General features: G+C 46.6%; 3 protein-coding genes across 11 annotated transcripts; 1 reads left to right on the plus strand and 2 right to left on the minus strand.

The window, feature by feature from the left end:
- Positions 1-1257: 1257 nt before the first annotated feature.
- On the minus strand, positions 1258-16410 carry PSMB1 (proteasome 20S subunit beta 1). Its single transcript, XM_036249237.1, has 6 exons — positions 16264-16410; positions 12370-12477; positions 11013-11094; positions 8722-8851; positions 2739-2845; positions 1258-1493 (listed from the first exon to the last, which is right to left on the minus strand). Exons 1-6 carry the CDS (start codon positions 16380-16382, stop codon positions 1308-1310), a joined length of 732 nt encoding a protein of 243 aa, XP_036105130.1. The 5' UTR covers positions 16383-16410; the 3' UTR covers positions 1258-1307.
- An 889-nt stretch (positions 16411-17299) lies between these two features.
- On the plus strand, positions 17300-31834 carry LOC118621152 (TATA-box binding protein). Its single transcript, XM_036248465.1, has 8 exons — positions 17300-17396; positions 18698-18897; positions 22455-22834; positions 25384-25471; positions 25919-26010; positions 28232-28399; positions 30449-30543; positions 31166-31834. The coding sequence occupies exons 2-8, from the start codon at positions 18844-18846 to the stop codon at positions 31243-31245; spliced, it is 957 nt and encodes a 318-aa protein (XP_036104358.1). The 5' UTR covers positions 17300-17396; positions 18698-18843; the 3' UTR covers positions 31246-31834.
- Positions 31835-37785: 5951 nt separating this feature from the next.
- On the minus strand, positions 37786-44529 carry PDCD2 (programmed cell death 2). 9 transcript variants are annotated; one of them, XM_036249327.1, is made up of 6 exons: positions 44247-44529; positions 43470-43712; positions 42537-42668; positions 41017-41120; positions 39427-39540; positions 37786-38360 (listed from the first exon to the last, which is right to left on the minus strand). In XM_036249327.1, exons 1-6 carry the CDS (start codon positions 44527-44529, stop codon positions 38202-38204), a joined length of 1035 nt encoding a protein of 344 aa, XP_036105220.1. In that variant the 3' UTR covers positions 37786-38201. The 9 variants fall into 9 exon arrangements, 7 of the variants coding, with proteins under 7 accessions (XP_036105220.1, XP_036105221.1, XP_036105223.1 ...); XR_004957837.1 differs by having other exon boundaries at positions 38251-38360; positions 39427-39532; XM_036249328.1 differs by lacking the exon at positions 41017-41120 and having other exon boundaries at positions 38212-38360; positions 39427-39532.
- Positions 44530-69964: the final 25435 nt, after the last annotated feature.

A 69964-nucleotide genomic window follows, 5' to 3' on the forward strand; every position in this document is an offset into this window, starting at 1 on the left:
AGTCCATCCCTCATGTAAGTCTGTCCGTCTACAGCCCATCAGTTCTGTTTCTCCAGGGAGCACCAGACAGTCAAGACTACAGTGATGGCCCGGCTGGTGTGGCTCAGTGACTGAGAATAGACCCTGCACCAAGAGGTTGCCACTTCGATTCCCGGTCAGGGCACATGCCCAGGTTGTGGGCCCGATCCCGTGGGGGGCGTGCAGGAGGCGGCCAGTCGATGTTCTCGCTCATTAGTGTTTCCATCTCTCCCTCTCCCTTCCTCTCTCTCTAAAATCAATAAAGAAAAAAAAACAAAACAAAACAACAGACGACAATGGTGGGGCAGCCTGCAGTGCTCACTTGTGTCCAAGAGAAACCTGAGCCTCACCAGTGCCCGAGTCTCTGTGACGCTAACAGATCCTGGTAGAGCTAAGGCCTGCGATAATTTAAAGCAATTTTTTTTTTATCCTCACCCAAGGACATTTTTCCATGTTTTGTTCAGATAGAGTGGGAGGGAGAGAAGGTAAGAGAGAGAAACATCGATATGAAAGGGACACATTGAGTGGCCAACCAGGGCCGGGGACAAACTGCAACCGAGGTACATGCCCTTAGCGGGAACTGAACCCGGGTCTCTGTGGACCGTAGGCCGACGCTCTAACTGCTGAGCCAAACTGGCCAGAGCTACAGTAATTTTTAATGAGGTCAACGGTAGCATCTCTGTTAGACTACAAAGCAAATCATACCCCCTGGGTCATTTTTGTAATTTGACTTGATCAGTACTGAGAAAACGAGTCCAAAATTATACATAGTGGAGCTAAAATGTACATAATCGTTCTAACACACAAACTACCTTAGTTAACTCTATCAAAATTTAGGCATGATTTAACATTCCTAAACTCTTTGGAAAAATTATCCCAGATTTCCGACGAGAGCACATTTAAAGGGCTACGTGCTTTTACACTTTCCCTCTGTTGGCGATTCACAGACGTCTCCAAACAGCCACCCCGGACCGTGTGTGAATCATCCCAGGAATGAGAACCTCACGGGGTCAAACGGGCGGAGTGAGTGCCCGATGACCATCTGCACTGATCACAAAGTCAACTTTCCCAGGTAAACTCCTTATACATGTGAGGAAAAACGGACATGATCTGTTTTTTTCATCCTTAAAATAACACAAATGGTTCTGGAAGGCAGAGGAGCAGGGGAGTCAGGAAAGTGAAGGGGAAAGGCCGCCTCCCAGACCGTCCTGCTGGGAGAAGACGAGTCAGGACACGAGAAGCATTTCAGGGTTTATTTTGAGTAAACAAGCCAGTGCACAGCACAGAAATCAGTCCTTCCTCAGGGGCACCGTCTCCTCCCGGATGCCCTCCTTGGTCACAATGCAGATCCTGAGCGCGTCCCCGGTGTACACGTCCCTCTCGGCAGCGGATATGAAGACGTCTTTCACCAGCCGCATAGCTTTGTCCAGAGACAGCGGGACGTGCTCCACATTCTGCATGTTCTTAAAGCCGACCTGGCAGGACAGGACACTGGATGAGGCATGTGGGCACCAAGGAGGGCTGAGCCCCAACCCATCTGCACACGTATGAGAGTTCACAACAAACACGTCGCACAGCTCCACAGTGTCCCACAACTAGGGCTCCCGGAGACAGAGCTGTGCCTGAGACGCCCTGTAGCCGTGACAAGGGAAGGGCGGCCACACCACTGCTGGGCTGAGGGGGAGAGGCACCAGGAGAGCCCAGGCAGCCCTGACAAAACCCTCCAGGACCACGCGCACGAGTTGGGCCTGAAGGACAAACACGTGCAGGAAGTCGGCTGTGCAGGTCTGGTGTCGAGGACACAGAGGGCACAGTGCTCCAAGGCCTGAGGAGCGGGGTGACGAGGAAGAGGTGAGCCACGGGCAGGAGTTGTGAGACATTTCACGAAAGGGAGGAGAGCGGAGCAGGGAGTGAGCTGGAGGCAGAGGAGACGTGAGAGGACACCCGCAGTGCAGCCGGTGCACCCAGGTCCGAGCTCAGTCAGCAGCAATGGAGAAGTGGTCATGTTAAAGATAAATGTGGGTCCAGCCAGTTTGGCTGAGCATCGACCCATGAGGTCGCCGGTTCAATTCCCGGCCAGGACACATCCCCAGATTGTGGGCCCGATCCCCAGTGGGGGGGCATGTGGGAGGCGGCCAATCGATGTTCTCTCTCTCCTTTTCACTTCCTCTCTCTCTAAAAATCAATAAAGGGAGAAAAAAAAATATGTGGGCCCTGGCCAGTTTGGCTCAGCGGTCACAGCGCCAGCCTGCAGACCAGAGACCTGGGTTTGGTTCCCGCTAAGGGCATGTACCTCGGTTACAGTTAGTTTGTCCCTGCCCCGGGTGGGGACGTGTGGGTGGCAACCAGTCAATGTTTCTCTCCCTCTCCCACTCTATCTGAAGATAAATTAACAAAATAAAGTGATACAGAAATGGCATCAGGGAGAAAGGTGTTTTCACAAAACTCAAGTGAAGATGGCGAGATGACAACCAAAAACATGACCGACTGCAGCCAACGTCAGAGACCTGGAAGTCATGGGGATGCAGGAAGCAGGCAGGGCAGGGCTAGGTGAGTGGTGGCAGGAGAGGCAGCAGACAGAGACGAGAAGGTCTGAGTGGGCAAGTCAGCCAAAGTCTGCAGTGATTCACAAGAAGGCCCTGACTTTCCCTCCCCCAGCCGGCGGAGGCAGACATTAGAGATCCCTTGCGGGCGCCACCACATTGGCAGCAGGCTGTTACCTGGTTGTCCAGCAGGGGCTGCAGCATGGCACTCGCTGAGCCTCCAGCCTTGAAGGAATCTCTTTGGTAGGAGCCCACCGGGTCAAAGCTGTACACAGCTCCCTTCCCTTAAAGAAGGAAACAATCTCATGAGAAACATCCTGACCCCAATTTCACGTCACGGCAAAAGGAAATGCAGGCAAAGTGTGATACTGAATGGGCTCCTGACTTAGCTGAAATTTCAGCTAAATCTCAGTGAGGAGCAGTCACTGCTGCACAGGTGACACCCAGAGCCCCCGACTCTTATCTCCACAGGGTGTCTGCCACCAGAACGCACTCTCCATGCCCACATCACCCACCTCCACCCGACTCCCAGCATGCATGTGGTTTTCCAGGCATACTGGTTAATGGTCACAGGCCCTTCTACACGCTCCTGTGAACAGCCTAGTGTACTTCAGCACAGACTGGGCTCCCTCAGGGTTAGATGTGAGCAGTCCCACGAGAGCTTGCTGTGCCTTTAAACCAAGAGTGAGCACACTCAGCATCATAAACACAGAACAGAGAAGACATCTCAGAAAAACACAGATGCCAATATGAAAAGGTTACTTTTGGCTGGTCTGGCTCAGCAGTTGGAGTGTCGACCCACAGGCCAAGGAGTCACAGGTTCGATTCTGGTCAAGGGCACGTACCTCAGTTGCAGTTCGTCCCTGGCCCTGGTCGAGTTGTGAGGGAGGCAGCCAGTTGATGTGTCTCTCTCAATCAATGTTTCTCTCTCTCTCTCTCTCTCTCTCTCTCTCTCTCTCTCTCTCCCCCCCCCCCTCTCTCCCTCCCTCCTACTCTATCTGAAGATAAATGGAAAATGTCTTTGGGTGAGGACAGACACACACAGAAATAAAAGGTTAGTTTTGCCTAAAATACAAGCACTTGGGTTGTACCAGCAGAATTAAGTACTTTTTTGTAAGAAAGACAAGATCTACCCCCCACCCCCCCCACCGGCCTGGCAGCTGCAGACTGGGAGTGGTGGGCTGTCCCGAAGCATCGCGCGGCCCAGTTTCTGGAAGAGCCGCTGGCAACAGAACCTCTCAGTGACCGCCCAGGGTGCTGCTGCGGCCGCACCTGCCACGCTCCCCAGGAGCTGTGTGTGCAGGGGAGGCAGCCCCTCCGCCAGCAAGACCATGAGTGTTTACTGCATCACTCGCTTCACTGTGGCTGGTACGGAACCCAAACTGCAACCTCTCTGAAGCCTGCTTAACACCACGGTGTGCACAAGATCCTTTCTTAGCTCTTGAGGGCAGAAACGTCTAGGCAGCCTCAACTCCATCAGCAGCACATGGCATGTCCACACAGTGACGGACAGCCTGCAAAGAGCACGGGCCTGGGAGACACGTCCAAGGACAATGCAAAGAGCCCTGTAACACGTATGGCACAGTCTGAGTTTCCTTTAAAAGTGTAACAAAATGGTGCAATGTCTGTGTGAGCACACAAAAAAGTACGGAAAGACAAACAGCAAACGGAGACTGGAGGTGAGAAGAGGCCTGTGCCTGTGCCTGTGCGTGCGTCGCAGAAGCACCCATGGGACACAGCCTGTTCAACCGCCGTGTTCTGCACACGAGAAGGGATAGAGCATTTACAAGGCGAGATTTAAAGGTGATATAACTGATTTTTTCTTTAATGTTTTAAATCCTCACCTGAGGATATTTTCCAATTGATTTTTAGATAGAATGGGAAGGAGGAAGGGGAGGAGTGAGGGAGGGGGGAGAGAAAGAGAGAGAGAGAGAGAGAGAGAGAGGAACATTGATGTGAGAGGGGTAGGTCTATTGGTTGCCTCCCATGACTCTGACTGGGGCCAGGAATCAAACCTGCACCCCAGGTATGTGCCCTTGATCGGCAATCAAACCGGTAATCCTTTGGTCCACAGGCCGACGCTCTGACCACTGAGCCAAATTGGCCAGGGCTTGTAAAAAATTTTTTCAAAAGAGTTTATTTAAACCAAACTCGTGACATGCCAGGAAGCAAGATCTCAGAATGCTCCCCATTTACAAGGCATGACTAAACAGTAATATAACTGATTTTTAAAACACACTCTACCATACCTGAACACCCTAACAAACACGATAGGAGACAGGAGATAAGGACAATCTCACTATCAATGGACAACCACCACCTTTAGCTGTGTTACTTTCTCCACTGGGACTGTGCAGAGTTCCCTGCAGAGAAGGCAGCATCTGGGGTCACTTAACGGAACCTGGGAGACTGGTTATGCTACAAGCAGCTTGGGACAAGACATGAGATCACAGCGAGAAGGTCACTAACTTCTACACAAAGGGTCATGTGGTAGAAACCCAAAAAGAACCAACGTCTCTCTCACGGGGCCAACAGGCCACAAGTAACACGAGGCCTAAAAGCATTACCCAAGAGTAAACCTCAGAAAACACACACCACAGATATGAGAAAAACAGGAGCAGGGTATGTCCAAGACCAGAACTTCAAAGACCACCTTAGAAAGGGCAGGAGACACTTGTAATATAGAACAGCGTGAATCCTGACTATAGACACAGAGTGCTTTTCCTCATTAAAATAATGCCCAAAGTGTAATAATTTCACTGTAAGAAACAAAACCAGACACATCCTAGAAGGAGCTACAGGTGAGCCTTACACGGGGGAGGCCTTTCTAACAAAGCCGGACACTCAGTGCCAAGAAAAGAAGGTGGTCAGATATGACTGCACGACACAGCCAGACACCCCAGGGGTGTCCGCAACGAAGAGTGCTCCTGGGGCGTCTACCACACACAATCCAAGGGTGGACCCAGCTGGATGGTGTTCGCATTAATCACGTAAGAAAAAGACTAACCTGCAAATGAGTAAATGAGCAAAGGTCAATGTACAAGTCAGTCTCCAAAGAAAAGATCAATAAACACGAAAAGATGCTCAGCTTCTACAAACAAACATACGCACACCAAAACAATAAAGTATGTCTTGGGTGACAATCTTTAAACTGTGCCAATGCGACACAGGGAGGACGGCCCCGCTGTGTGTGTGGTAACTCCTTTTCTGAAGGGCCAATCAGTGAGGCCATCAAACTGCAGAATAGACAGCCCCGGCTGGGAGGCTCAGTGTTGTCCTGTGCACCGAAAGGTCACCGGTTCGATTCCTGGTCAGGGCACATGCCCAGGTTGCAGGGTTGGTCCCCAGTCAGGGCACTTACGAGAAGCAACCGATGGACCTTTTTCTCTCTCCCTCCTACCTCCCTTCCTCTCTCTAAAATCAATAAAAACATAGTTTTTAAAATGCAAAAAAGATATATTCGTTGACCTAGCAACTGAAATTCTAGGAATGTTCTCCAGTGAGAGCAGCATAGTTGGATGAAGATAAAGACCATGTCGTCTGTACTGAGGGCTGCTGGGCCGACAACGCGCAGCAACACCCAGGGTCACTCCCTCAGTCACTCTGGCACCCTTGTCCCCCAACACGGAGCTCCTCTGGGAAAATGTGTCTCCTGGGCCCCACCCACCCGGACACACAGAAGCACGTCTGCCAGACATCTGACCCAGCCTCTCCATGGACAGGGTTGGTGATCACTACTTCCACCTTCACATCCTACAGTTCCACCTGAAATTTCTGCGAGTATTACCATTTTCATTACAGGAAAACTAGAGCCATCGTTAACTTTAGGGGAAAAACCTTTAAAAGACGTGACGGCAACTGGAGAGTCAAAGGCACAGAGGTCAAAGGACACAGCTCTTCACCCCCTTGTCCTGAAAGTCAGACACTGAGCCCAGTACCTGAAGGTCTCAATAGCTGCCCTGCTCCCCAGGTTCCACCTCCAGCAACACAGAGAACCGGAAAACAGGAAATGTCAGTCTCTTGAGAAGGCAGAACAGGCTGTGGGCTCACGGGCTCAGGTTGTGGGCAGAAGAGAACCAGAAGCATCAGGAGAGCTGCTGGCAGGCCAGCGCAGACCTGACAGTCACCGCTCGGGGAACGGAAGCCAAGAACAGCAACGCAGCCTCAAATGTGGAAGAGGGGCCAGAAACAAACAGCATAAAAATAAAAATCAATGTGAGAAAATGCAGAGAAAGCAAGAAAACTTCAAAGGAAATACAAAAAATAAAATTAAAAAATCAAACAAGAACAGGATACTTTAAAAAAAAAAAAAAAAAGGAGACTAGAAAATAGAAAAGGAGAGCCCTGGCTGGTTTGGCTCAGCAGTGGGAGCACTGGCCTGCGGACCAGAGAGTCCCGGGTTCGATTCCTGCTAGGGGCACGCACCAAAAAAGAAAATAAAAAAAGAGAGTTGGTGGAGAAGGTGGAGAAAGAGACACAATAAATGAGAAGACATTGGACAGGGATTTCAGAACCCAGGATACAAAATAGTACTAAAAGCAAAGCCTCAAAAAAGGTCTCCTGATTTTGTCCCCCAGAAATCTGTCGGGAGATAAAGCAAGAAGAGGGAAGCGTCGGTCAGAGATGAGGGCTGCCTGGAGGGTAAAATTCTCTAAGAAACAGAAACTACTTTAAGGAGCCACCAAAGGAAACCGGACAAGATCAGAGAAGAGTTAGAAATGCCTGCGACACCACAAGGAACATGTCACATGGGAACCAGAGAACAGACCTGAACCACACAGGCCAGACCCTCGCCCTGCACCCAGCAGGTGTGAGCCGTCCCAGGTCAGCCTGACTCTCGAGGGAGCTCAGGACCTTACCTGCCCTGCTGAGATTCATTTCTAGGCCTTGCATTTTCTCTTAGTTTTCAAGGAAGGTTGAAAGCCTAGAAACTGCCACCTGTCTGCTGCAGGGAACTGTGGCAGGTGAGAGAGCAGAAGGCTCCCAGGGCCCAGTTACGGGCAGCAGCCTGTGGGGCAGGGCGGACGTGAGCACTGGAGAGTAGGGAGCGAGAAGAGCCTGACCCCTCCCTACCTCAAGTTTACCCTCAGATAACAGACTTCTGTCACTGACACTGCCCTCACCCAGATGCTTCTGTGACTTCTGTTCACAATGGACGACTTGATGGTGGCTCAGGTCTGTCCCGAGAGGCTCTGCTTGGTTTACTGAACCGACCAAAGGCAGCACAGGTCAGACCTGGCGAGAAGCATCAAGCTGAGCTGAGTGGCACGAGGAGGAAACGTCCTAGTCTGATGGACGCGTTCCTTCTAAAACATCACTATTCAAAACCTTCTGATGTCAAGTAAGTTTGTCAATAAACTGTCATTGGGTTAAACTACTCCAGGTCAGATTTCTTTTTCAAGATTAAAATGCTAATTATTGCCCTGACCAGTTTGGCTCAGCATTGGCCTGTGGACCAATGGGTCTTGGGCTCAATTCCCAGTCAAGGGCATGTGCCTGGGTTGTAGGTTTGATCCCTGGCCCCAGTTGGGGTCATGTGGGGAGCCAACCAATCGATGGGTCTCCCTCACACTGATGTTTCTCTCTCTCCCTAAAAAAAAAAGGAAAAGTAGCCCTGGCCGGTTTGGCTCAGCGGTTAGAGCGTCGGCCTGCGGTCCGGAGAGACCCAGGTTCGGTTCCTGCTAAGGGCACGTACTTCGGTTGCAGTTTGTCCCCGGCCCTGGTTGGTCGTGCGGGTGGCAGCCACTCGATGTGTCCCTTTCACGTCGATGTTTCTCTCTCTCTCTTCCTCTCTCTCCCTCCCACTCTATCTGTACAAAAATTGGAAAAATGTCCTCGGATGAGGATAAAAAAAAAAAAAAGGAAAAGTAGCCTTGGGTGAGGATTAACAACAACAAAAGCTAAATTATCTACTCTTGAACTGATGTGAGATCTCGAGAAAACAGGAGAACAGTGGCTGCCGAACACGCACTGCTAGAGCTCTGAACACCACCTGCTGTCTCTGGATTCCCTTTATTTCCCTTTTAGCTTCAGTCTCTTCGCTGCTTGAATTATGAGAAACGAAAATGTCAGGCAACTTGGTCTTCTTTTCAACTCTAGATGAAAACACATGCACCTAAGAAGTGCCGGCCCCTCGGTTTCCACGAAGAGCGAGCTCTACCTTCTTCATCGAGTCCCCCGATGATGTTGTACACGTAGTATGGAAAGAAGCGCCTGGAGTAGAGGATGGTGGACAGCATCGCAGCGATCGCCCCCGTGGTCATGGCCTTGTTATTGGAATGCTTGTACATCTGTGATATTGACAAAAACAACACACATGTAGAGGCAGAATACATCACAGGCTAGAACAATGAACAGCAGAGTAAAAAGAACAATGAACAGAGAAGTGCATTACCTTGGTGAAATGTTTCTTTCAAGATCAAAACATACAGTATTACTAAGGTAAAATAGGAATTCATCATACCCTATCATTTTGGGGGCAATAAGAACTTTTAGAGGAATGAAAACTAAGTTTGCCCTCCAGTATCTGGTTTACAGACTCTTTTCCACATGATCCTTATCGCAAGACAAGGACACAAACTGTGGAACAAATGCTCACTAATGGGCAGAGGTGACCCAGCTCTTCACTCTGCATCTAGACCAGGGTCAGCAAACTGCAGTCATAGGCCAAATCCAGCCCCCGACCCAACCTGTATCGGCTCTACTGGCACAGTCTCTCCCATCACTACATCCTGCCTGCGTCTGCTTCTGAATTTATACAGCAGAGCTGAGCAGTTGCCACAAAGACCCAGCAACCCACAATGTTGAAGAGTTGCCATCTGGGCCTTTGTGGAATGTGCTGACTCCAGGTCAGACTCAGGTGGAGGGCCCTCTGCATAGCAGTCACCTGTGAGAACAGAGGGGCCGCACTCTCACGAGCGGGACTCCAGGACAGGGCAGTGGTCCTGCTGCTCCTGAAAGCATCTACAGTGGAGGACAGAAGTCTCCAAAACAGGATCTTATTCAGTGATTTTCAATCCTACATTTATTTCACCCTTGGGAACCCTAACTTACCTACTGACTGAGGAATCCTACAAAAATATCAAACATGCCCTGCCGCTGTTGCTCAGTGGTTAGAGCACCGGCCCACACACTGAAGATTTGTGGGTTCCATTCCAGGTCAAGGGCATGTGCCCAGGTTGCAGGTTTGATCCCCGGCCCAGGCGCATGTGGAGGTAACCAACTGATGCGTGTCTCTAACATCGATGTTTCTCTCTCCCTTCCACTCTAAAAATCAATAGAAAAAATATCCTTGGGTGAGGATTAACCACCCCCCGCAGAAGCTAACATAAAACAAACGTAAGTCCCCCAATTTGTCAGCCACATCATCACTGAACACCACTAAAAAGAAATCTAAGAAATACTATGAAATCATACAGTAACAAAAAACCGAAGAAACACCAGAAATGAACTATGAGTAATAGATAAACCAATCAGTGCTTAGAAGTTCTCTGAAGGTAAAAGTCATAAAAACAATTTTTTTTTCTTAATCCTCACCCAAAGATATTTTTTCACAGATTTTTAGATAGAGTGGAAAAGAGGGGGTGGGGTGGGGGGAGGGAGAAACACTGATATCAGACACATGAATTGGTTGCCTCCCACGACTCTGACTGAAGCTAGGGATCGAACCTGCAACCCAGGTATGTGCCCTTGACCGGGAAGCGAAACTGTGACCCTTTGATCCGAAGGGCAACACTCTAACTGCTAAGCCAAACCAGCCAGGGCCATAAAAACTTCTGAATTTCATTTCATTTCAAAACCAAGCACCCTTTATTCACCTCGCCGTTTATGTAATAACGTAAATTATTACACTTCAGGAAGGACTGTGCACTAAGCAGAACTCACTGATTGTTTTATATTTAACAAAACAGCTCTCCCTGTCATTTCTTTTTTTTTTGTCCTCAAAGTTCCATTTATGAAATATGCATTAGAAACCATACATGGCCTCCTCAGAAAGGTCCTCTACCGCCGAGACCAGACACGCGGGTCTGCTGTGGGTTCACGTTCTGCTGAACCCACGTATGCACAAGCCAGTCTCTCCAGTGACTTGTGCCTCTAGCTATTCTGGGCAGCAGCCGTGCTGTGTGCTTAAGAGTCTAACAAGGGCCCTGGCTGGTTTGGCTCAGTGGTAGAGCGCCGGACTGTGAACCGATGGGTTGCAGGTTTGATTCTGGCCAAGGGCATGTACCTTGGTTGCGGTTCATCCCCGACCCTGGTCGGGGTTGCGAGGGAGGCATCCAGTCGATGTGTCCCTCTCACGTCGATGTTTCTCTCTCTCTCCCCTTTTCTCCTTCTCTCTCCTCCCCACTCTATCTGAAGATAAAGAGAAAAATATCCTCAGGTGAGAATAAAAGAAAAAAAAGAGTCTGACAAGGTATTAACTCCAACAGTCAGACCTGTAAATGCACCTACCTTTAGTCTTGCTTCAATAATCTTTGTCAGGGTAAGACAGTCTCCATGGAAACCGCTGCATCCAATGACTGTTTTGTCTGTTCTATAAAACACACATTTTGGGAAACTGAGTTGGTAAGACATTAAAGCAAAACGTGTTGGGCAATTTTAAATTTAAAACTCACATCGCCATTATTCACTGAACGGCACTGGGACAACTACTTAGCCCGTCTTTGGAAGAAGGAGGGAATACCTGTAATCTACCTAATCCCTTACACCAGATAAATTACAGATGAATCAAACATGTAAAGAAATAGTGGAACTGAAAAGACTGAAGTAAATATAGGTAAATGTTACTTTATAATCTAGGGTGGAGGGCAGCTGATACAAATACGCTACAACACAGTCCACAGGAAAGTCCCATGTGTTTGACCACATAGAAAACATAATTTCTACAAAGAAAACCACAAAGTCAAAGAGAAAAAACTAAGCAAATACACTGATAATCTAATTTTTACTTCTTTAGTCTACAAAGGGTTCTACAATTAGAAATAACAGTAACGCTGCAATGGATCATGGGGTGTTAACATGCAGCATGGTGACTGTAGTTGATACTGTATTCATATTTGAAGATTGCTAAGAGAGATCTTTTATAAAAGTTCTCATTAAAGCCCTGACTGGTTTGCTCAGTGGTTAGAGCGTCGGCTCAGGGAACAAATAATTGTGGGTTCGATTCCAACCAAGGGCATGTAACTCGGCTGCGGTTTGTCCCTGGCCCTGGTCAGGGTCGCACGTGTGGCAAGCGGTCGATGTGTCTTTCTCACATGGATGTTTCTCTCTCTCTCTCCCTCCCGCTCTATCTGAAGATAAATGCAAAAATGTCCTCAGGTGGGGACTAAAAAAGAGTGTACATGGCAGGGGGCAGATAAATAAACAAACATTTAGCCCAGTGTGCCTCGACCGGTTGAGTATTATCCTATGCACCAGCAGGTTGCCAGTTTGATTCCCGTGGACCAATGGATAGAAAGACAGAAAAATATGATAATTATATAAAACGGTAGTAAGATCTAGATGGTAGTACATAGCTGTTCACCACAAAATTTTACTTCTGTTATATATTTAAATTTTTTCAGGACACGATATTGAGATAAAAATATTTAGGTTATGAAAACCACAGTTGGTACCAAGATATGGCAAATACCATCATGACTGCATATTAAATTATTAGGAAATAGTAATTTAGAAAATTGTTTCCTAACAGAAATGCAAGCTAAGCTCCAAATAGGCAATCTAAAAATTCATGAAACACAGTTTAGAAGTTAAATCTCTTGTGACATTAAATTATCACAAGGCACCCTGTCTTTAGAAATTTACTTACAATTTGTAACATTTGGGGCTGTCCCGGGTATGGATTGAAAACCCTTCACTCAATCGAGTATCAGAAGCAACAATTGAAAAATCTTCTCCAGCAATTGCAAGTACAGTACTGAGGAAAAAAGAAAGACAAAAAAAATTAATGTCTTCTTCTGGAGGGTAAACAAGCCTCACCCAATGGAAGCGTGCCCGACCCCTGCGATGTGAGTTCCACAACAGAGCAAGGCACACATGGTTTCCCCGTGCACAGCAAGTTATGTTTACACTACACTGTAGTAAGTGTGCAGTGCCAGTATGCATTAAGACAACGCCCATACCTTAATTTAAAATACGTTTTTGCTAAAAAATGCTAACCATCACCTGAGCCCATTGTGAAAAGGGCCCTCACAGACTTGCTCCATGCAGGGTTGCCACAAACCTTCAATTTGTAAACAAAACAAAACAACCAAAAAAACACATCACCTGTTAGCACAGTGAAGTCCAACAACAGGAGGGGTACAATCCCTCCAACAGGACAGAAAAAAACCACTGCACAGCACCAGGATAAAATCACTGAATGAGTAACAGCAGGATTCAGACAGAGGAGGAAAGACCAGGAAAGGATCTCTGGCTACAAGTCATCTGGAAAAACACCAAGAGCTCCCTGAAAACAGAACTCTACAGCACAGCCAAGGTTCTCTAGCAGGAGGTAACAGAAGTGTCACTGAATTATCATCATTATCAAAAAATTAAAGACCTACTTTGTGCAAAGTGCTGATATTGCAAAACAGCCACAGGCCATGGCCCTGCCCCCGGGTGTCAGGTGTAGACAGTGGCACCACAGTGCAAGTTACCTGAGCTCAGAGAAGATGGGGCTGGGTCTTGCATTTCTAGCACTCAGTAGACACCCAAATAGCTGTTGAAATTGAATGAACAAAGGACAAAGTTGTATGATTCACGATGGCAGCTTACTGAAGAGGCCTACAGCATGAACTCCTAAAGCAGACTGTCCAGGTTCTAAGCCTGACCCTCCCACTTTGCAGATTTTGGACTGTGGGTAAGTTCCTTAACTTCTCAAAGCGTCAATGTCCTCATATGTAGATCAGAGATCATACAGTAGCTGCTTCCTTTCAGAGTGTTACAAGGATTAAATGAGTTAGTAATTGTAAAGCCCTTAGAGTAGTTCCGGAACATAACTGCTCCTCCAGAGTGTTCACTGAGCACCTGGGCTCTGCAGTTTCCTGAGGCCTGATCTTGCCACTTAGCTCTGTGACCTTGGACAAATTATCCAGGTTCAGGCTGATAAGTTTCTGTGTTACAGGGTGACCACGATAGTTAAATGACACAACTCACATAAAGCACCCAGAAAACTCTAGCCACTCTTTTACCGAGAAGGGATGTGCACCAAAGCTCTGAAGCACTCACGGACAGCTTCTCAGATATCACTGAGGATGAATAAAAGAAAACGGGCCACAGTTCAAATAAACAGTCAAACAACTTATGCAGGTGTCCCTTTACATGTAAGCAAGAGCAGGGACAACAAGCTTATGTGATGGACGGGCCCGACTGTAAAAAATATCCCAAATGCTAAACTAAAGATTTTAGTATGTTAGTGAGAAACCATAAAGGTTATGTGAGCAACAATGAGAAAAGTTTCATCTGCGAAGTGGAGTTTTAATCACACATGTGAAATGTGTGTGACAATCACACATGTGAAATGGGATGGAAACACTTAGACGGATGCAATAGAGGGTAGCAGTGTGAATAGAAATGGTTAAGTCCAAAACACAAACACATAAGCTGTAGAAGTTTTCATAATTTTGGTATATTTTAAATTTGGACGAACATCGTGACACCTAATAATTAAGAGTGTAAAGGAGAGCTGACTGAGGGATCATTAGCTTGTTTTTATCTTAATATCTTGAATTACTGAAGTAAAAGCGAGAGCAGAACCATTTTTACTTAAGAAGCCAGAACTGAGAGACTCATGAGAGGTGAAACTGGAGAAACAGATTTGGGAATTGTCCGCCCATGAATGAGACAAGTGAGTGTTGAGTGACAAACATGGAGGCCAATGACTTGCAGTTTAACCACATTTCAAGAATTAAAATCGAAAAAGATATAGAAGCAAGCCTTACTCTGCATTAGCAAAGGCTGCCCAAGAGCCAGCAGCAATAAATGCTACAGAAAAGAACAAAGACTGAGAAAAAGATAATTTAGTTTAAGAATCAGGAAGTCCGCCCTGGCCAGCTTGGCTCAGTGGTTAAAGCATGGGCCTAACGAGTCCCAGGTTCGATTCTGGCCAAGGGCATGTACCTCGGTTGTGGTTTGTCCCCCGCCCCGGTTGGGGTCATGCGGGTGGCAACTGGTTGATGTGTCTCTCTCACGTCGATGTTTCTCTCTCCCTCCCATTCTGGCTGAAAATAAATGTAAAAATATCCTCAGGTGAGGATTAAAAAAAAAAGAATCAGGAAGTCATAAGTAGCTAATTTTTAAGGCAGCAAAGGCTTAATTGGGGTTAAAAAGTGAGTAATGAGCCCTGGCCAGTTTGGCTCAGCGGTTAGAGCGTCGGCCTGCGGTCCGGAGAGACCCGGGTTCGGTTCCCGCTAAGGGCACGTACTTCGGTTGCAGTTTGTCCCCGGCCCTGGTTGGTCGTGCGGGTGGCAGCCACTCGATGTGTCCCTTCACATCGATGTTCCTCTCTCTCCCTTCCTCTCTCTCCCTCCCACTCTAGCTGTACAAAAAATGGAAAAATATCCTCGGGTGAGGATAAAAAAAAAAAAAAAAAAAAGTGAGTAATGAGTACTGAACACTCAACAACTTGAACAGTCTTATCATAAAGAATTCTCAAATGCCTTATGAAATGGGTCTAATAACCATCTTGCAACATAACTACCTCATCAGTTGTCACAGAAAGTGCTAGAAGTGAAAGACTAAAAGCATAAACTCAGTGGCAACAGAACTATGGATTCAAGTCCTGGCCGAGGTCACATTAGTGCTGTGACTGGAGCCCAGGTTCGTTGTAAAAATGGGGCTAATACCATCTAACACCCAGGTATCCGTGAGGATTAAAAAAGATAACTGCTTGCGATGTACAAAATGCTTGCTTCTCCTCCCAAACTCTGAGGAGCCGAGGAAGAGAAGGGCAGTGTGTTAAAAAAGTGCGGAGGCCCCATTGCCCTTCAGTGGCCGAGACAAGGATAAAATCACACCTTCCACTCTCCTTCCAACACTTCCCAAAAATATGCGTCGATAACCCAAATCCAGAAGGCCTGACTAAATAACCTGTCTCAACCCTCGGTGGCACGCTTTGAGTTCGGCCTGGTCGGTGCACTGTAACCACTGCCTCCGTGCACAGCTGCCAAGGTCCTTGACAGCATCTTCCCACAGCCCCAAGGCTTCTAGTGGGTGGGTAGAAGGGAAAGTGCCACTTCACGTAAAGCTGTCTTTTTTAAAAGGACAACCTAAAAGTAACATGCCAGGCAAACATTTTTACTTCTTCTGAGTAATTTTTCCCGACTTCAAACTACACCTTAAAACAAGCGCTTATCTATGAAATGGAGCCTGGTCAACTAACCCTACTTTCTACCTAAAATGACAGCAAACGACTAAGCAGTTTGATCGGCCTTTTTGGCTACAACGAGGCACCTACGTACGAGGACCGAACCACCCTCCCGCTTTCGCTTCCGACGCAGACCTGCCCTCGGCGCGGCTGCCCTTCGGGAGGCTCCCCGAGCAGAGGCCGGGCTTCGCCGCCCACCTGGGCCTCGCTGCACACCCGCCGTCCGCACCCATTCCCAAGCGCCCGGCCGGGAAGGCGCCGCTGGGAGCGCGAGGCTGCCCGCCACGCTCGGAGGCGGAGGCCCGCCGCGACACCGCGCGCGAGCCGGGGTCGGGGGGGACGCGGTCGGGGCCTCACCCTCCGTTGAACGCGTAGGGCGAGAAGCGCAGCTGCACGGGGCCGGCGCTGTGCGGCTCCATCGCCAGGTCTCGGCGGGGGCCCCAGGACACGGCTGCGGAGGACAACATTGTCGGCATCCGCTCCTGCTGTCTCACGGCGAGATGGCGGCCCAGCCGGAAGTCGGAAGTCGGAAGTCGCACCACTTCCGGCTGCCGGCGGCGCTTCCTCCCGTCGCCCCGGCGCGCGCAGGTGCCGGGCTCTCATCGGTCCGCGTACTCCAAGAAAGCTGACGGACATGTCAGGGTTTTCTCCCTTAAGACAGCATTCCAATTCATTCTTGATGGGCAACAGTTTTAAAGTCTGACCATACAGAAAAGTTGGCAATGCTATCGAGCAACGGGAAGTCGAGGCGTCTAACGTCGGTGCAGCGGTGTTGGGAAAGGGGGCTGACACCGCCCGCATCCTTGAGGAGGTGCACACCTGAGGCCCGGCAGTGCCCTCCCAGGTGTGCACTCCGCCAGAGTGTGCAAGAATGTTCCTTCCCACCGCCGCGAGCTGGAAGAGCTAATGTCCATACACTGCGGGGTATGTCACGGAAAGAACGTGATCCCACGTCCGCGAGGGATGGTCTTACGTCAGAATACACGCTACTACCAGGAGGACCAGATAACCATCTGTCGCTCTGGGCGTCTGTGTATTCACTTCCTCATACGAATAGTCTATTTTACAATTCTTTAAAAGTTTTTCTGAAAACGCACCAAGAAACTGAGGCGGGGAGGCAGGTGACTTGCCAAAGGTCACACCGAGACTCGGCTTAGAAATCAACCTCCGCCTACTTCCAGCAACGACCAATTAGCAGACGCGGACCCGTGGCCCCGCCCCGGAACTCCTGACTCGCCCCGCCCCGCCCGCATTCCTTTCAAACGGATTCTCCCGGGAGACACCGGAAGTGACGGACGCCCATACTTCCCAGGGCCGCGGCTCCGGCGCCGGCCGCTCGCTGAAGCCAAGCGCAGAACTGGCGGAAGTGACACTATAAGTGCGCGCCGGGCGGCGGAGAGGGTCGGGAGGGTCGCCGTGGCGGGCGCCTGGGCCGCCGGCCGTCTGACTTGGTTTTCGCAGGTGGGCGCTGCTGTCCGTGGCGACTCCAGGTAACCGGCGCGGAGGCTCTTCCTCCCCTCTGAGGCCCGGGCGGGGCGACCCCTGCGGCGAGGCGGGGGAAGAGGGCGGGAGGAGGCGGGCGGGCGCGCGGGCCGCGCGGGACCACTGCCCGCTCGAGCCGCCGCCGCCCCCGCCGTACCGGCTGCCCCGGCGCGGCCTCCGTGTGGCTCGAAGCGGGTCCCGAGGCGCGGGGCCGGGTCCCCTTCCTGCCGCCGGCCCTCCTCGTCCTCTCAGCACTTCTGTGGTGACAGGGTAACCGCGTCCGAGAACCAGCTCCCCCTGCGCCCTGACACTGCCCCGAGCGGGCTCCGTGTTCACGTGGGGCCGGTCTTCGGGGTCTGTGGTCTCCGGCCCTCGTCCTCCGGGGCCCTCGGGCTGCCGTGCGCTCGGCAGGTGCGTGTGTGCGCCGCAGCGGCACGGGCTCGGAGCCGTGGGTTTTCCCTTGCAGCCGCGACCCCGAGTCCGGCGAGAACGCCCTGTGGCGGACGGTGTTTAAACTGGCACCTGGTTAGTAGCACACGCTGGCCCTGTGCGCCCACCCGGGCTGTGTGCTCATCTCGGAGCCCTGCGAGATTCCGTCGCTTCCCACAGCAACGCGGCCCATCCCAACCGAACCGAACCCGGCCTTTGAGCAGGGTCGCCTGGTTCTTTTGTCCAAGAGGTAGTTCAAATGTCCAGCCAACAAAAAAAATAGCGATTTAGGGAAAACCAGATACAGACACACTTTGCAGTTCTGTGTCCTGAAGAGGTAGAGGTGTTACATAAACAACGTAGTGTCGGGACAGCTTCTGTCAGTGCTTCGTTAAAACAGGAGCTCAATCAGTGATCCCACTAAAGTGTATAGGATCCAATTAAATGTTTATTGAACCTAACGCCCAAGACATCAGAGGTATAAAGGGGATTGGAACATGTGAGAACCTGAAGTTGGGCTAATAACGCTGTGTATACAGTGCTTAACCAGTATTTCTACTGAGACATAAAGTTTGCTTGGGAATTTGTTTTCTCTGGATATTTCCCCCCCAAAGTTTTCAGTGTTAATTATGACACCTTAATTTTGAACATTACGAGTGTTTAAATGAAACGTGTCACAAAATAATTTTTTCCTGTTGGCAGTTTTGCATACAGTCATAGCAAACATGGAAGGAATAATGTTCAGCATTATAGATAAGAAGTGTATTCCAAAATAGCTTCATTTTGGAGTTTTGTGCACGTGTGTATGTGTAACTATGAAACGGATTTGTAACATTGTATAGCTTATCTGTATTCTCACATAAAACTTCAAACTTTTCAGAGCAACATCACTGTCTTGGTGTGAGGATAACCCAGACTGCTGAGGAAGTTGCTAAGAAGTGTGCTGGGGATGCTCCGTGGAAAGTTTGAATGCTGAGGCTGCTCCAGTGCAGAGGCTGTTGACTTGCCCAGAAGAAAGCGATCGCCATGGATCAGAACAACAGCCTGCCACCCTATGCTCAGGGCCTGGCCTCCCCTCAGGTAACAGCATCTGTTGTTGAAAATGGGTTTGTATTCCTTAAACCTTTCATATCTTGTGAAGGTCTCCTAGGCTTTGAATAGGCATGCTGGTATATAATTTGGGGAGTCTCCTTGGAAGCTAAATAAAACATGTATTTGTTTCTAAAAACTTTTTTTATCCTCACCCAAGGACATTTTTCTATTTTCTGTTCAGATAGAGTGGGAGGGAGAGAGAGGAAGAGAGAGAGAGAGAAAGGGAGAGAGGGAGAGAGGGAGAGAGAAAGAGAAACATCGACGTGAAAGGGACACATCGAGTGGCTGCCACCTGCACGACCAATCAGGGCCGGGGACAAACTGCAACCAAGGTACGTGTCCTTAGCGGGAACCAAACCTGGGTCTCTCCGGACCGCAGGCCGACGCTCTAACCGCTGAGCCAAACCGGCCAGGGCTGTTTGTAAAAACTTTTGATAAACACTTACAATGCTGTTCCAAGTGATTACTATACAGGGTCTTTGATTTTAAAGTGGCCCTTATCAAATTATTTTCTAGTTCAACTTTTCTTTTTCATGTTTATGGTTCCAGATAACTTATCTGCTTTTTGAAGTTTTAAATAATCTCTGTTGAGGTATAATTTACAAACAATAACAACACTAACTTTAAGAGTATATTTTGATAATTACATACCCCTGGATAAGTTACAGGACTTTCCAAATACCTAAAAAATTTCTTCCTGCCCCTTTGTGGTCACTCCCCTACCCTAGGCAATGACCCATCTGCTATCCAGAGCTATAGGGAGTTTTGCCTAGTCTAGGATTTTGTGCAAATGGACTCCTATCAGTTTGTATGTTCTGTATGTCTGTCTTCTTTGCCGAACATGTTTCTATATTGCAAATTCCTTCTTACTGCCATTCATTGTGTGGATGTACCACATTTTACATTATCCTTCTTCAGTTGCTGATGTTGGTATTCCCGTGGACAGAGGTGCTGTAAACATTGTGTACGTGCTTTGTTTCCTGTGCTTTTATTTCTCTGGGGTGAATACTTAGGCATGAGGTTGCTAGGTCATAGGGTCAGTATATGTTTATCTTTATACAGAAGTCCCACCAGCAGCATATGAGAGTTCTGGTTGCTCCATATCCTCACCAACACTGCACAGTTTATACTCTTAGCCATTCTAGTGGTTGCTGAGTAGTAGTTGTGGTTTTAATTTGCATTTTCCTGATGACTAATGATCTTAAGTATTTTGTCAAGTGCTTATCATCCATTTGTCATTTCTAAATGTTCTTCAAATTTTTGCCCATTTTTGTTGGTTTATTCATCTTTTATTGCCATGTAGGTCTGTGGGTACAGTCATCCCCACTTTCCATGGGGGACATGTTCCAAGACCCCCAATGGATTCCTGAAACTATGGGCAATACTGAACCCTATATATACAAAGTTTTTCCTGTACATAGAAACCTATGATAAAGTCTAGTTTATAAACTAGGCACAGGAAGAGATTAACAACAATAACTAATCATAAAATACAACGTTGATAACAGAATGCTGTAAGAAAAGTTTTGTGACTACAGCCTCTCTCAAAATATCCCACTGTGCAGCACATACAGCGTGGAGATGCTGGGCAGAGGGATGGTCCACGCCCCTGTGGGTGAAACGGGATATGAGAGTCCATCACCCTGCTCAGAACTGCACCCAAAGTAACTTAGGAATTGTTTATTTCTGGAATTTTCCATTTAACATGTTCTGACTGTGGCTGCCGGGGGTATCTGAAAGCACAGAGCCAGGGATGACTCTTCCGGGCGCACCCCCCCCCCGCCCCCAGAGGTGTGCTCTGCAGGTGCTGTCTCCCCTTCTGAGGCTCACTAGTCTCAGCTTTTCCTTTTAATTTTTAATTTTCTTGGTGGTGTCTTTTGGAGAGTAAAAGTTCTTCATTGTTTTCTGATCACTTTGTCAGTGTTGCTTCATGGTTTGTCTTTGTGTCCTGTGTGAGAAATCTTTGCCTACCTGAAGTCCTAAGGTGTTTCTCTGCGTAGGTCTTGATTTTACAGGTCTGTCTGTCAATTAGTTTTAGCTCATTTTTATGTACGGCATAAAGAGAGGCAGATCTTTCAAAACCTTTGTCTCAGTCTTTTTTTTTTTTTTTATTTTTTTTTTTTATCCTCACCCGAGGATATTTTTCCATTTTTTTTGTATAGATAGAGTGGGAGGGAGAGAGAGGAAGGGAGAGAGAGTGAGAAACATCGACGTGAAGGGACACATCGAGTGGCTGCCACCCGCACGACCAACCAGGGCCGGGGACAAACTGCAACCGAAGTACGTGCCCTTAGCGGGAACCGAACCCGGGTCTCTCCGGACCGCAGGCCGACGCTCTAACCGCTGAGCCAAACTGGCCAGGGCTGTCTCAGTCTTTTTAAGTTAGTGTGACTTGCATGTTTTCTAGCCAGTGTTTTTATAGGAGCGAGTGGTTGATGCAGTGGGATAACGCCTATATTTGGGGCCACAGTGTGTGGTTGGTCCTCCTCTCCTGTTCTCTCAGCCACCACATTGATAAGAAAGTTCGACATAAATATTTCACACGTTTCCAGTTTTTGCCTTCTGCCAAATAAAGGGCAGAAGCAGGAAAGGTTGTGGCTCTTTTTTGGGTCTTGCACCCATTAGAAATCTAATGAAAACTGGATCCCTCTGTGCAGAAATTTCAGGTGTGGTTTTAAGAGGTTCACAGCCATAACAAGCTCTGCAGGCTTCCCTGCCTTTGTGGATTTAGGTGGTGGGAGAAGATTGTACTGGGCTTTGGGAAAATTTGGTTTTGATCTTGGCTAATCTGCCAATAAGGTCTGTGGTCTTGGGCAACTCATTTAAGTGTTCTTGGTGTTAGTTTTCTGCTTTAACATGGGAAGAAGAGCATGGGTTTCCCTTTCCCAAAGGGCTGTGGTAAGACTTAGGACAATTAATAAATGTCACAATATCTGGAAACACTTAGAAGCAATGTAGAAAATGAAGTTGATATTCTGATAAAGGCATTGGATTTTATTGAGTTAACCTCTTTGGAGAGCAGTGATTAACCTTTTTCAGTAGTATTCGAATAATCATCATTATCATTGCTAACACTCATTTGTTTTCTATGTGCCTGTCATGTTGGATGCTGTAAGTGGATCTCTCTAGGGTAACCATGTAATTTATCATCCAAATTTGAAACAGGGTGCTGCCCAGATAGTATGCAGGGTAATAGTTTAAAGAAGGATGTGTGGTCACTCCAGTGATCTCCATGATTTTTTGTAACTATCTTAGGGCATTATCATCTCGTAGATATTCCTGAAGAGTTAAACGGCTTCCTTAGGTTCTCACATGTAATAGTAGCAGAGTTGGATTTCACACCCAGGTCCAATTCCAAATCCGGAGCTCTTACCTGCTATGTTATGGTAACAAAGAAGGTGATGTGTGTAAGAACAGCAAGTTCCTCCCTATTATTGCTTCATAACTGCATTTATACTAGAAGGCGACTGTCTTTATACATCTCACCTGTTCTCTCACCAGGCAGCACCAGCCAGCCTAACCCACGTTCTCCTGTCTTTCCATAGGGCGCCATGACTCCGGGAATCCCTATTTTTAGTCCAATGATGCCGTATGGCACAGGGCTGACTCCACAGCCCATTCAGAACACCAACAGTCTTTCCATTCTGGAGGAGCAGCAGCGGCAACAACAGCAGCAGCAGCAGCAGCAACAGCAGCAGCAGCAGGCTGCAGTGACAACAGTGACGGCCACAGTGCAGCAGTCATCATCCCAGCAGGCGACTCAGGGGGCCTCAGGACAGACACCACAGCTCTTCCACTCACAGACTCTTACGACTGCACCCTTGCCGGGCACCACGCCCCTGTACCCCTCGCCCATGACCCCCATGACTCCCATCACACCTGCCACACCGGCCTCTGAGAGCTCGGGGATTGTGCCACAGCTGCAGTGAGTACTTGTGTTGTGTCCTGTTGCTGCCCTGGAGGGTCCTTTGGAGAATGCTTCTGTTCCTTGTTTTCAGAGGGATCCATGAGTCTCAGTGTGTGGCAGTAACCGTGATCCTGAATCTCAGTTTTCTGTGTCTCACTTGAGAAGGGAAGCAGAGCTGTGAGTCGCCCTTAGTAAAAAGCTCTCACATTTTTAGAAATTGGTAGCTTGTGTTTACACACTTGGACCAGTGAAATCCCGTTTGCATGCATTGCTGTTATAGACAAGCCTGATGCAGTCTCCTTCCCTTGGGATATTTCGGTCTTTGGTAAGATTAGGTACTTAGTCATGGAATTAGTATAGTTCACAGTGGTCCTTGTTTTTTTTTGGTTGTTTTTTTTTTTTTTGGTTACTACAAGGGCTGCATATAAGTCTTTGAGGGCTGTGTCTTTCACACAAGCTGAGGGTGGCTGTTCTTGCCCTGAATGAATTTTTCCAGCTCAGTGAAATGGTCCTGTATGTGACAGCATTGGGGGAGGAACATGAAATCTTCGTACAGTGTGCAGGGAGTGTTGAATGGGTATGGAATCCAAGGGGTGGACGGTGGTGACGGCTGCACAGCACTGTGACTGTCTTAGACACCACTGAGCCATACACCTACAACTGGTGAACATGCTAAATTTTGTTATGTGCATCTCAAGGCAAAAAGAGAACTAAGAATACATCGAAGCCCTGGCCAGTGTAATTCAGTGGTTAGAGTGTCGTCCCATGTACCCAAGGGATGTAGGTTTGATTTGCAGTCAGGACATGTACCCAGGCTGCAGGTTCAATCTCCATTCTGGGCGTGTGTGCGAGGCAACTGACTGATGTTTCTCTCTCACGTCGATGGTTTTCTCTCCCCCTCTCCCTGTCTCTAAAATCGATGAAAAACATATCCTTAGGTGATGATTTTAAAAAAAGATACATTTGAAAGTTATATGACTAAATGTGTGATAGATACACCAAAATTTACGTGATTGAGTTAATAGGACAAAAGTTGCAGACAAGCCCTGGCCGGTTTGGCTCAGTGGTTAGAGCGTCGGCCTGCGGTCCAGAGAGACCCGGGTTTGATTCCCACTAAGAGCGCGTACCTTGGTTGCAGTTTGTTCCCGGCCCTGGTTGGGTCGTGCGGGTGGCAGCCACTCGATGTGTCCCTTTCAAGTCGATGTTTCTCTCTCTCTCCCTTCCACTCTATCTGAACAAAATATGGAAAAATATCCTTCGGTGAGGATAAATAATAATAATAATAATAATAAAAAGTTGCAGACAGGCATGTATTGAAGTTGATTGGAAGGAAATAGGAGTGTGGAGATGAAAACATTCATTGAGTTGACACCCTAAGTTGGGCGCACAGCTGTGCACTGAGGAAGACAGCCGACCTGAGCCAGTGCGTTCTCACAAGGGTGCGTTGTGACAGAAGGGACCAGAGCCAGCCATGTGCTGGAGCCCACACGACGTTTATTTGCCGTCCGGACACAGTGTTCACATGACAGTGATCGTGGAGCCCCTGCACCATGGTTTTATTCAGAGGGCATTGCCTATGTGAGTGCAATTTCAAAACCAGGAAAATAGGGAATAAAAATTGAGGTGTGCTTTGTTTAAATTTTTAGTAAAATTTCTAATAAAGTTGTTTTTCACTCTAGTATATTTCTTTTGTAAGTTGTTCATAAAATGATATGAGAATACTATTTTATCTGTCTGTTGGGCCTAGATAGTAAATGGTTATTTCTGTTTTTCTTGATTTACTGAGGGTTAATCAGAACAAAACAGGGTTTTTTTTTTGTTTTTTTTTAATCCTCACCTGAGGATACTTTTTACATGGATTTTTTTCAGCTAGAGTGGGAGGGAGGAAGAGAGAAACATCGATGTGAGACAGACACATCGATGGGTCGCCTCCCACACAACCCTGACAGGGCCCAGGGGTCGAATCTGCAACCGAGGTACATGCCCTTGACCGGGAATTGAACTCGAGACTCTTTGGTCTGTAGGCCAACTCTCTAACCACTGAGCAAAACTGGCCAGGATTAGGTTCTTGTTCTTCCAAAAGATACTTATTATGAGAGGACTGAGAAAGCCATACCTGCCTATTTTCTTTGTAAATAACAGTTTTAGGATTAGGAGTGGTGGTGTTGCAGAGCTCAGAGATGAGCGGCGTTGGTGTCCGTGAAAGGCTAGGGCTCTGGATGGGTGACGACCCACATCCCAGCTCTGGCCCTGAAGGGCCAGGTGTGTCCTGAGCAGCTTGCCCCCTTTAAGCCTCCATGTCTTCCTGTGAAATAGTTCTCAGTTCCCAGTGCATTGCAAGCATTATGTAATGGTTTATGTAAAATGATCACCATGGTATGTGGAACTTGTTAAACACTTAATAAATGTCAACAATTTATTAAAATTTAATTAAAACGTTACTATTAAACAATATAATGAAATTAAGTTAGTTCCAGTGAAGGAATCAGGTTTATAGATAATTATTAACGCCTCATTCTGTAAAATTTAAATGAATAAATCACATTTTCTTTTCAATTTTTTTGCAGAAATATTGTATCCACAGTGAACCTTGGTTGTAAACTTGACTTAAAGACCATTGCACTTCGTGCCCGAAATGCTGAATATAATCCCAAGGTCAGAGCAATTCAAATGTATTTCAAACTGTAATACAGGAACTTACTTCTAAAGATCCCTAGATCAAAAAATGTGTGCTATGTTGGTGTGCTTGCAGTCTGATTTACTAATTCCTCTGGCGGTGCGGCTTTTCAAACAGAAAGCTTACAGTTATAGAAGCTAGTCGTGGGAAGCAGAAAATATAAGGTAGAAGCAGAGGCCTTAGTATTTATTAAGGATGTAATTAGTTACAGGGAAAAAACAAATTGAGCCCTGCCGGTGTGGCTCGGTTGAGCGTCTCCCGGTGCACTGAAAGGTCACTGGTTTGATTCCCAGCTTGTGTGCTGCCTGGTGATGGGGTCCTGTGTGGGAATGTGGTGTGGGTGCTGTGGTGGCTGTGCTTCAGGTCTTCATTGCTGTCACTGTTTAGTTGTCCTTGTTCTTTAATGACTGTCTTGACTGTTTCAGCGGTTTGCTGCTGTAATCATGAGAATCAGGGAGCCCCGGACCACAGCCCTGATCTTCAGTTCTGGGAAGATGGTGTGCACGGGTGCCAAGAGGTAGGTCCTTCTCTGTTGGGGCTTTGTGTGTTCTTGGTGTAGGCTGTGACTTTAGTGTTGCTTTCTTACTAAGATGGTTGGTTCTAATCACTTTAATCAGCAGTAATTTTATTTTCTTAAAATTAGGCACGTTCCTGGCTGGTGTGGCTCATTTGGTTGGAGTGGCATCCTGTACACCAAAAGGTGGCAGGTTCGATTCCCAGTCAGGGCACATACCTGCGTTGCAGGTTCAGTCCCTGGTTGGGGCGTGTGCAGGAGGCAACTTATTGATGTTTCTCTCTCTCTCCCTCCCTCTCCCTCCTTTCCTCTTGAGAAATCAATTAAAAAGAAAAAAACATTAAAAAAAATTAGGCATGACTTTCAGACATACGTTACAATCACTTATTTCCATATAGTTCTGTTGCATTGTATGTGTATTTGATAAAATGTAATGTCAAAACTGTTACAAAGGATCCCTTTATATAAAACATTTTACACATGACACAGATGCATCCCAAGGGGGAAAATGTGGTTGGGAGTCATGAGAGAGCTGCCTGCCTCCTGCTCTGGCAGTGTGGCTGGGTGCTGCTGCCCTCGTGGTGAGTGGTGTTTGTTCCGAGGATCTGAGTTGTGCACCTTTGCGGCAAAGGCTGCTGCCTGTAATCTGCTTCTTTGTGCAGTGAGCCCCCTGCAAAGGTTAGTTGGTGTTTTGGGACGTTGACTAGTGTAACCTTGTCTAACAGCCCACAGACTTGGTAGGAGGCATGAGAGGGGGAGTGAGGTAAGTAATGAAGTAAATTAAACTCTTAAAATAAATGATTAAAATGTATTTGGAGGTGTTAACATATAGGGGGGCTATGGAGCTTTTGCTTATTCTGAACTTCACAGTTGTCTACAGTGAAGGGAAGGCCATTGGGGTAGACAGTCTGGCTCTGGTCTCAGAGCGTTTTAAGAAGTCAAGGTGTGGGTCTGCCCCTGGCTCCATGTGGCTCTTCATCTAGGGTCTTTATGTGCTTGTTTTCCTCGGGACAAAGCAGCAGGAATGTGAGCTCCATCAGTGATGCTCCACGTGTTCCCTTCCCTGGGGGCGTTTGTGCAGACTTTCACCTTGTCCACAGCACTTCCTGAGACTGAACAGTGTGTATCTATTTGGGTGATTATTTTATCGAGACAACAAACCATAAATAAGTTTATTATCCTTTAAAAAACAAAGCACTGCATCTATGGTTCATTTTTTTATTTTTAATTTTTTTTTCCTTTATTGATTTTAGAGAGAGAGGGAGAGAGAGATAGAAACATCGATGAGAGAGAACATCGACTGGCCGCCTCCTGCATGCCCCCCACTGGGGACCAGGCCCACAACCAGGGCATGTGTCCTGACCTGCAATTGAACCAGCAACTTCTTGGTGCAGCAGGGTCGATGCTCAACCACTGAGTCACACCGGCCGGACTATGGTTAATTTTTATCATTCCTGACCCTGCATCTGAGAACTTTTTGTTTATGATGATAGTATAATTGCTATAGTATAATTGCTCTCATCCATGTTTTACATAAGCTCTGCATTCTAAGTCAGTTTTATCCAATAAGTGAGTTACGGAAATGGACATAAAACAGGAAAGAATTAGTGTAGCATTCTTCAAGGAGAAATCTCATCAGCATTCTGCTATCACAGCGAAGCTTGTTAGCTCTCATTTTAGGAGTCTGAGGCCTAAGCACTGCTGGCAGCGACAATGATGGTGCCGCACACGAGCATCCACACCCTGAGCTGTCAGTGCTGGGCAGGCTGTGAAGGTGGTTGTTTTGGTTTCCTACCTAGTTTCCTGCCAAGGGCACAGGGTGACTTTCTCATGAAATTGTGTCTGCTGATCTTTTCTCTTATTGGGAAGGGGGTGACCAGTTCACAGTTTTATTTTTTTTAAATCATCACCTGAAGATATTTTTCTATTGATTTTTAGATAGTGGCAGGGAGGAAGGCGGGGGCCGAGGGGTGACATCAATGTGAGAGAGATACATCGATGGTTGCCTCCCACAGACCCCGACTTGGGGTCATAGATCGAACCTGCAACCCAGGTTCATGCCCTTGACTGGGAATCGAACCTGCAACCCTTGGGTCTGCCGGCAGATGCTCTTACTGCTGAACCAAACCACCCAAGGCAGTTCACACTTTTTTAAAAGTTATTCTTCTAAATAACTATTTTAGCTGGCTTTGCATATAAATAGCTCACTTTTTCTTTTCCCTAGTGAAGAGCAGTCCCGACTAGCAGCAAGAAAGTATGCCAGAGTTGTGCAGAAGTTGGGTTTCCCAGCCAAGTTTTTGGACTTCAAGATTCAGAACATGGTGGGGAGCTGCGATGTGAAGTTCCCCATAAGGTTAGAAGGCCTCGTGCTGACCCATCAGCAGTTTAGTAGGTAAGTCTGAAGTGTGTTGGGATTGCTTTTGGTAGCAGTCTGTCTGAGTGTTCATGACAAAACATCTGCATGAAGAGCTCATAAGAACAGATTCTGTAGTTCCTGCTGTGTTTACTGTGGAGGTTTCTCCTGTAGCTGTGGTGATGTCTCTGGTTCTTGCCAGCCTTCTTCCCACTGCATGTGGTGACATGAAGGTCCCTTACCAGATGAAACTGACTTCCCTTCTGTATATTCCATCATTATCTTGCTCGGTGACTACATTTCACATTTCATGAACTTTCCCCCAGTTGTTTGAATCTGGGGTCTGCTCAGCATCATTAGATCCACTAGCACAGGGTATGGCTGAGTAAAATGAATGTGTTTTTTGTTTCTTCTCTGCTTCTTTGTTACGAGACCACCAGGCAGAGAAGGTCCCTCCCCACCTCCCTTCTTGCAGCACCACTCAAGCTTGGCATGCCCGTTGGGGCACCAGGGCCTTTGCGTGTCCCACTTTTATACTTGGCACAGTCTTGTTTCAGGTTTGTCTAGAAAATTCCCACATGTATTTCACATTCACACCTGAGCCTCTCTTCCTCAGAGAAACCGTCCTGAATTTTCCACTAAGTTACACACACACCCTAATGTTTTCAGTCTCTGAGCTAACAAAATGAGATTACAAGGATTAGAATATGACATTCGAACAACAGTGAGGTATCACCTCACACCTGTCAGAATGGCTGCCATCAACAAAGCATCAAACAAGTGCTGGCGAGGGTTTGGAAAAAAGGGGTGGGAATGCAGACTGGTGCAGCCACTATGGAAAACACTGTAGTGTTACCTCAAAAAATTAAAAATTGAACTGCCATTTGATCTAGTGATCCCACTTCTAGGAATGTACCCTAAGAAGCCTGAAACACCAGTCAGAAAGAATATATGTACCCCTATGTTCATAGCAGCACTATATACAATAGCTAAGATCTGGAAACAGCCCAAGTGTCCATCAGTAGATGAATGGATAAAAAAGCTGTGGTACATGTACACAATGGAGTACTATGCAGCTGTAAGAAAGAAAGTTCTCGTATCTTTGAGATGACATGGAGAGACCTGGACTGTATTATCCTAAGTGAAACAAGCCAAGCAGAGAGACAAATATTACATGATCTCACTTATTTGTGGAATATAATGAACTAAACAAACCGATAAACAAAATAGACCCAGAGACATAGAAGTAGGGTACAGACTGACAAACCTCAGAAGAGGGCGTTGAGGGGGGATATAAACCACAGAACTTAAATGCACGTATGCATAACCGATGGACGTGGACAACAAAGCTGGGGACGGGTCGGGAAGGGGATGAGGAGGAGGGTGTCAATGAGGGAAAAGGAGAAACACCTAACAAAAATAAATTAATAAAAATAATTAAAGCCCTGGCCGGTTTGGCTCAGCAGTTAGAGCGTTGGCCTGTGGTCCAGAGAGACCCGGGTTCGATTCCTGCTAAGGGCGCGCGTACCTCGGTTGCAGTTTGTTCCCGGCCCTGGTTGGTCGTGCGGTTGGTGGCCACTTGATGTGTCCCTTTTACGTTGATGTTTCTCTTTCTCTCTCTCCCTCTCTTTCCCTCCCACTCTATCTGAACAAAAAATGGAAAAACAATGTCCTCGGGTGAGGATTAAAAAATAAATAAATAAATTGGCCAGCACGAACAGCTACAGAATATTTCAATGTAAGGAGGTGAGATGGGAATGACTAAAAGACAAAATGTTACTGTCAGATCTGAGAAACAGATGTGATCCCTAAACTTGTCCAGAATGACCCTGGGTTAGGGTCAGAGAGACTTCAGAACATTAATGTAAATCTCTCATTATGTGAGAAAATCTAGAGTCATTAGAAACACAATTATTTGATCCTCAGGTGCCAGTTATTGCCCACATGCACGTTGATGCTGTCTGAGGAGCTGGGCTCTGGCTCCTTAGTGTGGCTGTTCTCTGTGATTTTGCTTATGCAGGTCTTCATTTTATCTAAAAGCAGGAGCAGCTTTTAATTTATAAATTGTTTTTGCCCTTTTTCTTCTAGTTATGAGCCAGAGTTATTTCCTGGGTTAATCTACAGAATGATCAAACCCAGAATTGTCCTCCTTATTTTTGTTTCCGGAAAAGTCGTGTTAACAGGTAAGCTGTGAGCAGGACGTAGTTGTGTGAAGGTTCGAAGGGTCCGAGAGCGTTACTTCCCCGTGCTGAGAAGTAGCTTCACAGAATCAGGGCTGCTGGCGACAATTTGTAAAGAGGACTTTCCTTTCTACCCACCGAGAAACATACCCAAGTAGAGGAGTGACAGGAGGGAAATCAGACCTCATGCCTGCAGGTCTTTCAGCCCACACTTGACCTGTAGGGGGAGGGGAGAAGATGAGCATCACCTTGGATAAGAGATGGAGTTTAAAGTGGGAAATTGGCCCTAAAGCCTTTGCATTCATCAGCAGTGTGGTTTTGAGACAACAGAGGGAGACTGGGAGGAGCTCAGTGAAGACAGTGATTGGAGGATAAGATTCAGCTGTTGTTCCTGCACCTGCAGAGGGTGCTCTGTCCTTTTTAGACCCTCTTCAGAGAATGCTGCTTTAAAACAGACCGGATGTGACAAGAGATCTGTCATTAATGTTCTAATGCCTGTGTCTGCTGGTCTGACGCGATAGAGAGAAGGGTGCTAGTAGTTTTGTATCCAAGTCAAACTTTTACCTCCTACTAGGTTAAGAAATGTCATTTCAGACTCTCATTGCTACTCCACTTGTGTCCGTAGGTGCTAAAGTCAGAGCAGAGATTTACGAAGCCTTCGAAAACATCTACCCCATCCTCAAGGGCTTCCGCAAGACGACGTGATGGTGTCTTGCCCTCCCCACCCATGTGTTTTTAAAACAAATCCGTTTTGCTACATATAAGTGGTGGTGGTGTGGTGGCCTGGGTCCGCGGGGCAGCCTGCACGTGCCCTGGCCACAGGCCAGGTGTTGCTGTCGTGGCTGCACTGTGTTTAGATTTAGATTTTAAACTCTTACTGCTGTTGACAAGTTGGTTTAAGGGACAAAACTTTGGTGTTAGAGCCACCTCTACAATTGACTAGACGTTTTATTTTGTTTGCTTTCTGCCCCATAAACCACAGTTTTTATATTTCTACCAGAAAAGTAAAAATGTTTTTTAAAAGTGTTGTTTTTCTAATTTGTAACTCCTAGGATTTATTTTTGTGCCAGACACATTCCGCCTTCTCAGTATTGCAGGACAGAACAGACGTAGTCACGGACACGATGGCTGTGAATATTTCTCCTCAGTGCTCTGTACAGTACATGCTGTTTATAAAAGTGTTCGATTGATGTTATAAATGATGCCTTGTAAGATTTATGTGATCATACTGTTAAGAAGTTGTATTTTAGATATAATGCCTGAAACCACTTCAGTGTGTGTTTGCTTGTTTGTTTCAGTCAACATTTCATCTGTATGTTGCGTTGAAAATGAAAGAACTGCCTGAAAAGTGAGGGTTGCTTGTCAAACATGCATGTGTCATGTTCCATGTATTGAGCTCCTCCTGTTTCCCGGAGACAATGCCTATAACTCACCTAACCCTGCAGCCCATCCCGGAAGTCCCCCTGCTCCAGACCAGCCTCAGCCCCAACCCCCCACCCCAAATAACCATTGTACTAATAGAAGTCAGTCTTTTATTTTTCACGTAATTGGACGTGTTCTTGTATCTGTTTTATTCCTTCAGTTTCCCTTCACATCTCAGGCCGTCTGGCCAGTTTCTCCACGGCTTCTGCTGTCTGTAGACTCGGCGCAGCTCTGCGGTCCCGTCTCAGCTGCTGCGAATGGCGGTGCAGCGGAGGCTGATCCCTTCCCTTGTCAGGACTAAGTGGCGTGTTCTTTTGTTAGAATCAAATGTCTGGTTGACTATTCTCATGGATCCACTATTAATTTGGTAGGAGGTTGCAGATGATGACCTTCTAATCATCTCATGTTCTCTATTCATTGGAGCACTTTGAATCCAGGATGCATGCTGCTTTCTGATAAAATACCTCACAAGTTCATACTGATAGCCCAATTCAGATCTAGGGCTAAAGGGGTGTATTTAACCAGTTGTATATTTTATAGTGAAAATTCTTACTTTTTAAAGGCACACGGGATAATGAGTTAAAAGACGCCATAATCGAGTATCTCACATTATTACTTCAAAAAAAAATTTTTTTTTACTTTTTTAATCTTTATTGTTGAATGTATTACAGATGTTCCTCATTTTTCCCCCATTGACCCCCTTCTCCCCACTCCCACCCCCATCCCGCCTTTTCCCACACTGTCATCTGTGTCCATTGGTTGTGCAAATAAGTTCTTTGGTTTATTTCTTCCCACCCCCAACCCCCCTTCCCTTTGAGGTTTGTCAGTCTAGCAACCAATTTGTATTTCCTAATCCCTTCACCTTTTTCACCCATTCCCCCAACCCCCTCCCATCTAACCAACAAAATGTTTTCTGTATCTATGAGAATGTTTCTGTTCTGCCTGTTTATTTTGTTTATAGATTCAATTGTCAATAGATATGTATTCATTGCCATTTTGTTTGTTCATATTTTTTATCTTTTTCTTCAAAAAGACCCTTCATCATTTCATATAATAATGGTTTGGTGGTGATGAACTCCTTTAACTTTTTCTTGTCTGGGAAACTCTTTGTATGGCCATCGATTCCAAATGACAGCTTTGCAGGACAGCGTAATCTTGGTTGTAGGTTCTTGCATTTCATCACTCTGAATATTTCTTGCCACTCCCTTCTGGCCTGCAAAGTTTCTTTTGAGAAATCAGCTGACAGTCTTATAGGAACTCCCTTTTAGGTAACTAACTGCTTTTCTCTTGCTGCTTTTAAGATTCTCTCTTTGTCTTGAACCTTTGTCATTTTGATGATGATGTGTCTTGGTGTGGGCCTCTTGGGGTTCATCTTGTTTGGGACTCTCTGTGATTCCTGTTCTTGTATGTCTGTTTCCTTCACCAAGTTAGGTAAGTTTTCTGCCATTATTGTTTCAAATAGGTTTTTGATTTCTTGTTCTCTCTCTTCTCCTTCTGACACCCCCAAGATGTGAATGTTGGCATGCTTGAAGCTGTCCCAGAGACTCCTTACACTATCTTCATTTTTTTGGATTCATTTTTTTTTTTTTTGCTGTTCTGATTGGGTGTTTTTTGCTTCCTTATATTCCAAATCAGTGGTTTGCTTCTTGGCTTTACCTACTCTACTATTGAATCTGTGTAAATTATTCTTTATTTCAGTTAGTGCCTCCTTCATTTCCGACTGGTCCTTTATTAAGCTCTTGAGGCCCTCACAAGTTCGCTGAGGTTCTCACTAAGTTCATTGAGCATCCTTATAAGCAGTATTTTGAACCCAGCATCTGTTAGGTTGCTTATCTCCATTTCGCTTAGTTGTTTTCTTGGGGTTTTGTTCTGTTCTTTCATTTGTGACCTGTTTCTTTGTCTCCTCATTTTGGATGCCTCCCTGTGTTTGTTTCTATGTATTACTTTTTTTTTTTTTTTTTTAATCCTCACCCGAGGACACCCTTCCATCTTTTGTACAGATAGAATGGGAGGGAGAGAGAGAGAGAAACATCGACGTGAAGGGACACATCGAGTGGCTGCCACCCGCACGACCAACCAGGGCCGGGGACAAACTGCAACCGAAGTACGTGCCCTTAGCGTGCCCTTAGCGGGAACCGAACCTGGGTCTCTCCGGACCGCAGGCCAACGCTCTAACCGCTGAGCCAAACTGGCCAGGGCTCTATGTATTACTTAACGAGAGGTATGGGACTAGCTGAGACCAGATGCTGCTCGTTTGAAAGAATTTAGGAAAACCTGAAGCAGGATCCAAGACAGGCCAATCCTATGGTGAAGCAACTGGCAACAGCTTGGGTGGGCCTGAAAGTTGGGTGGGGCGGGGCCTCAGGGAATCACCAGGGCGGGGTTACCAGTGTGAGCCAGGTTGCTGGAGTCCCAGATATGGCGGCTGTCTGCCGCCCCAGGGAAGGGCTCACCAAAGGAACAAAGGTCTCTGACAGCACGTTTGTCCCGGAGAAAGTGACCTCTCCAGCCCTCGCTCCAGTGCCAAACAGCTCAGTTCTTCCCTGTATGTCTCTGGTGCCCCTCGAGCTGCCTCCCCTCCAAGCTTAGAGGGAGTGAGTCTGGTAAGTCCATGTGCGAGCCCTTTAAGAGGAGCTGCCTGGGGCTCCAGCTGCCTCAGCCTCCCGGAGCCTCAGTTCCCGCTGGTTTTTCCAGCCAGAAGTGATGGGGATTCTCTTCCTGTTACTGGAACCCTGAGTGGGGGGCCTGGTGTGGGACGGGGACCCCTCAGCCCTCAGGGAGGACCTTCCCAGCCAAGGTGTCCTGATTTTTATCCACCACACGTGGGTGTGGGACCAGCCCCTCTGCCTCTGCCCCTCCTACCAGTCTCAATGTGGCTGCTTCTTTAATTCCATAGTTGTAGGACTTACCTTCAGCTTGATGTCAGGTGGTTCTGAATGATGGTTGTTCTGTAGTTTAGTTGTAACTTTGATGTGGTGGTGGGAGGAGGCGATAACACCTTGGGAAGTCTAGCCGAGTGTCTCACATTGTGCACACAGCGGTGCTAGAGTGACAGAACACGACCACACACATGGTATCGGAAGCATTGCAGCATATTTTCCTGCCGTGCTTTCTGAAGTGTCAGAGGCTGATGGAGCCAGAACCTAGGGCCTGCTGCCTAGTGAATGGGCTGTTCTCAGTGTGGGGCCGGCTGGCCAAGCAGAGTTTCAGGTGGGTGGGTGGGTGGATTGGCAACAGTGACTGACATCCTCTGCAGAAGCAGTTACTGGGTGAGGTGGCTGATCACTTTATGGTGTTTTTAAATGTTTTGACACTTCTAGAAAGAACCGGGTTGCATGATTTTGCATAATTTATTTTTCAATATAGTTGCTATTTTAAGAGAGGCGACATCTCATTTTATTTTAGGAGATGCTTAGAGAGTCACTCCCAGGCTACTGGAGGGAAGGGTATTACAGCTTGTGAAAGGTACCTGCAGAGACACAGATGGAGAAAGTACTGACAGCTCTGAGGGGAGGGATTTGGGGACCTGGGTGGGAAAGGTGAAGGGGTTAAGCAAAAAAAAAAAAAAAGACAACTGCGTGATGATTACCAGAGGGAAAGGGGGTGGGGTGAGGTAGAAGAGGTTAGATAGGGGATACATGGTGATGGAAGAAGACTTGGGGTTGTGAACACAGATGATATATTACAGAATTGTACACTAAAACTAGATAATTTTATTAACCAATGTCACCCCAGTAAATTCTAAATTTTAAAAAGGCACCTGCAGAGAATGGGGGTGCATCTTTCCTTCCAGCAGTTAAAGTGGTGGAAATGCCAAACTTTGCTCATGCGCAAATTCTTTCCCTGCAGATAACAGGGAAAGTGAGATCCTAAAGATGAGAGAGAGAGAACCAAGGGGAAGGGAGGAAGGTGGGCTTCAGAGCATATCCCTTCTCCCAGGCCACAGTGATTGGTCCAAAGGTACAAAATGGACACTTGAATCAACTGAGAACAGGAAGAATGCTTTGTGGGGTGAAGCTGAGGGCAGTGTCTCAGTTGGGTGGCAGCTGTGTGGAGCTGTGGGTGCAGCAGTCCAACCAGAACAGGGCAGGGCTGGGGAGGAGCGTGCTCTGAAGTCAGAGTCCCTGGAGCCTGCGGGCTCTCCAGCCAGCTGCTCTTCTGCCTGTGGACTCCTTTCTGTTCCAGTGATGAGTTGTCACTTGCAACTCAGGGTCCTGAGTCAGAAAAGTTGGGTTGTGCAAGGGGCCGTGTCTGGAAGGAGGCTGCCTGTGATTTTGAATGTCTACGTTGTCATGAGGGGAAGAGTTGGGCTGGGCTCAGGACACAACCCACCTTTTAGATCATCCTGGAGGTTGGCACTTCTCAAACTCTACAAAAGACCCATTTTCCTTTTCTAATTTTTATTCCATCACAGGCCAGTGCACTTGTGAAACACATTAAAATAAGCCATTAGAAAAAGGAGATACAAATTATTAGCCAAATCTTTATGAGATTAAACTGACATAAAATCACTTTCAGGTAAACCTACACTTAGTTGCTGCGCTTGCCTTGTGGCACACTGAAAATAAGTTTACGGTCCACATGTTCACACACACACACTTCAACGTACGGGGCTGGAGGTGACAGAGCCACAGAAGTGCCAGGATGCAATTTGAGCTTCTTAGAAGGACCATGTCTTCATCGAGGCATGTCAACCTCTGCTCTGAGCCCTGACATGTTTCTCAGGACCTGGGACAAACACCCAGAAGGCACCGTGAAGGACCGATGACTCAGAATTACGAAGTTTTCTTTTTAACTGTTAGAGCTAAGAGCTACACAAGAATGGGATGGGCTGACTTGTGGAACAGCAACTTTGTTTTTGACGCTGGCAGTAGGAAGAGAAAGGAAAAGGCCAGAAGTGTGTACACGTGCCTGCATCTGTGTGCGTACAATGTGCGGGCACATGGAGCCCCCACTGAGGACAGCTATGGTGTTAGCCTGACTGGTAAACCACATAACCAAGCGCAAAGGGAGAACTGTGAATGCACCGTGTCTGCAGCCCCAGTGTGTTCCCAGGTTTGAGAACCATGAGCAGCTGGTCTGTGCCTGTATTTGACTTTGAAATAGACCCTTTCCAGAAACAGTGCCTCCAAATAGGGGGCTGCAAGGACATCATCATAAAAATCTTTGTTCTATGGTGTCCAGTGTTAATATGTTCTGAAGGGCAATTCAATACCCTCTAACCCCAAAGATTGAAACAATGATCCTGGAGTGAATTTTAAACAGATATTTTCAAAACTCAGCAACTGCCGGGAAGGACTGTCCACATCAGGTTATCCCCGACGTCCCTCTCGTGCAGGACTAGTGATTCGGAGGAAACAGCCCCTCTGCCTGAGAGCCACGAACTGTCAGATATTGTGATTCATCTTTGAGGATGGTCTTGATTTAGTTCAATTTCAGTATTGGTTTATTATGCTAAATATTTTGTTTGCTATTGCATTGTACGAATTCTTTATATATTATGGGCATTAACTCCTTATCAGATACATGGTCTGCAAGTATTTTTCCCACTCCAAAGATTATCTTCTTTCTTGGGTGTTTTTGTTTTGGTACAATGATCTGAGTGAGGTTTTGACTTAATTAGGCATATAACCCATTAAAAAATTTTTTTAAAAATTGATTTTAGAGAGAGAAGAAAACATTGTAAACAGAACATTGATTGGCTGCTTCCCCCCCCCCCCCCCCAGTGGTATCTGGCCCAAACCTGGGCATGTGCCCTGAACAGGAATGGCAACCTCTTGGTGCATGGGTCGACACTCAACCACTGAGCCACACTGGCTGGGCATATAACCCATTTTTATTGAAAGAATACACACGTAAAAAGGTCATTTTACTTAGTCCACCATTCAGCTAAGCAGTTCACACCTAGTACGTATCTTCCCAGGTTTATTTCCACGCACATACAATGTACAAATACGATGGTATTTCAGTGCCAGTCCAGATCGGAACCTTATCTGGTGTGCATTCAGGTCTGTATCATTAAAACTGCACAGCCTTCCCCTGGATACACCAAAATTGATGTGATTCCTTCGTACTGGACACTTTTGTTTCACTAATTTTTAGACATACATAGTAAACAATGCCAAAACCAGCTCCGTGCCTCTCTCTCTGATAAAATAATTTCCTAGGATGGAATCCTGAACGTGGAAGCGCAAGGTCCGAGAGATTACGGGCACTTTCAAGGTGTTCTGAGGGTGTTTCTAAGGTGCATCGGTAACATCTTGCTTCCAAACAAATTCCTCTGCGTAGCCAGTGCCCAGGCTGCAGCTCTCAGCGCAGGTGAAGACGGCCAGGACGCCCCAGTCAACACTCCTGCCCAGCCTGTCGGCCTTCAGGTAGTTGAGCAGCTGAGGCATGACCTGAGGAGAGAACGCCAGTCAGAGACTGAAGAGCACCGTCTGCCTCCAATGCCCGTCCCTGCCGGGGCGTCGACAGAGTCCTGAGCTCTGTTTCCACACCGCATAGAACTGTACACAGTACACAAGGACCACAGTTAATTGTTAAAATACTTTGCAGCTCTGAACTCAGAATCCTTCTCTCACTTGGTGTCTTTCTGTTCCATTTGAGAAAGAAGGTCCCAAGTATAATAGACTGGCTGTTCCATTTGGCTTGGCTGATGACCCAATTAATTTTATAAATAAGATGCCACAGAACAGGGCTGAGACTTGTATCTGGCCAACTTTTTGGTCACTTGAACAGCAGATGCTGTTACTATGACTCTGAAGAAACACTACTAGTAATGAATACAAAAAGGAAATCTACTGATGTCTTTGAACAGAAAGATCTCAGGAGTCTTCACACACACACTGGCTGCTCGTCTCCGGCAGCAAGAGCTTCGGGAGTGAGAACTGCCCCTGCTGGGGGCAGACCCTTTTCACCCCAGGAAACAAGCATCACATATTACTCCGTGACGTCATTGAGTCCCGTTTTCTTTAGGAAAATATTTGTTAATGATCACATCTATTTCTTTTCCTAATAAATCCTACAACACTCCTCTCCCGAAGTACAGAGCCAGACCCTGATTAACGGAACAAGGTGTATCATTTAACATTACCTACGGCAGTTACCTATGTAACAGGCAGTTACAATAACGATATAACTACAAGGAGGTGGAGGACGGTCCAGATGGTAAAAGCAAATGCATGTAAATCATCATTATTGCAGTCAATAGATGTATGAAAACTAGAAAAATGACAAGTACCAGAAAAATCACATTATTCAGAGATGGGAATAAGTACCAGATAAAACAAAACAGTAAGAGGCCTTTTAAAGCCCTGAGGTGGGACAGGAAAGTTGTGATTTTCGCAACAGGGCTACTTCTATAATACCATACAGACCTGTGCACATGTTACTTTGGTCAAGTTTTATTGTTGAAAACAAAGCAGGGTAATTATACAGTAAAATAGTTCCTACTAAGGGCTATACCTGGAATTCAAATATTCTCTTGGCTCCACAGGGGCAGTCTGGAATGTCCTTCTCTTGGGGGATATTTTCACCAGAGATCCAGATGGGGGCAAGCCCTCTGCCATACCTGAGAATCTGGAATTAATCAGGACTGTGTTTCAATCACCCACATCTCACCCGAGTTCCCACCGCTCCAGTAATTGACGGAACTCTCTTCTGAAAGACATGCCCGCCCCTCCTCCCAGCGCCTTCTCACTGTCCCAGAGCCACCATTTCAGCTTCTCCAACTCAGGACAGCAAAACTATCTTGGATGGTAACATGGTCTGAATCTGAATATTTGTGAAGGGACTAACACTAACCCCATTTCCCCATTCTGAATCCAAAATGCAGCCATCTACTACTTACCTTCACACAGATATAAGAAACCTTAAACACTTTATTTTTTAAATCCCCACCAAAGGATAGTTTTCCATTTATCTTCAGAGAGTGTGAGGGGGAGAGAGAGCGACAGAGAGAAACATCGATGTAGCAGAGACACATCGATTGGCTGTCTCCCACACGATCTGACCAGGGCCAGGGCAGGACCCCAACCGAGGTACATGCCCTTGATTGGAATCAAATCTGCGACTCTTTGGTCCTCAGGCCAACACTAACCGCTGAGCCAAACCAGCCAGGGTGAAACCAGAAACATGTTAAAAGGGACAAATACCAAATGAAACACAGTGTTTAGGCAGATACTACCTACAGAGGTAAATTTCATAAGATCTTATATAACAATGGAGTGTTTTTCCTATGTTTTGTCAAAAGCATAAAGTGCTAAAAAAATCTTGTCAGCCTCTCCAGTGTGGCTCAGTGGACTGAGCATCTTCCCATGGACTGAGGGGTCCTGAGTCAATTCCCGGTCAGGGCACAGGCCTGGGTTGCAGGCTCGATCCCCAGTACGGGGCGTGCAGGAGGCAGCCAATGAATGTTTCTCTCTCTAAAAACAATCAATAGAAATGTTTAAAATATACATATGTTACAAAACACAGACAGACAAAAACCGTGTCAGTGTTTAAGACCTGGATCAATTCTTCCTACGAGCCCTGGATACTGATTTGATCCAGTGACTAGTTTATGGGGATCTGGTTGACTTTTCCCTTGAGACTACTGTTCAGTGAAGGAGAAGGGGGAGCACAGGGATGAGGAGCAAGGGGAACATGCTGACCACTCCACCTGAACCACAACCAAATTCATAATCTCTCTCTAGGACCCAGGATTATTATTACAGAACCAGTGTCTGTGTGTTAACATGTCATGTTTCACAAGCCAAAGTCCCTGTTAGAAAGTGGGGGAAACATCTTTCCTTTGTGTTATCACTGCCTCAGCTCCATGTGTTGCAGGCAGCATTGCTGATCCCCATCCCTGACGCTTTCTTCAGAAAACAAGTCCTGTATGTTCTATATGAACAGTATCACCTTTGTTCTTCCCATAACTTAAGAGGATCAGCACTGCAAAAGCACCTGCCCTTTGTGGGAAGGGCTGCCGCAGCGGGACACTCTCCAGCGATGACACCCCTAAAACCACCCCTGAAAGGAACACAAGAGGGAGCCATGTGAGCTCGATTTCACCTGTTCTGGTTCCAGGGCTACTTTAGCCTTAAACTCCTGGAAAATCTTATCTTCCCTGGATTCATGTTTTGCCATGGAATCCAATTCTTCCTCGGGTGCTTCACCTGAAAACCATCAACGTAACTATTACAGCAGCAGGAACAATGCCCATGACTTGACAATTCCCAAAGACTGAAGGCAGCATTTTAAACAACTAAGTGTTAAATGAATCAGACATTGAAGACCAGGTGTTTCCAAAGGCTTTCCTTATTTAAATTCACCTGGGTGGTCTGTAAGACCACCCGAATTTCCAGGGACTCCATGAAGCCAGCCTTCCTCACAGGCTCCTAGGGAGCACTTCTCTTCATTAAAGCTTCCAACTGGAAAGAACAGCTCTAAGTCCCGGCTCAGGACGGCTGTGCTCAGCATATGATGGGACACCCAACAAACGTGAGCCCTTGTCACTACCGCCCTTAAGCGACCTGGACTCTTACTTCAAACCTCCTCACGTCTCACACCCGTCCCCCCAGCTGGTCCACTTGCTCAGCCGCCGTGCTCACGTGAGACCTGCCGGCTCACTCCTCTGCCCTCAGCTCCTGGGACTCCCGCTGCACCACTGCTGTGCTCAGCATGGATTAGCCCTGTGACAAGTATCAGAGTGTCCTTCTGACATCCTTAGATGAACCGCAGAACGTTCTCATCTAAAATAGAATTTGTGGTGGTTCTTAAAAGCTCGAGTTCTAGTCAGTGATATGTGAACTCCAATCCAGTTGCAAAACTAAGAACTCATGTTAGTTATATGACCAAACAAGTAACACCCAGGATCTCCAAGTAGTAGCTGCAAAGTGGGGTAGAGCTGCCAACTTACGATTTTCATGAGATCACGCACAAATGCTCTTGTGTAGAGTAAGTGTTGCCAATCCGGCTCTTAGGGAATATTGATTAGCAGAGGCTCTGGAATGTGATCAGCTCCAGAGAACTAACCAAATCGTGTATCTAAAACTGGCCAGATGAAAAAGAAACTCACTTTGAAAGGGCTCTGCTGGTCCTGGCTGGGTAGCTCAGTTGGTTAGAGCATTGTCCCTGATATGCAGGTTCCATCCCCGGTCAGGGCACATACAAGAATCAACCAATGAACGCATCAATAAGTGAAGCAACAACTGATGTTTCTCTCTCTAAAATAAAATTTTAAAATAGTAAAGAAACAAAGGTCCTGTGCCTGCCAGGCATTCTCACACAAACCACCTTGATCTGAGGAAAAGAACTGAGACCCAGATGAACATACCACTTTCCCAGCATCTCGTGCAGCCCTACCCAAGTGCCCAACGGCATCCTTCCTCAGGCACACCTTCATGGCACCAGAATGGGCCAGATGTGTGTCAAGGGGGAGGTACAGGATGGATACTGTAAAATGAGACAATCTTTGAAAATTCTATATGGATGTCTCCTGTCGGTACCCCTCTTCTTGACACACAGAACCCTCTGTTTCTAGCATTATGTGCAATTGCTTAATGAATCAAGTTCTGAAACTGACCCCTTACCCATGCTCCCTATAATCTCCGGTTCATCTTCTTTTTCTGAAACTTCAGGCGTACTCTCATCTTCTGTTTCTATTACGATTTCAAATTCGGGAAAAAGGAAGTTGTGGTCTGGAACCACATTGTCCAAATTATCTGAAACAAAAAATGTAACCATTGATGATAATTTAGTTTTGCCCTGGCCGGTTTGGCTCAGCGGTTAGAGCTCAGCCTGCAGTCCAGAGAGACCCGGGTTCGGTTCCCGCTAAGGGCGTGTACCTCGGTTGCAGTTTGTCCCTGGCCTGGGTTGGGTTGTGTGTGCGGGTGGCGACCACTCGATGTGTCCCTTTCACATCGATGTTTCTCTCTCTCTCTCTCTTGTCCCCTCTCTATCTGAACAAAAAATGAAAAAATGTCCTCAGGTGAGGATAAAAAAAAATAATAATAATAATTTAGTTTTGAAAATGGTCTAATAGTATTCTAGTTCTAAAGTATATTCCATATAGTAACAGTTCCCCCTAGTAAACTAATATCTACACCTCCAGGACTTTAAGTTGTAGGCCATACGTTAAACGCCTCTGCTATGGGACATAACTAAGTGGGCAAGATCTCACAGCTCTTTTTATTTTTTTAAAAGACTTGTTTTTATTATTATTGACTTTTAAAGAAAGTGGGAGGGAGAGGGAGAGAGAGAAACATGCATGTGAGAGCGATGTGGAAGCAAAACATCAATGGGCTGCCTCCTGCCCACCCCCACACTGGGAATCAAGCCCCCTACTGGGGCTTAAGCTCACAACCCCATGCCTGCCAGGGCTCACAGCTAAGAGCTAAAGATGCTACTACCAAACTTATGAAAAGTACTATAGGTTTTCTCAGTTTAACTTTTCTCCACAAAATAAAAAATCTGGGTTGGTAAATACTACGAAAATGAACTGAAATTCAACAAGAGGGACTCACCTGACTGTCTACAAGCCTGCTTATGTCCGGCTCTCCAGTCCAGAGTCTGGTGCTCCTTACTGCAGTAATGCGCCCGGTGACAGCCAGAGCACGTCTTGGGGCCCAAACAGCCGCAGACCCTGCAGAGATGAGCCCCAGATTTGAGCTTCAGACACACGGGTTCTCCCGTCTCTGGGGGAGGGTCATCAGAAGGCGGCTCATGTGAGTAGAAGTCATTTTTCCTGGGCAGCTGATTTCTGAAAACTATAAAAAATGAGAAGGAACACTATATTTTACTTACTTGTTTATATTGATTTTTTAGAGAGAGGGACAGAAACATCACTCCGTTCTCCTGCACGCCTCCTACTGGGGACCAGCCGCACCCCGCCTGGGCCCCGACCGGGACCCGCTGAGCCGCAGCGGCCGGCACGATACACCGTCTTTTATAAAACAGGATTCAATTCAAGTATTTGACCCTCCTGTGCGCACAGGGCTGAAAAGACACGTTAAAAAGAGGGCAGTTTTTGCTTTCAGTGAACCTATTTTCTGAAAGGAAAGAAAATAAAAAACACAAAAGTTGGGGAAAAAAAGTTTTCAAGTTCAGAAAAGTAGTTTGGGACCCACGACCGAGCTCGCTCAAGTCAACCAAGGAAGTAACGGGACTGGCAGACGGCAAAGAGCGGAGAAGCGGCGGGGACCCGGCTCCCTGGGAACCGCCAACTCGAGCATCTGAGCGGCGCGGACTCCGGGTGGTTGGAAACCCGCGGGGCGCGCCCCCGGAAGCCGCCCGCCGCTCACCGCGCAGGCCCCCGCAGCAGGGCGGCGAGCGGCAGCAGAAGAGGAACAGGCCGCGGTGGAAGGCGTCGGCGCGGCCGGGGAGAGGCGCGTACAGCTGCAGCACGAAGGCCGGCGGGCGGCCGCACAGCGCGCACGCCAGCTCCGCGGGCCCGGGCAGCCCGGCCTCGCCCAGCCACGCCGGCCGCCCGCCCACCTTGCTGGGGAACTGCTCGCTGCGCAGCCGCCAGGCCGGCGCCGTCTCCGCGAAGCCCAGCTCCGCCGCCCCGGCGCGCACGGCCGCCATTCCGGAAGGAAGTCGGCGCCGGAAGGCGCGTAGGACAGGCGACCAGAAGCGATTGGACAACCAGGGCGAGGGGCGTGGACCACTTCCGGTCTCGCTCCTGGGCGCGTGACGTGCTGCGGCGCGCGGGTTCTGCGTGCCGGGCCGACCGGCTCGCACTGCGCACGCGCCCGTCCGTCTGGCCCGGTCGGCGTCTGCGGCGTGTGCGCCGCCGGGTGTCCTCGGGGGGCGGAGGGGCGCGGCGCGCGGGGAAAGCGTTCGGGTCGGGGGGACAGGGCTGCAGCCCGGCGAGGGTGGTGTGGCGTGGCGCTCTCAGAGGAGGGTGCGGGTCGGAGCTCCGTGGTTAGGGCTGCGGTGGTGAGGTCGGGGCGGAGGCGGGAGCCGGGCTGATTCCAGAGACCTCGTTCGTGATCCCCAGGTCAGTGGTGCAGAACAGTCCCCGTGATGCCGATTGACCCCCCCACGCTGCGTCCTCTCCTGGAAGATGCCCTCCTCGCGCCCGTCTCCACAGGCGGGCCCAGGCCGCCGAGACGGCTGCAAGAGCGCGCGGCACCGAGGGCTGCATCGTGCACGGCCGGCACCTCCAGAGGCAGCTGTACCCCACTCAGTGAGCAGCATCTCGGCAAATCGAACTTGAAGATGAAGCATCAGTAAACATGCTTGTGAATGGTGGACAAGCGGTTGCGTGGGAAGTCCAACAGAACTGAGGCTGGAATTGTTCTCGCCGCAGGATCTTAAGAGAAACAGACCTAAATTGTCCACTGAGGCTCATATGCAGAATTGGCTGGACTTGGAGAAGCTGGAGAATTAGGCAGAGACACCTCCCATCTCTCACCCAGACTTGAATCCGCCCTCCCAGGCTCAGGGAAGGTGGAGGAAGGCCCCGTTCTTGCTTCCTCAGCCCGGATCTCCAGCTTAGTGCAGAGGGGAGCAAGCAGAGCAGGAGAGCCACACACCCCACCGATATTCACTGAGCACCTGCTACGCGAGGCACGACACTGGGTGCTGGGGAGACTGAGCGAGATGAGGTCGCTTCCCTCCTGAATCGCACAGTTCAGTGGAGGAGACAGACATGTGAATACTGCAGGGTCCTCTGAAGAGAATAGGGTCTGAGACAGGATCTAAGGGAGGTCTTTAGGGAGGTGAGGAGCACTCAGGGACTGGGAAGAGCCAGGATGGCCTGGGAAGAGCATCCGGGGTGTGGGGTGGAGCAGCTCCAGGCCCTGAGGCACAGGGAGCTTGGCAGTTCGCAGCTCAAGATCAGCTGCAGCACAGGCCCAGGGCAGTGCTGGGAACAAGGCTGGGCCGACTGTGGGGGTGAGGACTTTACATTTGGCCTCAATGCACATTAGTTCCACTTGTTGAAAAACATCCTCTGATAGACACCGGTCTCTCTTCAAGCTGCCCGGTTCCGAAACAGAACCCATCCACAATCAAAAGCCAATGGGAGGAAACGGAGCCCCTGGACGTGTTCCTCCACCAGGACTGCCTCTTGCCTCACAGAAGGGACACCAGCAACAAGTGGTGAAAATACTCACACTGGAGCTGGTGACCCCGCCAGGAAGTAGATGGTTTGCACATGGGAAGGCTGGCTGTGGGGGCCTTTCTTGGAATTTCCTTGACAAAAGATTTAAAAATCCCTTTAGAACCGGGTCTTTGGCCTGCCAGACACTAGTCTCCAAATTAGGCAGAGAACCTCACAAGTCTTTGGGGCGTGAAGCCCAGACGTGTCTCTGCTGTGTGTCCCCTTTATCCTGCCTGTGCCTTCATTTTCTCATTTGTAAAACTGGAAGGATAATAAAATCTGCATCGGAAGGTAATCTTGAGATCAGTCTGCATATTATCTTCATCTTGGGTTACTCGGGGTGCGCGTGGCGGGACTGAGCTCAGAAATCGAGACTTCTCAGCCCTGGGCACTGCTCTGGGCTTCCTCCAAACTTCTTTGATGGCTCCAGATACCATGGGTTCACCCTAACAGGGGAGCCCCCAGCCTGTGCCCTCCCTGGGTCAGGACTCCCTGCACAAGGCCTGACCCTTCACTCTGTTTAAATGTCTGTTGAGTAATTACACCCCAGAAGCAGTTGTTCAAAATACATTTCTCAAACTGTGAGCCTGGGTCAAAGTTTTACTTCAGATTTACAGGAAGGAAATCAGCAAAAAATAAAGAACGTTGATTCAAAGAGCAATTTTGGGGAAGAATTTTATAGGGAGACCAACAGGGAGGACTGTGCTGTCCGAGGTTTTCACCACGGGAACACTTCGCTGTCCGGCGCAGCAGCCTCTCGTTCCATGGTGGCTGTGAAGCAGGTGCATTGGCTAGTGTGACAGAGGAAATGATTTTTAAATTTTATCGAATCCACTAACATTTAAATTTAAATAGCACATGTGGCTAGGGGTACAGTATTGGACAGGGCAGGGCTAGTAAATAATTTTAATCCAACTACAACTTGATCCATTGCTTCAGCATGGGGAGGATAGAGAAAGATCCAGACAGATGAAGGAAGAGGGAGAGAACAGTGGTGCACCCAGTGTCTGCCCAGAGCCCTGGGCCATGGTTTCTGAGGGTTCGGTGGGCCGGGGGCCCAGTGCTGGCTGTGGAGGTTCTGCCCGAGAGGGGGGACTGAGTGCTCAGAGGGGCGGGCCTGGCGTGGCCTTGATTTTGGGGTCCCCCTGCTCTGATCCCATATGCCCCTATCCTTAACCTTACAAAGATTTTTCCTGGGGGAACGGGTGCTTTAGTTTTGTTTTTAATTACAAAATTGCTAATGTTCAGAGAAAACCTAAAGGTAGAAACAGAAAAGTGAAAACCCTGGAAATCCCATTGCCCACCTGAGCACCTGGCATCGTGAGGGCGGTCACCAATGATAAGAACGGGATGGTGCTCAGTAACCGGGAAGAGCAGGTTTATTGAGGGAAACACCGGCCAGGCTGCCTCCAAGTAGAGCGCAGCAGCCGGTTTGTACAGACGAAGGGTTTTTAAACTTAGGGCTGGGGTGGGTGGTTGCCCCACCAAGGAGTCGCGGTCGTCCTTGATTGGTTGGGGCTGGGGTCTTTGGTTTGGGGCGAGGTTAAACAATAAGAGGCTGGGGGTAGTAATATGGAAGTTAAAGTTAACATTTCCCGACTCTTAGTTAATATAAGTTGGAAGGTTAAAAAAGTTTGTGTTGATCAAAATTTTGGGTTGGCCCCCCAGGGAGGGCCTCTCGGGCAAGAGTATTCTTCTGTAGCTACTTCCTGCTGTTCTTCCTATGGGTTGCTCCTCCTGGGGGGTCACCCTGGGGTAGAGGGGTGTAAGTTTGGAGTAGTAGTTGGTGGTGGGCTACCCTGACGAGTTCAATAACCCGTGTTTGCAAAAATTTTAGGAAAGAGGGAAGAAGCAAGAGGAGGAGGCAGATAATTATCAATGGGCTGATGAGCTGGGCAATTATGTTAAAAAGGGGATTACTGCTTAGAGGTGAGGGTTCCTTGTGTCTGCGGTTACGGTTATGGAGCCTCTCCTGTAATTTTCGGAGAGAGTTAATATTTTCCTCTACTATACCTGATTCGTTGATATAGTAGAAACATTTTTCTTGGAGGAAAAGGCAGGTACCTTCTTTCTCAGCGGTGAGAAGGTCCAGGGCCTGTCGGTTTCGGAGGGCGACCTCTGCTAGGGAGGCTAGGGAGGCAGCCGAGTTTTCAAAACCTCTTGCTAGATCCGCCTGAATTTGTTCAGTCATCTTAAGGCTGTAGCCAAGTCCAGCTCCCCCAATTCCTAGGGTGGCTACTGAGGAGAAGAAAGAGAGGCCTACAAGAAAAGGGAGAAAAATGGCCCGCTTCTGGCGTGGGGTTTGGAGGTTTCCGGCTCCCTCATCCTCAGTGTAATACAGAAGATGTGGGGTGAGGATTGTCCGAATACATGGGCCCAAAGAGGTGGTGTCGATGTGGTTGGTTGGAGTGTGGTTACACCAAAAGAAAGTTCCCCCGAGGACTTGTAAAGTCAGAGGTAATTTGATGAGTTTGATTGCATGTTGGGTGGGAGATGTCCTTATAGTAGCATAGATTATAGGTGTTATTTGGGGGTGTGTAAGAGCACGTGGTCTAGGGAGAATGAGGAGGCAGGGCGGGTTTTAGAAGTGTTTAAGGGATATGATAGTGAGACTGCAGCCACTGGTGGTTGGTCTAGGAAGGCACAGAGAAAACATTGAGAGGGCTCGACGTCTTGAGGTAGGTTTAGAATTAGGACTCTTTTTCTTATTAAATCTAGCCATGCAAAGGGGGTCTGTTTGTTGGAAAGGTATTTAGTTAAGGAAGTTTCTTGGGTTAAGATTTTGTGGGTGAGATCTTCCAGTCCCTTACCGCACCCACTTCCGGCCGATGGACATACAATATTTAGAGAATCCTCTCGTAAGTATTCCGTTTAGGCCTTTTTGCCTTTTAGAGTCCCAGGGAGCTCCGATGCTGAGGACCCAGTGGGGGTAGTGTATTCGCGGTGAGCTATTTCAGTATCTGTTTTTGTAAATATAATTGTGTCTCCCCAGTAGAAAGATGACGTTGTGCAAGGGGCAGAGGTAGTGAAGTGTGGCAAGAAAGCCCTTGAGGTAGTTGTAGGAGCACAGAGCCTCATCCCTGTGTAGCTTTGAAGGTGGGATTGGTTTGCAATGACTTTAAGAGCCATCGGACAACCTGTGAAGGGGCAGTCTGTGGAAGCAATTACTTGGGAGGGAGGCCAGGATAGAGGAGGCATTGAGAAAGAATCTCCAAACGTGCAGCTCAGGTCCGGAGCCTGAGGAAGAAAGTGGTGTGTGTAGGGTAAGAGAGAGAAGAAGGAAAGACATTCTCTAGGCAAGTAGAGAGAGAAAAAAGAAGAAAAGTCCGTTTCAAAGGGCTCGGATTCCTGAAAGGCTCCCTTCCAGGTGAGGTCCTGGATCCAGGTGAGGAGTTGTTCTACTTCCAGACTGTGGGGTCTGAACCCGGCGACGTCTTCCAAAATCCGAGCGAGGAAATAAAATATCTTGCAAGGCGGAGGCTGTGCAATGCTAGTTGAGAGTTGGTTATAGCGTGAGCTGAGTGAGTATGTTGTCTTGAGCGAGTCTCACAAGATAGTCTGGTCATGTTCTTCTGCAATCGGTGGACATGAGGAACTTTTGAGGGTAGGGGACCTGTGGGTGTGGAGAAACAATTTTTAGGACTCTGTGGAGTGCATGGTTTAATACGTGAGAGATGTGTCCAGTGAGAGTCCCTTCAATTCTGACCTCCTTGGGAGTGGAGAGAAGGGTGAGGTAGGAGTTCATTTACCTCTGAGTGTAAGTTGGACCTCACATAAGCCAGTGCTGGGAAGTAATCTCCGAGGGCAGGGTAGGGGTTAGATAGAGGACTGGAGTCTGGGACAAAGGGCCTTCCGTTCATTATTTCAAAGGGGCTTAGGTTGAGGGGTTTCCCTGGCATGGCACAAATTCTCATCAGAGCTGGGGGAGGAGCTGAGGCCAGGGAAGGTGGGGCTCAAGAATGAGTTTGGTGAGGTGGTGTTTGAGAATTTGATTAGCCCGCTCTGCTTTGCCCAAGGACGGGGGATGGTAAGGTTTGTGTAGCTGCCATTTAAGTCCTAGGTGAGGTGAGAGTGATGGGTGATGTGAGAGGTGAAGGCTGGTCCACTGTCTGATTGTAATGCTGAGGGGAGGCCAAACCGAGGGATGATGTGCTCGCGTCCTCGCGTTTAGTGGGAAACGCCTCACTCAGTCCAGCCGGAGAAGGTGTTGACTAGAGTGAGAATGTATCTGAATCCCTTGTATTTGGACATGTGGGTAAAGTCTATTTGCCAATTTTGTGCTGACAGCTGTCCCCGGGTTTGGTGGGTGGGAAACGACTTGGGATGAATTCCTCCTTGAGGGGTGCAAGGGTGCGGGTCTGGCAGGAGGAGGTTATTTTCTGGAGGATTGTTGGGAAGTTGTTTCCTGTGAGGAAGGTGGGAATGTAGAGTAGGGGCTGGTATCCAGTGTGGGAAGAATTGTATGGATTGTAGGATGTCCTCTGCCTGAGACTGTGGGAGTAGGAATTTATTTTCTAGTATGTACCAACCATCCTTCTGAGGGAAGGAAGAGTAGACGGCCTTTTCGGTGGTGGAGTATGATGGAGTGTGAGAGTCAGGAAATAAATGTGCAATCCTGGGGACTGAGTGGCTATTTTCTTCACCACTCGGTCTGCTGTGTTGTTTCCCGTGGATATGGGGGAGGTGTTTTTCTGGTGCCCTCGACAGTGGATGGTGGCTATTCGGTTTGGAAATAGAGCTGCCTGAAGTAGGTTTTGTACGTAAGAATGGTTTTGGAGGGGGTCTCCTGTGGTTGTGACAAAGCCCCGCTCCTGCCAAATAGCTGCAACCGAATGTAGGATGTGGTAGCAGTATTTTGAGTCAGTGTATATGTTGGCTGTTTTGCCCAAAGACAGAGTTAATGCCCCTGTGAGGGCAATTAACTTGACCTGCTGGGTGGTTGTCCCAGGCAGTAAGGATTGAGCCTCAAGAATAGAGTGTTGCCCAGCATAACCTGCTCGGGTAGATCCTTGTGACGTTTTAAGGGAACTTCCATCTATAAATAGGGTGAGGTCCGGAGCAGGGAGGGGGTAGAGGTGAGGTGGGGAAAGGGGTTGGAAAAATGTGTGAGCGTTTCGATGCAGCAATGAGTGGGGGGTGAGGAGGAAGTCGGTAGGAGCGTGGCAGGGTTTAGGCTGGAACATGGCTGAAAGGTAAACTCAGGGTTTTCAATGAAAATGATGTGGATTTGTCATAAACAGGAGGGTGATAAGTGGGTTAGGGCCTTGTGAGACAGTAGGTCTTGAAGGTTGTGTGAGGCTCTAATGAGCACCCTCTGACCAAAGGTACGTTTTTTGCTCTCAAGGGCCAGGAGGGCTGCGGCTGCCAAGGCCCTGAGGCAGGGTGCCCACCCCTTGCATGTTGGATCCAGTTGTTTTGAGAGGTAGGCTACCGGTGCAAAGGGTGGTCCCTTTTGTTGTCCAAGGACCCCGAGGATGAGTCCTTGCTTTTCAGTAACATAAAGTATGAAATCTGAGTTTAAGTCTGGGAGATGTAGGGCCAGTGCCCGAAGGGGGGCCTGTTTAAGTTTAGTAAAATGTGTTTGTACAGGGAGTCTGGGGTCTAGTGGTTCTGAGAGCTCTCCTCTGGTTACTTCATACAGGGGCTCTGCTAGGAGGCTGTAGTTAGGAATCCATGACCGGAGGAAGCCAGCGATCCCCAGGAAAGAAAGGAGCTCCTCTTTGGTTGAGGGAGTCGGCATAGAGGCAAAGACATGTTTTCTATTGGTGGTGAGAGCTTTCGTTCCCGGGGTCAGTTGTACTCCTAGGTAAGTGACTTGGGGTAGAGAGAGCTGTACTTTGGAAGGGGATACCCTGTAGCCTAACCGGCCAAGGAAGTTGAGAAGCTGGGTGGTATCTGACTGAGAGGCCTCCAAAGACAGGCTGCAAAGGAGGAGATCATCGACATACTGGATGATGGTGCTGTGGGGAGGGTGAGCTTGTTAAGATCTGCTCCTAGGGCCTGGCCGAAAAAGTGGGGGCTGTCCCGGAATCCCTGAGGCAGGACTGTCCGTGTTAGCTGCTGGGAGCGCAGGGTGTCCGGGTCGGTCCAAGTGAAGGCGAGAAAATTCTGGCAATCTGGATGTAGGCGGGTGGTAAAAAAGGCATCTCTGAGATCCAGGACAGAGAAGTGGGAGGTGTTACAGGGATGGTAGAGAGGATAGTATATGGGTTGGGTACTACCGGGTTGATGGGGAAGATGGCTGAGTTAATAGAGCACAGGTCCTGTACGAGTCGGTAGGTGCCATTTGGTTTGACGACAGGGAGGACTGGAGTGTAGTAGGGGGAGTTAGTGGGGATTCGAAGTCCTGAGGTTAAAAATTTGGAGATGAGGGCTTTTAGGCCCTGGAGATGTTTACAAGAAAGGGGGTACTGGGGTACATTTGGAAAGAGAGATGTTTTTGAGATTAATTGAGATGGGGGTATGGTGTGTCGCTACAGAAGGCTGACTCATGCCCCAAACTTGAGGGTTAACAATAGAGGGGAGTGTGGGAAAGGAAGCAGAGGGATCGAAGGAATCGGGGGTGTGGCTGTCGTCCAGCAAGCAGAATATTTTAGTACTTTGAGATAGGGTTGTAGGTGTCTTTGGAGGGAAGAGTTGGAGGGTAGTATGGAATTTGCTTAAGATGTCCTGTTCCAGAAGGGAGTCGGACATTGAGGCATGACTAGAAATTGATGTGGAAATGAGGTTCCGTCTAAGATACAAGTTACAGGAGGGGTAGTAAGGGGGCAGTAGCGCTGACCTGAGACCCCCCACTATGAAGGTTTGAGAAGAGCTGAGACGGCCATTAAATCCTGGGAGGGTGGAGAAGGTGGCCCCAGTGTCTATGAGGAAGGAGGTTTCCTTACCTGCTATGTGCAGGTTTACCCTGGGCTCACTGTGGGTGATGTGTACTGGGGCTGGTGTCCCAGGGCCTCCTCAGTCCTCTGCCCCAGTCCCAGAAAGTCTGTTACTGACCTGGATGGGGCGTTGTTGGGAAAGGTCGACCCGAATGCCCTTTGGTGCTCAGGGCAATCAGTTCCCCAGTGGCCCTCGTGGTGACAGTGTGGGCAAGGCCCCGGTGGGGGCGAGGGTTTGGGCACTGTCTCACCCAGTGGCCCATTTGTTTGCATTTGAAGCAGGAGCCAGGAGGATTTGACAGAGGAGCTTGTCTCCTAGAGCCTCGGCCCCTCGGACCAGTGTTCCCTTGAGGGGCCTTCGCTAGCATAAGGTAGCTCTCCTGTTGTCTTTTCTGTTGCTCGTCCCTCTCTGTTCCCTCCCGGTTGTCAAAGACCTTAAAAGCAACATGTAAGAGCTCTGTCTGAGGTGTCTCGGGTCCGTCCTCACGTTTTTTGACTTTGCGTCTAATGTCAGGGGCAGATTGGGAGGTGAAATGGGAGTGGAGGAGGGTGGTCCCCGCTGGGGTGGTGGGGTCCATGCGAGTGTATCTACGAAAGGCCCGGAAGAGTTGTTCTAGGAATTCTCCCAGATTTTCTTGGGGCCTTTGAATGATTTCTTTGTTTTTGTCATAATTGACGGCATTATTGGCAAGTTTTTCTAAGGCCCGAAGAAGGTCGTCTATAAGACGGTCGCGTTCCCTATGATTAGCATGGCCAATGTGATAGTTCCAAGTCGGGTCATTGGGGGGACTGCTCCCCCCGCCCAGAGGGAGGTTATTGTCCTGGGCATGTGTCTCATCTGGTACTTGCTGGGTGGTCGCCCACACCCGATCCTTGTCGTGTGCAGAGAGGGAGGAAGTAAGGGTGATAGAAAGATCGTGCCAGGTAAGATCATACGATTAAGTGAGGTGTTGGAACTCCTTGATGTAGGTGTTGGAATCAGAGGAGAAGGAGCCAAGGCGGCGTTCAATTTGGGATAAGTCAGAGAGGGAGAAGGGGATGGCTATGCAGACTATCCCCTCAGCTCCCGCAACCCCATGGAGTGGATACAGGCCAGGGTGGGGAGGCTTACGTGGATGGAGGAAGGGGAGGGATGTGGGGGAAGGCTCCTCTGGTGGAAGAGAAGAGATATTTGGATAAGGTGGAGGCGGAGCAGTTGGTGCGGTGGGAGAAGGGGTGAATCTGGGGCAGGAGGGGGAGGAGGAGGAGGAGGAGTGGGGGCCGAGTGGTCTTGAGGGTCAAAAGATTCAGTCGAAGGCAGAGGGCTTGGGGATCGGGCTGGAAGGACCTGGTATGTGGAGCAGGTGGAGCAAAGGGAAGGGTGAGAGCAGAGAGAGAAGAAAACCTGCACGTAAGGAATTTCTGAGGCCTTGCCTGTCCAGTGGCAGAAATTATCTAAGTCTCTTAGAATATTGAAGTCAAAAGTGCCATTTTCTGGCCATTGAGAGTTATTGTCGAGTTTATATTGGGGTCAGGCCATATTGCAGAGGAATATGAGTTTGCAGGGCCTCAAATCGGAAAGGCCAAGGTTGTTTAGATTTTTCAGTAGACAGCCAAGGGGGCTTGAGCGAGGCGGTTTGATTGAGACGACCCCATTTTGTAGAGGAGTTAGGGAGAGGGCGTCCCCGTCTCCAATCAAGGCCTCGGGAGGAGAAGCCTGTAGGACGGACAGATCAAGAAGGAGTTGTCACCCCGACTTGAATGTCCGAGTAGTGAGAGACCCGACTAGGTACCCAGATTTCGAGGTGAGAGACGAATTGGCCACTTGGTAGGTAGGGATGAGTCAAAATTGAAACCGTGCACAGGTGAAAAAATGAGAATAGAGGAGGGAGAGAGAGAGAGAGAGAGTGTGGGGGTCTAAAATTTGGAAGGTCCACCGGAGAGGGGAGGAAGAAATTCCCTACCTCCTCGTTTGGCAGGTAGGAGGGGGTCCGGGATGGGTTGGAGCTGGCCAATCAACCCAAACCACAGTCCACCTATAATCTGGGGGTTAGCCCGGGAGAGCTTCTGCAGCCCACTGCTTCCTTTAAACTTAGGGGGTGGGGGTGGGGGTGGGGTTGCAATTGTTCTTGATTGGTTGGGGCTGGGGTCTTTATGAGAGTTGTTTTTCTGGTAGCACAGCTGTTTAGATTTGGGTGGGGGTTTCAGGATACCCCCTGGCCGGAGCATTAAGCTTTGGTTTCCTGGAATAAGGGGCTGGGGTGAGGTTAAACAATAAGAGGCGGGAGGTAGTAATATGGAAGTTAAAGTTAACAAAGCCAAGCTCTGAACCAAGGCCGGCTGCTGCTAGTGCCGGGCCTGGGGCCACTTAGTGAGATCTAGGGGGCTTGCTGTGGCCAGATGCTGCTTATTTGAGAGAATTTAGGAAAATCTGAAGCAGGAGCCAAAACAGGCCAATTCTTTGGTAAAGCCACTGGAAACAGCTTGGGTGGGCCTGAAGGTTGGGTGGGGCGGGGCCTCAGGGAATCACCAGGGCGGGGCCAGCAGTGTGAGCCAGGTTCCTGAAGTCCTGGGTATGGCAGCTGTCTGCCTGCCCTGTGGGGGATGGGCTCCCCAGAGGAACAGGGGCCTCCACCAGCACGTCTGTCTAGGAGAAAGCTGCCTCTCCAGTCCTTGTCCCGATGTCAGACAACTCAGTTCTTCCCGTATGTGTCTGTTACCTTTCAGGCTGCCTCCCCAAATCTGGAGCCTAGAAGGTGTGAGTCCAAGTGAGTCCATGCGCAGGCCCTTTAAGGGGAGCTGCCTGGGGCTCCGGCAGCCTCAGCCTCCCTGAGCCTCAGTTCCCACTGGTTTTACAGCCAGAAGTTATGGGGAGTCTCTTCCAGGCACTGGATCCTGAGCTGGGAGCCTGGTGTGGGATGGGGACCCCTCACTACCTTCATAGCGGAGGTGTCCCTTTTATTTTTATCCGCCAGATGTAGGTTTGGGCCCGGCTGGTCTGCCTCCACCCCTCCTACCAGTCTGGTAGGACTTTCATTCAGCTGGGTTTTAGGCTGTTCTAAAGGATGTTTGTTCTGTAGTTTAGCTGTAATTTTGATGTGGTTGTGAAAGGCGATACCACCATCTTGACCGGAAGTCTCTGAAACTCGCTTTGTAATACCATGTGGTCACTTAAAAATGTCCCAAGTGTTCTCTGCTGCCATCTGGTGTGCATCTTGGGAATGACAACTCAGTGCTCGTCTCAGTGCACAGGGATCCGTATTTAGGAATATTGGCTGCAATTTGCTGCTCATGCTCAGTTTTTATATCATTACAGATTTTTTTCAGACTCTATTGTTTATAAACAAGTGTGGTCTGTCCCTGAATGGCAGATGTGTCCAATCCATTATGATTATAAATTTGTTAATTTTTCTTGTAGTTCTGTTGTGTATAATTTAGTTGATTTTACAAATTGCATAGACATGTGGAACTTTCTGGTAAATTGAACTTATATGATGTATTCTTTATTTTTAGTAATGGTTTTTGTCTTCAAGTGTATTGTATGTTATCCTGTAATTTTATTTAGGTTTATGTTTGCATATGAAAGGGTGAGTCAGCTGGGGGGTGACCAGCTCTTATGTTTGGTTGTCAGTCTAAGTTTCTCATTTGCTTGGTGTGGGTTACTCAGTCAACAGCTGGCCAAAGGGAACAGGTGAGAGAAGGGTTGGTTGCCTCCTGCATGATTTACCATGGCAGGGGATTGAATCTGCACCCCAGGTGTGGGTCCTTGACCAGGATATAAACTTGAAACCCTTAGGCATTTGGGAGTATACTCTAACTGCTGAACCAAACTGACCAGGGCTCACTGCTGTTTTAATTTGTAATTCTATAATAATATATTAAACTATTTTTACAAGTTTACTTACTATTTTTTGTCGACATAACAAATATCCGTGCCCTGGCCAGTTTGGCTCAGCAGTTGAGCGTTGGCCTGTGGACCAGAGAGTCCCGGGTTTGGTTCCTGCTAGGGGCACGTACCAGAAAAAAAAAAAAAAAAAAAAAGAAAAGAAAAAAAAATTGTAAAAACAAAACAAAAAAACCCCCCAAACAAATATTCAAATCTGTAGATAATTTTCATCAGTGAATTTGAGCAAAACTGACCACAAATGCTTGGGGATGAAGGTCTAAAATGCTCCAGAGAATGTCAGTGTTGCAGTTTCTTTTACTCATCTTAATGAAGGAGAAAAGCTAAGAAACATGACAGAAGGTGGGGGACAGCAAGGCTGGGATTGGGTTACATTCTAGCGAAGAATATGTGCAGTCACAGTCCAGAAGGAAGAAACTGCCAGGGGTATTTTTAAGGTGTGTTCCTGTAAATGCACAGAAACAATGGACAGTTTCCTGAAGGCAAAGATAAAGAAGTTATGTGGTTGGGGTACGACCTTGCACTTTGAGCTGGTCAATGGAAAATTTTTTTTTATCGCCACCCACACAACCCCAACTGGGGCCAGGGACAAACTGCAGCCAGTTATGTGCCCCTAGTGGGAACCAAACCAGGGACTCTCCAGTCCATGGGCCGACGCTCTAACTGCTGAGCCAAACCAGCAAGGGCCAATGGAAAATTTTTGATCAGATTACCAAGTGGTTATTTTGTTAAAAAAATGTTCTTAATTGATTTTAGAGAGAAAGGAAGGGAGAAGGAGAGAGAGATAGAAACACCGATGAGAGAGAACATTGAGTGGCCACCTCCTGCATGCCCCACACTGGGGATCAGGCTCATAAACAGGGCATGTGCCCTGACCAGGAATTGAACCAGCGACCTCTTGTTTCACGTGTCAATGCTCAACCACTGAGCCACACCAGACAGGCAAAAGTTTATTTTCTACGGAATCACTTTTTGTCCACATTGTATATGTTCATTGGCAAGGTGTTTGAGATCTTTCCCCATTTTTATGGATGTTTTTTTGTTTTATAGTTCTTTGTATTTAGAGGGAAATCTTGGATCAAAAATGAATTTTGCAAAAATTTTCTCCCAGGGCATAATTTGTGTTTAATTCTTTGAACAAGTTATTTTACAGGTCATTTTTTAAAAAGTTGATAAGATCTACATGGTTTTAATTTCTTCATGAAACTTTATGTACAAAAATATAACTGCTTTCTGCCCTGGCTGGTTTGGCTCATTGATTAGACCCTCGGCCCTCGGACCAATGAGTCATGGGTTTGATTCCGGTCAAGGGCACGAACCTGGGTTGTGGTTTGTCCCCGGCCCTGGTTGGGTGGTCATGAAGGAGGCAACTAGCGAATGTGTCTCTCTCACATCAATGTTTCTCTCTCTCTCCCTTCCACTCTGACTGAAGAAAAATGGAAAGATATCCTAGGGTGATGATTAAAAAAAAAACAACAACCAAAAAAACAAAAGTAGAACTGCTGTCTGGCTCTTTCCATGTAAATGGACAACTGAAAGGTAAAGTCATGTACCAGATGTGGCTGGAGCTGAGAGGCAGGGCCAGGACCAAGCTTTGAGCTGAGCTTGGACTTGAGGCAAAAAGCAGCCCAAAACCGAGGTGAGAAGCTGGATCGGAAGAACCTCTGGGTCCACACACCAGAGAAGCAATGAGGCTGAAGGAAGTAAGTTGAAAACTGTTTTTGCAAGTAATGGGGCATGGTTGTGAGACCTGGGGCGAGGTAAGAGATGGGGCCTGGAGTAAATTAGATGAGCAGTGGGTGTCCTTGAGGTGAGCAGGGTCGGGGAGCAGGTATAGCCAGGCTGTGATGTGAGGACCAGAAAAGGGTTTCCAGACAGTGCATGGGGTACAAGTCCAGGTGCCTGTTTAACTGAGCAATTCCTCTAGGACTGCCTTTCCTCTGCACATCCTCTAGACTGGATAAAGAATTTAGGGGTGTACAACTTCTTGTCCAAGTTGACTTGAGCATTGCACAGTCCAACCTTACAGGTTCTCAGTCGCAGTCAAATCTTTCAGTAATGAATGTAGTAAGCTATAAAAATGAGAATTTTAGTAGTAATGAAACAAAGACCCTGAGAGGTTTGTTTCATCTTTAAAAGAACATTGCTTGTAAATGGTCAGACCCAGGCTGAGATCCATTTTAGAAACCAAAAATTTAGGAGTTTGCTCTATCAGAAGTGCTGCAATTGCACAGGAAAAAGTATACAGTAGCAAAGGTGCAAATTTGGGCTCCATATTTTGTGATAATTCCCACCCCCGACTGTCAAAAGACCAGAGTGGTTGAGCAAAAAAAAACACAAAAAAACTTCTGGTTGTTGTCACCATCATCATCTAGGTTATTATAATTTTTAAATAGCCCATGTTTTCCTCTAGTAGGTTATTTTCTGAAATGAAAATAGCTTTGTTTGTTGTAGCTTATTTAAAGAATATGGGAAAATAAAGATAAATCACAATCCTACCCCAAGAGTTCAACGTTGTTTTCATTTTAAGTACATAGGACATTTATTACTGCATTTTGTGGATTTAATGTACCATTGCAGTTGAAAAAGGAGTGAGTTTGGACTCAATATTTTCGGATTATCCCCCCCGCCCCCCCACACACACACTGTCAAAAAACCAATATAGCTCACTACATTCATTGCTGAAAGATTCAGGTCTGCTACTGAGAACCTGTAAGTCTGGACTTTTCTGGATTTTTTTGTAATCCTCACATGAGGACATTTTTCCATTATTTGTTCAGATGGAGTGGGAGGGAGAGAGAGGAAGAGAGAGAGAGAGAGAGAGAGAGAGAAACATTGACATGAAAAGGACACATCGAGTGGCTGCCACCCGCACGACCCAACCAGGACCAGGGACAAACTGCAATGAAGGTACGTGCCCTTAGTGGAAACAACACGGGTCTCTCTGTACCGCAGGCCAGTGCTCTAACTGTTGAGTCAAGCTGGCCAGGGCTCTTTTCTGTTTTTTAATTATTATTTAGATTTTTTTTTTACAGATGATTCTCATTTTTCCTCCATTGACACCCTCCTCCCCACCCCCCACCCCATCCCCAGCTGTGTTGTCCAGGTCCATTGGTCATGTGCACGTGCATGTGAGTTCTGTGGTTTAGCTCTTTTCTCCCCCCACCCCCACTCCCTCTTCTGAGGTTGTCAGTCTGCACCCTACTTCTCTGTCTCTGGGTCTTCATTGTTCATCAGTTTATTTTGTTCATTATAGTCCACAAATAAGTGAGAACATGTGGTATTTGTTTTTGCTTGCCTTGTTTCACTTAGGATAATACTCTCCAGGTCTCTCTATGTCGTCTCAAAAGATAGATCTTTTTTTCTCACAGCTGCATAGTACTCCATTGTGTAGATGTACCACAGCTTTTTTATCCACTCATCTACTGACAGATACTTGGGCTGTTTCCAGATCTTAGCTATTGTAAATAGTGCTGCTATGAACATGGGGGTGCATATATTCTTTCTGATTGCTGTTTCAGGCTTCTTAGGGTATCTTCCTAGAAGTGGGATCAGTGGGTCAAATGGCAGTTCCATTTTTAATTTTTTGAGGTAACACTATAATGTTTTCCATAGTGGCTGCACCAATCTGCATTCCCACCAGCAGTGTACTAGAGTCTCCTTTTCTCCACACCCTCGCCAACACTTGTGTTTGATGATTTGTTGATGGCGGCCATTCTGACAGGTGTGAGGTGATACCTCATTGTTGTTTTAATTTGCATCTCTCTGATGATAAGTGACATTGAGCATTTCTTCATATGTCTCTTGGCCACTTGTATGTCCTGTTTGGAGAGGTGTCTATTTAGGTCCTCTGCCTATTTTTTTTATAAGGTTTTTTATCTTCCTTTTGTTGAGTTTTATGAGTACTCTATATATTTTGGAAATTAACCCTTTATCTGATGCATCATTGGCAATTATGGTCTCCCATATAGTGGGTTCCCTTTTCATTTTGATGATTATTTTTTTGCTGTGCAGAAGCTTTTCAGTTTGATGTAGCCCATGTATTTATTTTTTCCATTGTTTCTCTTGCCTTAGGTGTTGTAACAGTAAAAATTCTGCTGCATATGTCTAAAATTTTGTTGCCTACATTTTCTCCTAGGATTTTTATGGATTCATGAGTCACATTTAAGTCTTTTATCCATTTTGAGTTTATTCTTGTGTATGGTGTAAGTTGGTGGTCTACTTTTATTATTTTGCATGTAGCTGTCCAATGTTCCCAGCACCATATACTTAAGTGGCTGTCTTGACTCCACTGTATACTCTTGCCACTTTTGTCAAATATTAATTGAGCATATTGTCTTGGATCAATTTCTGGGTTCTTTGTTTTGTTCCATTGATCTATCTGCCTGTTCTTGTGCCAGTACCAGGCTGTTTTGATTACAGTGGCTTGTAGTATAACCTGAAATCTGGTAATGTGATCCCTCCTACTTTGTTCTTTCTTTTCAAGATTGCTGTGACTATTCGTGGCCTTTTTTGGTTCCATGTGAACTTTTGGAGTGTTTGTTCTAGTTTTGTGAACTATGTCATTGGTATTTTGGTGGGGATTGCATTGAATCTATAGATTGCTTTGGATAGTATGGACATTTTAATGATGTTAGTTTTTCCAATCCATGAACATGGTATGTGCTTCTACTTTTTATATCTTCCTCTATTTTTTTTTCAATGACCTGTAGTTTTCTGTGAAGAGGTCCTTTACTTCTTTGGTTAAGTTTATTCCTAGGTATCTTAACTTTTTGGCCCTGATGGTAAATGGGATTGTTTTTTTTAGTTTCTCTTTCTGTGAATTCATCATTGGTGTGTAAGAATGCCATCAGCCCTGGCCGGTTTTGCTCAGTGGTTAGAGCATCAGTTTGCAGTCCAGAGTGACCCGGGTTCAGTTCCTGCCAAGGGCATGTACTTCGGTTGCAGTTTGTTCCTGGCCCTGGTTGAGTCGTGCCATTGGCAGCCACTCGATGTGTCCCTTTCACGTCGATGTTTCTCTCTCTCTCTCCCTCCCGCTCTGTCTGAATAAAGAATGGAAAAATGTTCTTGATGAGGATTAAAAAAAAAAATGCCATCAATTTCTTGATGTTACATTTGTATCCTGCTACTTTGCCAAATTCATTTAAGTCTAGTAAATTTTTGATGGAGTCTTTAGGGTTTTCTATGTACATGTTATCTGAAAATAATGACAGTTTCACTTCCTCCTTTCCAATTTGGATCACTTTTATTTTTTCTTTATGTTTAATTGCTGTGGCTAAAATTTCCAGTACTATGTTAATTAAGAGTGGTTAAAGTGGGCATCCCTGTCTTGTTTTTGTTTTTAATAGAAATGCTTATAGTTTTACCCACCAAGTATGATGTTGACTGTAGGTTTTTCATATATGGCCTTTGTTATGTCGAGATATGATCCCTCTATTCTCACATTACTGAGCATTTTTATCAGAAGTGGGTGCTACTCCTGGCCGGTTTGGCCCAGCAGTTAGAGTGTCGGCCTGTGGTCCAGAGATACCCAGGTTTGGTTCCCACTAAGGGCATGTACCTCAGTTGCAGTTTGTCCCTGGCCCTGGTTGGTCATGCGGGTGGCAGCCACTCGATATATCCCTTTCACGTTGATGTTTCTCTCTCTCTCTCTCTCTCTCTCTCTCTTCTTCTCTTTGCCTCCCACTGTATCTGTACAAAAAATGGAAAAATGTCCTCGGGTGAGGATAAAAAAAAAAAAGAAGTGGGTGCTGGATTTTGTCTAATGTGTTTTCAGAATCTATTGATAAGATCATATGATTTTCATCTTTCATTTTGTTTATGTGGTGTATCACATTTATTGATTTGCAAATATTGTACCATTCTTGCATCCCTGGAATGAATCCCACTTGGTCATGATGAATAATTTTTTTGCTGTATTGCTGGATCTGATTTGCTAATATTTTGTTAAGGATTTTGGCATCTGTGTTCATCAGGGATATTGGCCTGTAGTTTTCTTTCTTCATAGTGTCTTTATTTGGTTTTGAGAATAGGATTATGCTGACCTCATAAAATGAGTTTCAAAGTCTTCTGTCTTCTTGGATTTTCTGTAGGAGTTTGAGGAGAAAGGGTATTAGAGCTTTTTTGAATGTTCAGTAAAAGTCCCCCATGAAATCATCTGGGCCTGGGCTTTTGTTTAATGAGAGTTTCTTAATTACATCTTCAATTTTCTTAGTTGTTATTGGTCTGTTTAAGTTTTCTATCTCTTCCAGGTTCAGTTTTGGGAGACTGTGTGTTTCTAGAAATTTTTCCATTTCACCTAGATTGTCCAATTTGTTGGCGTATAATTGTTCATAGTATGTTTCAATGATTCTTTGTATTTCTGTGGTGTTAGTTGTTACTTCTTTTTCATTTGTGATTTTTTAAATTTTGTCTTCTCTTTTTGTTTCTTGATAAGTCTGGCTAAAGGTCCATCTTGTTTATCTTTTCAAAGAACCAGTTTTTGGTTTCAGTGGTATTTTGAATTGTGTTTTAGTCTCTATGTTGTTTATGTCTGCTCTGACCTTTACTATTTCTTTCCTTCTACTTGCTCTGGGGTTTTCTTTTTGTTTGCTTCCTATTTCTTTAAGTTGTGTGGTTAGATAGTCAATTAGAAATTTTTCTTGTTTTTTGAGGTAGGCCTGTAGTGCTATGAACTTGCCTCTCAGAATTGCTTTTGCTGCATTTTATAGATTTTGTGTTGTTGTGTGTTCATTTTTATTGGTTTTCAGGAAGTTTTAAATTTCTTCCTTGATCTCCTTGGTTACCCATTTATTGTTTAATAACATGCTATTTAACCTACATGTGTACAAATGTCCTTGCATATTCTTGTTGCAATTGATTTCTAGTTTCATGCCATTGTGATCCGAGAAGATGCTTGATATGATTTCAGTCTTCTTGAATTTGTAGAGACTTAGTTTGTGCCCTAACATGTGGTCTATCTTTGAGAATGTTCCATGTGAACTTGAGAAGAATGTGAATTCTGCAGTTTTGGGGTGTAATTTTCTGTAGAAACCTATTAAATGCATTTGATCTAGTGCTTCATTTATTGCTGTCAATTTCTCCTTTGAAGTCCTCCAGAAGATTTTTACTATATTTTGGTGCTGCTATATTGGGCGCATATATGTTTACCAAGGTTATATTTTCCTGTTGGATAGGTCTTTTCAATATTATGTAGTGGCCTTTTTTATCACTAGTTATGGCCTTCATTTTGAAATCTATTTTATCAGATATGAGTATTGTTACCCCAGCTTTTTTTCCCTTTCCGTTTGGAAGATTTTTTTTCCATCCCTTCACTTTCAACCTATGAGAGTCTTTTGTTGTGAGGTGGGTCTCTTGTAAAAAACATATCTGTGAGTCGTGCTTTCTTATCCAATTAGCTACTCTGTATCTTTTTATTGGAGCATTCAATCCATTTACATTTAAGGTGATTATTTATATGTACCTATTTATTACCATTTTTGTTTAGTGTGGTTATATTTTTCTTTCTCTGTCTTCTATTAATTACAGCAGTCCTTTTAACATTTGTTGCAGTGCTGGTTTGGTACTAATGTATTCCCTTAGTCTTTTTTTTTTGTCTGGGAAGCTCTTCACTTGACCTTCTATTTTCTTTTCTTTTCTTTTTTTTTTTTTTGTTTCCATATTCTGCTCTTTATAATTTTGTATTTTACTTTTACAGGACAAATGTATCCATGTCTTCCTTGATTTCCTAGTTCTTTTTTTTTTCCTTTTATTTATTTATTTTTTTGTTACAGATATTTCGCCTTTTTTACCCCATTGGCACCCCTCTCCTCACCCCACCCCCGCCCCATCCCCTGCTTAGTTGTCCATGTCCGTTGGTCATGCATACATGCATGTAAGTTCTGTGGTTTATCTCTTCCCACCCCACCCCCACCCCTCTTCTGAGGGATGTCAGTCTGTGCCCTACTTCCATGTTTCTGGGTCTACCATATTCCTCAGACTGTTATGTTCATTATATTCCATATATAAGTGAGATCATGTGGTATTTGTCTTTCTCTGCTTGGCTTATTTCACTTAGGATAATACTTTCCAGGTCCCTCCAAGTCATCTCAAAGGATAAGAGATCTTTCTTTCTTACCGCTGCATAGTACTCCATTGTGTATATGTATCACTGCTTTTTTATCCATTCGTCTACTGATGGACACTTGGGCTGTTTCCAGATCTTAGCTATTGTACATAGTGCAGCTATGAACATGGGGGTACATATATTCTTCCTGATTGGTGTTTCAGGCTTCTTAGGGTATATTTCTAGAAGCGGGATCACTGGGTCAAATGGAAGTTCAATTTTTAATTTTTTGAGGGAACACCATATTGTTTTCCATAGTGGCTGCACCAGTCTGCATTCCCACCAGCAGTGTATTGGAGTCCCCTTTTCTCCACACCCTCTCCAACACTTGTTGTTTGATGATTTGTTGATGGCAGCCATTCTGACAGGTGTGAGGTGATACCTCAGCCCATTTTTTAATTGGGTTCTTTGTCTTCCTTTTGTTGAGTTGTATGAGCACTCTATATATATTGGAAATTAACCCCTTATCTGATATCTGATACATCATTGGCAATGATGTTCTCCAATACAGTGGTTTGCCTTTCCATTTTGATGATTGTTTCTTTTGCTGTGCAGAAGCTTTTTAGTTTGATGTAGTCCCATGTGTTCATTTTCTCCTTTATTTCTGTTGCCTTAGGTGATGGATCAGTGAAAATTCTGCTCTGTATGATGTCCGAAATTTTGTTGCCTACATTCTCTTCTAGAATTTTTATGGATTCACGGGTTACATTTAAGTCTTTTATCCATTTTTTGTCCAATTTTCCCAACACCATTTATTAAAGAGGCTGTCTTTACGCCACTGTATACTCTTGCCACCTTTGTCAAATATTAATTGAGCGTATTGCTTTGGGTCCATTTCTGGGTTTTCAGTTCTGTTCCACTGGTCTATCTGCCTGTTTTTGTGCAGTACCAGGCTGTTTTGATTACAGTGGCTTTGTAGTATAACCTGATGTCTGGTATTGTGATCCCACCTACTTTGTCCTTCTTTTTCAAGATTGCAGCGGCTATTCGGTTCCATATGAATTTTTGAAGTATTTGTTCTAGTTCTGTGAAGTATGCCGTTGGTATTTTGATGGGGATTGCATTGAATCTATAGAAACAAAGAGAGAGAACCCAAATACACAAAATCAGAAATGAAAGAGGAGAAGTAACAACCAACACCACGGAAATACAAAAGATTGTTAACAACTACTATGAACAACAAGTTTCTTGGCAACAAGTTTCTTGGTGAGTTAAGGGTCCATCATTCTTGTTTATCTTTTCGAAAAACCAGCTGTTTGTTTCATTGATCCTTTGAATTGTTTTTTTTGGTCTCTATGTCATTTATTTCTGCTCTGATCTTTACTATTTCCTTCCTTCTACTTGCTCTGGGGTTTTCTTTTTGTTTGCTTTCTAATTCTTTAAGTTGTGAGGTTAGACAGTCAATTAGAAATTTTTATTTATTTTTATTTTTTTATCCTCACCCGAGGATATTTTTCCATTTTTTGTACAGATAGAGTGGGAGGGCGAGAGAGGAAGGAAAGAGAGAGAGAAACATCGATGTGAAGGGACACATCAAGTGGCTCCAGACCGCAGGCCGACGCTCTAACCGCTGAGCCAAACTGGCCAGGGCAGAAATTTTTTTGTTTCTTCAGGTAGGCCTGTAGTGCTATGAACTTCCCTCTCAGAACTGCTTTTGCTGCATCCCATAGATTTTGTGTTGTGTGTTCGTTTTCATTGGTTTCCCGGAAGTTTTTAATTTCTTCCTTGATCTCCTCGGCAACCCATTCATTGTTTAATAACATGCTCTTTAGCCTCCATGTGTTGAAATGTCTTTGCATGTTCTTGTTGCAATTGATTTCTAGTTTCATGCCATTGTGATCTGAGAAGATGCTTGATATGATTTCAATCTTCTTGAACTTGTAGAGATTTAGTTTGTGTCCTATCATGTGGTCTATCTTAGAGAATGTTCCATGTGCACTTGAGAAGATGCTTGATATGATTTCAATCTTCTTGAACTTGTAGAGATTTAGTTTGTGTCCTATCATGTGGTCTATCTTTGAGAATGTCCCATGTGCACTTGAGAAAAATGTGTATTCTGTAGTTTTGGGGTGTAATTCTCTGTAGATCTATTAAATCCATTTGGTCAAGTGCTTCATTTAGAGTCTCTGTTTCCTTGCTAATTTTTTGTCTAGAGGATCTATCCAGTGCTGTCAACGGGGTGTTGAAGTCCCCTGCTATGATTGTATTGCTGTCGATTTCTCCTTGGAAGTCCTCTAGAAGATTTTTAATATATTTTGGTTATATTTTCCTGTTGGATAGGTCTTTTCAATATTATGTAGTGGCCTTTTTTAAACAACATATAGATGAGTCATGCTTTCTTATTCAATCAGCTACTCTGTGTCTTTTTATGGGAGCATTCAATTCATTTACATTTAAGGTGATTATTGATATGTACTTATGTATTGCCATTTTTGTTTAGTGTGGTTCTATTTTTCTTCCCATTTCTACTGCTAATTACAGCAGTCCTTTTAACATTTCTTGCAGTGCTGGTTTGGTGCTAATGTATTCCCTTAGCCTTTTTTGTCTGGGAAGCTCTTTATTTGACCTTCTATTTTGAATGATAGCCTTGCTGGGTAGAGTAGTCTTGGATTCAGATTCTTGTTTTTCATGACCTTGATTACTTCATGCCATTCCCTTCTGGCCTGTAGTGTTTCTTGTGAGAAGTCAGCTGAGAGCCTTATGGGGTTTCCTTTGTAGGTAACCTGTTGCTTATCTCTTGCTGCTTTTAGGATTCTCTCTTTGTCTTTAATTTGTGGCATTTTAATTACTACGTGTCTTGGTGTGGGCCTGTTTGGGTTCTTCTTACTTGGGACTCTCTGTTCTTCTTGAACTCGAATGCCTTCTTCCCTCTAAGCTGTCTTCCTGTTTTTTAATAGTTTTTTTCTTTTCTGATTGGTTCCTTTTTTTCTACCCTGTCTTCTAATTCACTAATTCACTGATCCACTCCTCAGCTTCCTCTACTCTGCTTTTTAAACCTTCCAGTGTGTTTTTCATTTCTGATATGTCATTTTTTATCTCTTCTTGATGGTTTTTAATTTCCAGTGTCTCTATGTCCTTACTCATGGTGTTCAGCTTCCTCAAGATCATGGCTCTGAATTCTAGCTCTGTTAACATGCCTAATTGCTCCACATTAACCTCATCTTCGGTGGAGGTCTCTTGCCCTTTTATTTGGCTTCTGTTTCTGTGTTTCACCATTTTGGCTATCACTGTGGGCTTTGGAGTCTGTCACATTTTCCCTGTGGGTGTTGGTGTTCTGCTGTTTGTGGCTCCCTCTCCTGGGTTTAGATGACCGAGGGAGGACCCACGTTGAACACCACTGTCAAGTCTTACTTTCCTGGTTAAAGTTGCTAACCCAGGAAAGGTACTGTTATCCTCTAGCTTTTTGTCTGGAGGCTAGCAGTCGACGTTACTTGATGAGTTTTGGGTTGTCAGTTGATTGAAAAACTCCCTCAGGTGCTCAGCATAAGGGGATTTCACGAGGGTCAGGCAGATGCTGGTTGTTAATGAGCTTCAATTAGCACTTCAATGGCCTACAGGTTGGGGTTGGATCTCCGAGGGAGGGGCTGCTGCCTCTCCCCAGAACCCTGGGAAGGATCAATATGGCCACCATGCTGCGTGGCTGACCCGTCCCACAGGTCGAGCAATGAGGACTCTAGAGGGGGAGTGAGGATGAGAAGGGACAAGAGACATGAGAAAATGGAGACAAGACAGGGTTCTGATCAAGTCTCGTTTATTTTGGGGAGATCCACACAATATATAGAGCAAGAAGCAGAAAATCAAGAACATTTGTTGCCAAGCGATAAGTTTGTGGTAACCACCCTGAAGCAATTTCAAGTAAATATCCCGGGTGGAACAAAAGATAAACAGAGCATAACTGGCTGAGTAAATGGTTACTTAAAGGAATGCAGAAACATTGTATACAGAGGTATCCTGCCTTGGGGCAGGAGATGGCAGAGCAGATTATAACAAAATAGATGCCATGCAAATAGTCTCCCACACGTGGCTGCACTCAGCAAAAGCTCTGAGCACCCTCCAAATCCCAAGTGTCCCAGCACAGTTCCAGTCCAGTCTGCCCTCCCTCTGCTGGAGCCCAAGGTGAGTGGCTGTGGTTGTTTTAGCCTCTGTCCCGGCTGCGCTGTGGAGCCACCCGGAAGTGTGACCCGAGGGCGCTGCTCACAGCTAAGGCCGCTGCTGCGCTGCTGACTGTGGCCTCCTAGCCCCGACTCGTGCCTTCGCAATCCTACCAGGATCAAGTCAGTGTCCCTGGTTATATGGTCCTCGCAAGCTGCTTTTCTGTTGGTTTTTCCTGTCGATTTGTCTGTGTTATAGTTGTAATTCCAGTTTGGTTCTGGGAGACGGTCTGTGTAGGTTCCGTTCACTCCGCTGCCATTTTTTCTAGATCGATTTCCTAGTTCTTGCAGAGAAGTTAAGGTTATTATTAGCTTCTGAATGAATTATATTTTATTCTGTGGCTAGTAGGCAAAGTCAGGTGAAGAAAAAAAAACAAAACCAGAAGTTAAGGGTTCAAGCTTTCCCATGAACTCTTGATAACATCTGAATATTATGCTGCTTTATACAACTGTTGTAAGGCTTATTAGATCCAACCCAAGTTCAAGCTATTCAAATATTTTAGGGTCTGGGACACCGTCAGGGTGCCATTCATTTCTTACTTGAGTAGGTGCTGTTCTTGAACCTTTTGTAATACTGTTCTCTGAGTAGCAATTGCTCCTGGTGCCACCAAATCTCAGGTATGCAGGAGACAAACCTCTAGCCAAAGTGCGAAGCTTTGGGGAACCCAGGAAGGTGAGAAACTGAGGGTCCGTGGCCAGATTGGCGTCGATGGTGAAGGACAGGAATGCGGGGCTCACCAGGTGCACCAGCTGCTCGGTGGAAAAATCCAGCTCCATGGGGTTCTCGGTTTGTGTGGGTCCCGTCAGGACGCCAGGGGAGAAGACACCGAGTGTCCTCAGAACCAGAAGCAGCAGCAGCGGCGGCAGCCCCGAGTTCAAGCGCAGCAGCATCTCCTG

This window comes from Molossus molossus, unplaced genomic scaffold (assembly GCF_014108415.1).
Source record: "Molossus molossus isolate mMolMol1 unplaced genomic scaffold, mMolMol1.p scaffold_m16_p_8, whole genome shotgun sequence".
Classification (NCBI taxonomy): domain Eukaryota; kingdom Metazoa; phylum Chordata; class Mammalia; order Chiroptera; family Molossidae; genus Molossus; species Molossus molossus.

Coding starts and splice junctions, on each gene's coding strand:
- PSMB1 (XM_036249237.1), bottom strand. CDS start 16,382: ATGCCGACAATGTTGTCCTCCGCAGCCGTGTCCTGGGGCCCCCGCCGA. Junction 8,852..11,012: donor TTATTGAAGCAAGACTAAAG/GTAGGTGCATTT, acceptor TCAATATCACAG/ATGTACAAGCATTCCAATAA. Junction 2,846..8,721: donor CGGGGGACTCGATGAAGAAG/GTAGAGCTCGCT, acceptor TCCTTCTTTAAG/GGAAGGGAGCTGTGTACAGC.
- LOC118621152 (XM_036248465.1), top strand. CDS start 18,844: ATGGATCAGAACAACAGCCTGCCACCCTATGCTCAGGGCCTGGCCTCC. Junction 26,011..28,231: donor GTGTGCACGGGTGCCAAGAG/GTAGGTCCTTCT, acceptor TCTTTTCCCTAG/TGAAGAGCAGTCCCGACTAG. Junction 28,400..30,448: donor ACCCATCAGCAGTTTAGTAG/GTAAGTCTGAAG, acceptor TTTTTCTTCTAG/TTATGAGCCAGAGTTATTTC.
- PDCD2 (XM_036249327.1), bottom strand. CDS start 44,529: ATGGCGGCCGTGCGCGCCGGGGCGGCGGAGCTGGGCTTCGCGGAGACG. Junction 43,713..44,246: donor CTGCTGCGGGGGCCTGCGCG/GTGAGCGGCGGG, acceptor CATTTTTTATAG/TTTTCAGAAATCAGCTGCCC. Junction 42,669..43,469: donor GCAGGCTTGTAGACAGTCAG/GTGAGTCCCTCT, acceptor TTTTTGTTTCAG/ATAATTTGGACAATGTGGTT.